Source organism: Hemitrygon akajei, unplaced genomic scaffold (assembly GCF_048418815.1).
Source record: "Hemitrygon akajei unplaced genomic scaffold, sHemAka1.3 Scf000042, whole genome shotgun sequence".
Taxonomy (NCBI): Eukaryota; Metazoa; Chordata; class Chondrichthyes; order Myliobatiformes; family Dasyatidae; genus Hemitrygon; species Hemitrygon akajei.
In genome coordinates, this window is record NW_027331928.1 from 6,033,632 (window position 1) to 6,097,295 (window position 63,664).

The 63,664-nt window shown below is 47.6% G+C and overlaps 1 protein-coding gene across 1 annotated transcript; it reads right to left on the minus strand.

Moving 5' to 3' along the window:
- Nucleotides 1–22,914: 22,914 nt before the first annotated feature.
- On the minus strand, nucleotides 22,915–60,226 carry LOC140720443 (uncharacterized). Its single transcript, XM_073035296.1, has 10 exons — nucleotides 59,375–60,226; nucleotides 55,980–56,076; nucleotides 54,798–54,866; nucleotides 51,594–51,686; nucleotides 41,644–41,763; nucleotides 37,235–37,351; nucleotides 35,923–36,201; nucleotides 24,933–25,075; nucleotides 24,252–24,316; nucleotides 22,915–23,104 (listed from the first exon to the last, which is right to left on the minus strand). The coding sequence occupies exons 1-10, from the start codon at nucleotides 59,489–59,491 to the stop codon at nucleotides 22,915–22,917; spliced, it is 1,290 nt and encodes a 429-aa protein (XP_072891397.1). The 5' UTR covers nucleotides 59,492–60,226.
- Between the last annotated feature and the right edge of the window lie 3,438 nt (nucleotides 60,227–63,664).

A 63,664-nucleotide genomic window follows, 5' to 3' on the forward strand; every position in this document is an offset into this window, starting at 1 on the left:
AGAGGAAATAATTATTCCTGAACCTGGTGTGGGTCCTGAGACTCCTGTACCTCCTTCCCGATGGCTGAGGAGTACGCACCGTTCCTCCGCATGGTGATGTGGGTTCTGAGGCACCTGCAGATTCTTTCTGATGTTTGAGGGCTAAACAAATGTTCCTGAAACTGCTGATGTCGGCCATGAGGTTCCTGGACACCCTTTCTGCTGGTTGAGGGGAAATAAATGTTTTCGAACCTAGTGATGTGGGTCGTGGGGCTCCTATACCTCCGTCTTGATTGTTGAGGCTTAATAACATTCCATGTACCTGGTGGAGAGCGAGCCGAGGCTCCTGTACCTCCTTAGAAACATAGAAAATAGGTGCAGGAGTAGGCCCTTCGGCCCTTCGAGCCTGCACGGCCATTCAGTATGATCATTGCTGATCATCCAACTCAGAACCCTGTACTTGCTTTCTCTCCATACCCCCTGATCCTCTTAGCCACAAAGGCCATATCTTACTCCCTTTTACATATAGCCAATGAACTGGCCTCAACTGTTTGCTGTAGCAGAGAATTCCACAGATTTACCACTCTCTGTGTGAAGAGGTTTTTCCTCATCTTGGTCCTAAAAGGCTTCGCCTTTATCTTTAAAATGTGACCCCTCGTTCTGGACTTGCCAAACATCTGAAGCAATCTTCATGCATCTAGCCTTTAGAATTTTATACGTTTCAATAAGATCCCCCCTCAATCTTCTAAATTCCAGTGAGTATAAGCCTAGTCGATCCAGTCTTTCTTCATATGAATGTCCTGCCATCTCAGGAATCAATCTGGTGAACATTCTCTGTATCCCCTCTATGGCAAGAATGTCCTTCCACACATTAGGGGACCAAAACTGCACACAATATTCTACGTGCGGTCTCACCAAGTCCTTGTACAACCGCAGTAGAACCTCCCTGATCCTGTACTCAGATCCTTTTGCTATGAATGCCAACATACCATTTGCCTTTTACACCGCCTGCTGTACCTGCATGACCACCTTCAATGGCTGGTGTACAATGACACCCAGGTCTCGTTTCACCTCATCTTTTCCGGCAAAGGTGTTGTAGGCGGACACGACAGTGTCTTTTAAAGGACTTTTGGATAGATACATGGAGCTTAGAACGATAGAGGGCTATTGGTAATCCGAGAAAGTTATAGAAAATTCTCGGCACAAAATTGCGACCGACGGGCCTGTAATGTGCTGTCGGTTCTTTTTTCTATGTTGTCTGTGTTTTTCTATTTGATGAAACTACAACAAAGGTTCAATGCCAAGGGTCTTACCATTTTCATATATTCTGCCATCATATTTCACTTAACTAAATGAACCACTTCACACGTATCTGCCTTGAAATCCATCTACCGCTTCTCAGCGCAGTTTAGCATTCTATCAATGTCACGCTGCAACCGATGACAACCCTCCATGCTATCCACATCAGCTCCAACCTTCGAGTCATCAGCAAACTTGCTAACTCATCCCTGCACTTCCTTATCCAGGTCATTTTCAATAGTACAAACAACTTTTCGGCATCTGTCTTATCTATCACACTGTATTTATTTATCTGTTTCTGTTTATCTGGAACTTAGAAAAATAGAGGGTTATATGTAAGCTTAGTAGTTTCTGAGGTAGGGACATGTTCGGCACAACTTTAAAGCCGAAGGGCCTGTATTTTGCAATAGGTTTTCTATGTTTCTATGTTTCTGAAGGAAATTATAAGCCAGATAGAATAACTTCAGTGGGTGGGAAGGTTTTGGAGCCTATTAATAAAGTTGAAGTTGCGAGGTCCTTGTTGACTCATGATAAAATACGTCAAAGTCAGCTTGGTTTCTGACATGGAAAATAATGCTGACAAATCTGTTCGAATTCTTTGAGGAAGTAACCAGCAGAATAGACAAACAACAGGTAGTGGATGTCATTTACCGGATTTCCAGAACACATTTGGCAAAGTGCCAAAAAAGAATCTGCTTAACAAGATAAAATCCTGTGGCGTTACAGGAAAGGCACTGGCATGGATAGAGGAATGGCTGACAGGCAGGTGTCAACGAGTAGGAATAAAAGGGGCTTTCTCTGGTTGTCTGCCCGTGACTAGTGGTGTTACTAAGGGTTTTGGGACCGCTACGTTTCACATTATTTGTCAATGATTGAGTGGAATAGATGGCCTTGTGGCAAAATTTGCGGAAGAAACGAAAATAGGCCTAGGGGTCAATTTAATAATAGAACAAAATTCCTATCTAAGAGTCCCTTAAAAGACCCCATTGAATCCGCCTCGACCACCATCACTGGAAGTGTATTCTCGCTCTGTAGCAACCCACCACTCTCTGTGTGAAAAAAAAAACATTTCTCCGACACCCTCTTTTATCATAATCCAGGCACTTTAAAACTATGACGCAACCCCTCGAGAAAAGTATGCTTTTCAGTAACAAACAATGTGAAACAACAGGACGGTGTGGAGGGAGATTCACTCTGTGTCTGACCCCGGGAGTGTGTGATGCGACGGTGTGGAGGGAGATTCACTCTATGTCTGATCACGGGAGTGTGTGATGCGACGGTGGGGAGGGAGATTCACTCTGTGTCTGATCCGGGAGTGTGTGATGGGACGGTGTGGAGGGAGATTCACTCTATGTCTGATCCCGGGAGTGTGTGATGGGACGGTGTGGAATGAGATTCACTCTGTGTCTGACCACGGGAGTGTGTGATGGGACATCGTGGAGGGAGGTTCACCTTGTGTCTGATCCCGGGAGAGTGTGATGGGACCGTATGGAGGGAGATTCACTCTGTGTCTGACCCTGGGAGTGTGTGATGGGACTGTGTGGAGGGAGATTCACACTGTGTCTGACCCTGGGAGTGTGTGATGGGACGGTGTGGAGGGAGATTCACTCTGTGTCTGACCCTGGGAGTGTGTGATGGGACGGTGTGGGGGGAGATTCACTCTGTGTCTGACCCCGGGAGTGTGTGATGGGACGGTGTGGAGAGAGATTCACTCTGTGTCTGACCCTGGGAGTGTGTGATGGGACGGTGTGGAGGGAGATTCACTCTGTGTCTGACCCCGGGAGTGAGTGATGGGACGGTGTGGAGGGAGATTCACTCTGTGACTGACCCCGGGAGTGTGAGATGGGACGGTGTGGAGGGAGATTCACTCTGTGTCTGACCCTGGGAGTGTGTGATGGGACGGTGTGGCGGGAGATTCACTCTGTGTCATTCATCCCTCTCTTACAAGCTGCACCGTCTCCGTGAGCCGCTCCCTCTCCTGCACATTTCGTCGTCTCCATCATCCCTGCTCCGCTGCCCGTCTCCGTGAAACAGTCCCTCTGATAATCGTTCCCCGTCTACGTCGCCCCCCCCCGCTCCCCACTCTCCCCCCCACTCTGTGTCACAGTCAATGGTGGGGACTATGAGGTAGAGATGACGTCTGGCGTTACTCCTCCCCTCTTCCACTTGATATCTACCATTAGGTTCTGAGCCTCTCCACAACTCTGTATGCACAGGCCGGCCGTGTGGTTCCACACCACTTGCAGCAGTGCCTGCAATCTCACCACCCTTTCCCTGGCCTCCTCTCTCCTCCCCTTCCTTCCTCTTCCCGCAGCACACCATCTGGTCACACGCATCCACACACACCATATCCGAGAGACACACACGACTCTAGACTACTGGAACGCCGAAATGCATGGTATTGGTGAGTGGGGAGAACGGAGTCCCAATTCTTATGACTCCAGTAGAATGTGCTGCGATGTGTAGGAGTTATTCACATGTCTGAGCACGGGAGTGTGATCGGATAATGTTTAGGGGGCTTCGCTGGTTGCCTGACCCTGGAAGTGTATGATGGGACGGTGTGGAGGGAGCTTCACTCTGTGTCTGACCGCGAGGTTATGTGATGGGACGGTATGATCCCGGGAATGTTTGGTGGATCGTTCCAGCGGGAGCGTCACGCAGTGTTTGATTCCAGGCGTGTGTGTCGCGACTGTCTGGCGAGTCACTCGCGCTGACTCTGACTCATTTTCGTAGGTCAAAGAAATTCGGCGTTCAAACAGACTCCAATCTGAGTTGGAGAACAAGAAAATGTTAACTCGCACGTTCTGCTGCTAAGACAGCAAACTGAAAACCCTTTCTGTGGCCTCCGCTCTCCTCCCCTTCCTTCCTCTGCCCTCAGCACAAACTTCCTTCTCTATGATTCTTAAGTGGTTGAGTGAGCAGCTCGACGTCCTGGTCCATATATGTACCAATGAAATCGGTATGTATGGGAAGGTTGTTCTGCAAAGTGAGGTCAGGGATTTAGCTATTAAATTAAAGGACGGGACCACTACCCGTCCCAGGGAGGCGAGACATAGGAACCATACACGTGGCTCAAGAGCTGGTATAGTAGTGATGGATTCAAAATTTGGCATCATTGTGTTTTTTCCAAGGAAGCAGTGATGTGTACAGGAGAGATGGAAGACGGTTTACACTTAAACTGGAGGGGAACTGATATTTCAGTGGGAAGGTTTGCCAGGACAGTGCATGAAGCTTTTGGAGAGAGTAGTTAAACTCGAATTGCAGGGGGATGGGATTCAGAGATCCAGCGCAGATAGCAGAGTCGTTATGGGGCCTGATGTTGTAAAGACCTCAGAGAAAGGCTCGAATCAAAAGGCTGAGCATGTTCCGACTAGTGTCCTGAGCCGCGTGTATGTGACTGCAGGAAGCTTTAAAGAAAGGCCGTTGTGAACAATACATTATGATATTGTAGACATTTCAGAATTGCTTGTGGGAGGAGCAAGCATGACTGCACGATATTTCGGGTTTCCCGATGTTTAGAGTTGAAAAGTGGGAGGAGTCACTTTGATTTTTTTCTTCTTCTTATTGGAGTTAAGAGAGGCGGGACTGCGCAGGCGTGAGACGTCGGGCAGTGAAGCGGGGAAGATTTAAAAAAGGACACAGCCTTCTACAGCGAGCAGCATCGTTTGCGGGCCGTGGAGTGAGCTGGGTGTAGAGAGAAGGCTTCAGGGTTTGGCTCAACGGGCTTAGGCGGAAACGCGCGAGACAAGGTAGGTTTAGGTTTCAGTTTTTCCTGTTATTTGAGGAAAGGGGAAGTATGAGTGTGAGGGCAGCTTGTCGTTCTCAGTGTCAGATGTGGGAGTTCCTGGAGTCTCCCAGCCTCCCGGACGTCACACATCTGCGCCAGGTGCGCCGAGATGCAGCTCATCGGGACCGTGTTGGGGGTTGATAGAGAGGAGGTACAGGCAGATGGTCACTCCGGGGCCACGGGAGGTAGACAGCTGGGTCATGGTTAGGTGGGGAAAGGGGAAGAATAAGGTTCTAAAGAGTCCACCAGCGGCTGTACCCTTTGACATAAGTACTCCTGTTGGAGGGGAGGGAACATTCTAAATGGGGGAAGCAACGGTGGCCGTGTCTCCTGCACAGAATCCGGCCCTGTAGCTCAGAAGGGTAGGGAAAGGTAGAGGAAGGCAGTAGTAATAGGGGACTCGATAATTAGGGGGTCAGATAGGCGATTCTGTGGACGCAGTCAGGACACACGGATGGCAGTTTGCCTCCCTGGTGCCAGGGTCCGGGATGTTTCTGATCGCGTCCAAGATATCCTGAAGTGGGAGGGTGAGGATCTAGAGGTCCTGGTACACACAGGTACCAACGACATAGGTAGGAAAAAGGAAGAGGTACTGAAAGGAGAATATAGGGAGTTTGGAAGACAGTTGAGAAGAAGGATCACAAAGGTAGTTATCTCGGGATTACTGTCTGTGCCACGCGACAGTGAGAGTAAGAATGGAATGAGGAGGAGGATAAATGTATTCCTGAGGGATTGGAGTAGGGGGAAAGGATTCAAGTTTCTAGATCATTGGGACTTTTTGGGGGCAGGTGTGACATGTACAAAAAGGACGGGTTACTCTTGAATCTTAGCGGGACCAATATCCTGGCGGGGAGATTTGTTAAGGCTACTAGGGAGACGAGAATGGCTGGAGGGTTGGAATAAATTTGAAGAGACTAAGAGAGAGGAGATTAGTCCAGAAACTGAGAAAGCTAGTAGACAGTGTGTGAGGGAAGATAGGCAGGTGATGGAGAATGTGAGAGCTCAGACCGATGATGTAGGTGAGAAGGAAGAAAAATATAATAAAGTTGTTTGCACCGTTAGGGATAAACAGAGAGGAAGAGGTGGGGACTTTCTTAAATGCATTTATTTTAATGCTAGGAACATTGTAAGAAAGGTGGATGAGCTTAGAGCATGGATTGATACCTGGAAATATAATGCTGTAGCTATTAGTGAAACATCTTTGCAGGAGGGGTGTGATTGGCAAGCAAATAATCATAGATTTCGTTGCTTCAGGTGTGATAGAATCGGGGGGGGGGGGCAAGAGGGGGAGGTGTAGAATGGCTTGTCGGAGAAAATATTAGGGCGGTGCTTTGGCAGGATAGATTAGAGAGCTCGTCTCGGGAGGCTATTTCGGTGGAGTTGAGGAATGGGAAAGGTGTAGTAACACTTATAGGGGTGTATTATAGACCTCCTAATGGGGACCGAGAATTAGAGGAGCAAATTTGTAAGGAGATAGCAGATATTTGTAGTAAGCACAAGGTTGTGATTGTGGGAGATTTTAATTTTCCACAGATAGACTGGGAAGCCCATTCTGTAAAAGGGCTGGATGGTTTGTAGTTTGTAAGATGTATGCAGGATAGTTTTTTGTCGGAATACATAGAGGTACGACTAGAGAAGGGGAAATGTTGGATTTCATGTTAGGGAATCGATAGGTCAGGTGAGGGAGATATGTGTTGGCGAGCACTTCGGGACCATTGGTCACAATATCATTAGTTTCAATATAATTATAGAGAATGATAGGACTGGACCCAGGGTTGAGATTTCTGATTGGAGAAAGTCTTTCAGGATATGCGAAAGAATTTAGAAGGGGTGGATTGGGACAATTTGTTTTATGGGGTAATAGAGAAATGGAGGTCATTTAAAGGTGAGATTTTGACGGTATACAATCTTTATGTTCCTGTTTGGCTGAAAGGAAAGGTTAAACGTTTGAGAGATTCATGGTTTTCAAGGGGTATTGGAAACTTGGTTCAGGAAAAGAGAGAGATCTACAATAATTATAGGCAGCATGGAGTAAATGAGCTGCTCGAGGAATATAAATAATATAGAAAGACTCTTAACGAAGAAATTCGAAAAGCTAAAAAGATTTGTGGCTGCTTTGGCAAGTAAGGTGAAAATAAATCCAAAGGGTTTCTACAGTTATATTAATAGCAAAAGGATAGTGAGGGATAAAATTGGTCCCTTTGGGAATCATAGTGGACAGCTATGTGTGAAGTCAAAAGAGATGGGAGAGATTTCGAACAACTTCTTTTCCTCGGTATTCACTAAGCAGAGGGATATTGAATTCTGTAAGTTATGTGAAACAGGTGGAGTAGTTATGGAAACTATGATAATTAAAGAAGAGGAAGTACTTGAATTTTTAACGAATATAAAAGTGGAAACGTCACGGGTCCTGACAGGATATTCACTCGGACCTTGAGGGAAGTTAGTGTAGAAATAGCAGGGGTTCTGACAGAAATATTTCAAATGTCATTAGAAACGGGTATGGTGCCGGAGGATTGGCGTATTGTTCATGTGGTTCCATTGTTTAAAAAGGGTTCTAAGAGTAAACCTGGCAATTATCTGCCTGTTTGTTTGACGTCAGTTGTGGGTAAATTATTGAAAGTATTCTCAGAGATGGTATATATAATTTTCTGTTTAGACTGGGTCTGATTAAGAGCAGTCAACATGGATTTGCGCGTGGAAGGTCATGATTAACAAATCTTATTAATTTTTTAAAAAGAGGTTACTAGGAAAGCTGACAAGGGTAAAGCAGAGGATGTTGTCTATATTGTCTTCAATAAGGCCTTTGACAAGGATCCACATGCAAGGTTAGTGTGGAAGGTTCAATCGTTAGTTATTAATATTGAAGTTGTGAAATGGATTCAACTGTGGCTGGATGGGAGATGCCAGAATGTAGTGGTGGATAACTGTTTGTCAGGTTGGAGGCCGATGACTAGTGGTGTGCCTCAGGGATCTGTACTGGGTCCAATGTTGTTTGTCATATACATTAATGATCTGGATGATGGTTTGTTAAATTGGGTTAGAAAGTATGCAGATGATACTAAGATAGGTGACGCTGTATATAATGAAGTAGGTTTTCAAAGAGATTTAGGCAAGTTAGAAGAGGTGACTGAAAGATGGCAGATAGAATTTAAAGCTGATAGGTGTGAGGTGCAACATTTTGGTGGGACTAATCAAAATAGGACATACATGGTAAATGGTAGGGCATTGAGAAATGAAGTAAAACAGAGTGATCTAGGAATAATTGTGCATAGTTCCCTGAAGGTGGAATCTCATGTGGATAGTGTGATGAAGAAAGCTTTTGGCATGCTGGCCTTTATAAATAAGAGCATTGAGTTGGGATGAAATGTTAAAATTGTACAAAGCACTGGTGAGGCCAAATTTAGAGCATTGAGTACAGGTCTGGTCACGGAAATATAGGAATGATGTCAGCAAATTAGAGAGAGTACAGCGGAGATTTACTATAATGTTACCTGGGTTTTAGTACCTAAGTTACAGAGAAATGTTGAACAAGTTAGGTCTTTATTCTCAAGAGATTGAGGGGGGACTTGTGAGATACTTAAAATTATGAGGGTGATAGATAGAGATGTCGTGGACAGGCTTTTTCCATTGAGAGTAGGGAGGATTCATACAAGCGGACATGAATTGAGAGTTACGGGGCAAAAGTTCATAGGTAACACGAGGGGGATCTTCTTTACTCAGAGAGTGGTAGCTGTGTGGAACGAGCTTCCAGTAGAAGCGGTAGAGGCAGGTTCGATTTTGTCATTAAAAAATTGATAAGAATATGGACAGGAAAGGAATGGGGGGTTGTGGGCTGAGTGCAGGTTGGTGGGACTAGGTGAGCGTAAGCGTTCGGCACGGACTATAAGGGCCGATATGGCCTGTTTCCGTGCTGTAATTGTTATATGGATATATATACATATGGTTCTCTGTTATAAGGAATTAATGGAGGAAGGTTGATATTGCTTTACCGAGAAATTGTCAACGCAGTGTACAGTCAGAACAGACAAGTCAAATTGTCTAAATGAGGCTTTATGGTTGGACATGTGGAATAAAAATGTCTGGCCATATTCATGGGGCTTCATTATCGACCAGGTAACAGTCCGCTGGATTCGGATAAATAAAAATGTAGAGAGATGGCAGACGGTTGCAGGAAACATAAGATCGTGATAATCAGTACGTTGAAGTCCCAACGAAAGAGAGAGAGCAATACTTGATCTCCTACTACGGAATGAGACAAGTCAGGTCTCAGAGGTTAGTGCAGGGACACACTTTGTATCTAGTGATTTATAATCCCATTAGTTTCAGGGTAGATATGAAAAGGATAGGACCGGTTTCCGGGTTTCGGTTGTAAACTGGCGACAGGCCAATATTGCTGGGAATAGAAAGGATCAGGTGCATGTGGATTTGGACAAGTTGTGTTCTGGCAATGGTGTATTTGGTAATTTGGAGCCCAAGACCTGTTTATACTCAGTGTAGAAGGGAACGGATTATGATGAGGATAGTGGGAAGTGTTGAAGGAGAGAGGGACTTTGGTGTACAAGCGGGGGCCGGGTACACACACTGTGAATAGGACAGGGCGCCACCGCCCTCAACGGGGCACAGAAACTGCCTTACGGTGACACTAACACACTCCTCGCTGTGCTCCACACTTTCTTCATCGTGATAATGATACACAGACACGTCCTGCAACCGAATACTTACACACTCCTCCCCACCTCCATTATCAACTTCCCCTCAAAAACACCTCCGATCTCCGTCACACAGGTCCTCTTCTGTGCACTTCCATGTCTCCATCACACCCTGACTCCACTGCGCTCCTCCGCGTCTCCGTGACCAACTCCACACCCTAGATACCTTCACATCTTACAGTTCACACTTGTCCCCTTCCACTGGTTATCAGTGTCTCGGTTCTGAGTCAGTTCTGTGGCTCTATTGATCCCAGGGAGGGGAGCTTCACAAATCATCTGTATCTAAAAGCGTGATATGAGAAGGTGTGGATGGAGCTTCCCTTTATGGCTGAACCCTGGCAATGCGTGATGCGACTGTGTGGAGGGAGTTTCACTCGATGTCTTACTCCCGTCATGTGCAATGAGATAGTAGGCAGCTTCATTTCTTCTCTGACTCCGGGAGTGTGCTTTGGGAAGGGGAAGAGTGGGCTTCTATCTGTGTCTGACCCCGAGAGTGAGTGATAGGACAATTTAGAAGGAGCTGCACTCCATGCCTGATCAGGGAATTGTGTGGTGAATCGTTGTGGAGGGATCCTCTCTCGGTGTCTGACTCCGGGAGGGTAGATAGGATTGTATGGAGTTACCCTCTGTATTTGAGTCAGTCAGACACGTGGTTTTGGCGTCTCCAAACAGTGATCAGGAGCCAGGTAAATGTCACTCACACGGGTGGCCGAGTGCACATTAAAAAAACAGCGATTCGCGGTAAGACCACCTAGGAAAGTCTCACCCGTCAGGTCTCTGGCGCTGAGCATGGTTTTGTGAGTCAGAATGGAAGCAGGGTGGGGACGCTGAGGCGATCCGTAGTGAAAGTGGCTTCGGATATTTGTTTTTTTTGGGTTTCTTTCCAAGAAAGGTGAAACAGGTACAGAAGAGACGGGTTCAATCGAATAGAAGTTGCACTGCAATTCAAAAATGCATGAATGCCCATGAATACAGCCAAGCGAGTCTGCGTTACGGAAGGAGAAAAGTGCGAAACACAAAAGAAATGGTCACACACGGCACCAAGCACAGTTAACATGTAGAAGATCGAAAGACAGCAAGTGGATGTAGAATATCATTAAAATACATTCATGCGATAAGTATGTATTTCATATATTATTTCATATGTACCTCAGGCTGAAGGGAGAGTTGATACAGGTCTCTATCATGACGAGAGACAGAGACAGACCAGGCAACTGGGGCATTTCTCTCCCAGACAGAAATCTGTAATATCACGGAGTGGAAGGGGAGAGGGAGCATCTTTTCAGAAGAGGTGCAGAGCAAAGTTTTGTTTACACAGGGAGTGTCAGTGACTGGAATGTGCTTCCAGGTGTGATGGTGGAGGCAAATAGATAAATGCGTTTAATTGGCTCACTGACAAACACGTGGATGTGCAGGTTTTGGAGGGAGATGAGCATTGTGTAGGCAAGAACAAATTAGGTATGAAGTATAACTGGTATAGCAAATATTTCCGGCCGAATGATCTGTTCTGTTCTGTTATTTACGCTCACTGCTCTGCATGAGCAAAAGAGAGTGAATTGAACTCAGAGGGTGGGAGGAGCAGGGGTGGGGTGGATCAAGGACGATGGATTGACAAAGACAAGGAACGATTTTTCCACAGACGACATGGGCAGTGAGTGGCCCACAAGGAGAGACCGATCAGACCCAAGCATATGGCTGATCTGCGTCTTCACGGTGAGTTTCACTCCCGTCGCAACGACCAAACCGCAGAGAATAAAAATGGCCACTGTAAGAGCGACACATTCCCAACATTTCCCGGAAGCACCCTTCACGGTGATATCAACACACCCCTCACTGTGGTACTGACGGGTCTCTCAGCATTACCACGACTCAGCCCTCACCGTGACACCGACACAACCCCCACCAACATATCCCTCAACCTGATGCCAACACACAACCGAACGTAATAACGATTCAACGTAACGCTGACACGCCTCTCGACGTGGTGCCGAAGCGTCCCTCACTGTGACGCAGACACGCTCATCACTTTGAAACCGACTCATCTCTTCTCATGACAGCAAAAGCCACTCCACCGAAACACCGATATAACCCTCACCGTCACAAAGACACATCACTCACCGTGACATCGACATTTTTCCTAATGTAACACCGATTCAGTAAACACTATGACACAGTCGTGTCTCTCACTGCAGCATCGTGAAACCTCGCACGGTGACCACGACATATCTCTCACCGTGACATAGAGATACATCACGATGTGACCCGTTACACCTCTCACGTGGACCCAGAAACACCTATCACAAGGTAGTGTGACGCTGACTCACGTGTCACAGCAAACGCTAAACATCCTTCACCATCTCTCTCAGTATCACAGATTCGTCAGTCAGTGATCACCTCCGACCGAAACTGCAATGAGTTAAACTCAACCCTTCAATTCAAGATATCGGAGAATTCCCACCTGGATCTCTCCCGGAGAACCTGTCTCAAGAATCTCTCTGCGCTCAACTCTAATCTATCCGATCTTAAACGAATGAACAGCGATCTCCGTCACCAGTTCAGGGAAATGGAAACGAAGTATAGATCTGTCAACGAAACCAAGGCTCAAATCTGTGAATTGTTGACCAGCAGAAGAGGTGAGCCATCATCCCCTCTTTCACCCGCTCCTCATCACAGGGCAGGTATGGAGAGAGGAAGCGTCGCTCTGTGCTTGACATCGGGGGTGTGTGAAAAGATGGTATGGAGGGAGATTCACTCTGTGTTTGACCCGGTGAGTGTGTGATGGGGCTGCATGTTGGTAGTTTCACACTATCACTGGATCCAGTACAGTGTGATGGTACGTGTGGAGGTGGAGCATTTTTCCTAATGTCACACCAATTCACCAAACTCTTTGACACTGACGATTCTCTCACTGTAACACCGTCAAACCTCACACTGTGACACCGACATATCTCTCACTGTGACATAGAGATACACGGCGATGTGACCCGTACACCTCCCACATGGACCCAGAAACACCTATCACAATGACAGCTACACGTCTCTCTCTGAAGCACCGATTCGCTGTGACAGGGAATCAACTGTCACCGCGATAGTGACGCAACCCCCATCGTGAGACCAACAGAAAACTCGCTGGTAACCTAATATATTGTCCCAGACACGTAGCTCACGGTGGTGCCGACGCCCCTCACTGTGCCACCGCACCCTTCACCGTGACACTGACACACCACTCTCCGTGACCCGCTCAACAGCTTGACGCTGACGCTGACGCACTATAAAGGCCAAACATCCTTCACCATCTCTGATCACCTCTGACCGAAACTAGAAACTCCTTTGGTAAGAAAATCAGGAGATGAACAGGAACAAACACCAACGTCGACTGTCAATCCATGAGTTGAACTCAACTTTAAATTAACTTTGAGGCAATTGCCCACACCTCACCCTGACATAGGCAAAACCCTTACCGTGATACCGACTCATAAATTCCCAATGACACTGCTTTAGTCCTCTCCATCACACGGACACACACCTCAACGTGACATTCGGATACACACCGTGGTCATGACATGCCTCTCACGGTGACACAGACACACTCCTCTCAATGAGACCAGCACCCACACATTACACCGATATTCCACGCACCGTGACACTGCCAGACCCCTCACTCTAACATTTCCCTCACTCTGACGTTTTCCTCGCCTTATCATCGACATACACTTCATTGTGACCCGGTACACCTCTCGCATGGACACAGAAACTCCTATCACAGTGACACAGACACGTCCCTCACAGCAACTCGGACATGCTCCGCGCCGAGAGAGGGAATCGATTATCACCAAGATACTGACACAGACCCACTGTAACAACAAAACAACCTTCACCAGGACAGTGATTACCCCTCAGATGGCGCCGACGCCTCTCACTTTGCCACCAGCACATCCTTCACTGTGACACCCTTCCCCGTGACACTGACACCACACTCTCTGTGACCCGTTCCGCAGTGTGACGCTGAGTACCGTATCACTCTAAACTCTAAACATTCTTCACCATCTCTCTCAGTATCACAGATTCGTCAGTCAGAGATCACCACCGACCGAAACTGCAATGAGTTAAACTCAACTCTTCAATCCAAGATATCGGAAATTTCCCACCTGGATCTCTCCCAGACAATCTGTCTCAAGAACCTTTCTGCGCTCAACTCTAATCTGTCCGATCTTAAACGAATGCACAGCGATCTCCGTCACCAGTTCACTGAGATGGAAACGAAGTACAGATCTGTCAACGAAACCAAGGCTCAAATCTGTGAATTGTTGATCAGTAGAAGAGGTGAGGCATCATCCCCCTCTTTCACCCGCTCCTCATCACAGGGCAGGCATGGAGAGAGGAAACGTCACTCTGTCCTTGACATCGGGAGTGTGTGAAAGATAGTATGGAAGGTTATTCACTCTGTGTTTGACCCGGTGAGTGCGTGATGGGGCTAGGTGGAGGAAGTTTCACTCTGTCACTGAATCCACGAGAGTGTGATGGCACGCTCTGGAGGTGGATCCACTCTGTGTCTGACCACGGGAATGTGAGACGTAACATTACAGCTTTACGCTATGTCTCACACTGGGAGTGTCTGATGGGAAAGTATGGATCCATCTTCACTCTGTGTCAGACAGCGGGATTGTGTGATGGGACACTGCCCAGAGAGATTCACCCCATGTCTGACCCCTGAAGTGTGTTATGGCAACGTGGAGAGAGAGCTTCACTCTGATTCTGGGAGTGCGTGACGAAACAGTGCAGAGGGGGCCTCACTCTGTGTCTGAATCCGAGAGTGAGTAATGGGACGATGTAAAGGGAACTTCACTGTGTGTGTTACCCAGGGAGTGTGTGAGGAGCGATGCGGAGGGAGACTCACTCTGTATCCGATCCCAGGAGTGTGTGATGAGACGGTTTGAAAAGAGTAGCACGGACAATATGACCCCGGAAGAGTGTGACGGGACGGTGTGCAGGAATTTTAACTACAGGTCTGAACGCTGGAGTGTGTGATGAAGCCCTGGAGAGAGAGATCCACTCTGTGTCTGACCCAGGCAGTGCGTGACGAGGCTTATTAGAGGGAGAAAAACTATGTGTCTCACTCCGGGAGTGTGTGATGGGACAGTGGGGACGGGAGCTTCACCCCACTTCTGACACCTGAAGCGTATAAAATGGGTATGCAGGGAGCTTCTCTCCACGTCAGACGCCTGAAGTTTGTGATGGGTCCGTGGAGAGAGAAATTCAGTCTGCGTCTGACGGTGTTAATGTGTGATCAGAAGGTGTGTTTGGAGCTTAAATCTGTGTCTCACCCCGTCTGTGTATGATGGGACTCTGTGTTTGACACAGTTACCTGTGATGAGAAGCTACTGCGGGATGGGAGGGTGGGTGAGTGCTTTTGGTGGGGGCGGGGGGCGTTATGTGTTTGTCTGACACCGGGAACGGTGACGCGTGCCTGGATGGTGTTCCGCTCTGTGTCAGATAACTCCGTGAGAGGACGGTGCGGAGGGAACGTCTCTCGTTTTCTAACCCTTGTGTTGTGTGATGTCACCGGCTAGAAGGAGCATCATACTGTGCCTGACAACGGGAGTGTGCTGCGGGATGAAGCAGATAGTGATTCATTTTCGATCTGATCACGGACGGGTGTATTGGGATAGTGTGGAGGGAGTTCCATTCTGTGTTTGTACGCAGGGCCCTGTGATGGGAAAGTGTGCAATGAACTTCACTTCATGTTTGACCCAAGGAGTGTGCGATAAAGTGGGTTAGGGTTAGTGTCGTGTGTGATGGGATAGTGTGGAAGGATCATCACTTTGTGTTTGACACCGGGAGAGTATGACATGGCGTGAGACAAGAGCTTCATTCTTCGTCCGTCGCCGAGAGTGTGTGACGGAACATTCTGGGTTGAGTCTGACCCGTTAGGAAGTGTGTGATTGAATGGCCCGCAGGAACTGTCACTCTATAAATGACACAGGAATCCTGTGATGGGACGGTGCCGAGGTAGTCTCATTGCATGTCTGAACTCGGGAGTCTGTGATGGGGCGGTGTGGAGAGAGATTCACTCTGTGTCTGATCTCGCGAGAGTGTGATGAGACGGTGCGGACGGTGCACACTGTTTTTGACCCTGCGCGTGTGTCCTGAGAGGGTGAGAAAGACCTTCACTCCATGTCTTTCTCCGGGTGTCAGGAATCGGACGGTGATGAAGGAGCTACACTGTGTCTGATCCCTCGAGTGTGCGATTTAACACTGTGGCAGTAGCTTAACTCTGTGTCTCACTCGGACAGTGTGTGATGGGACGGTGCGGAGGGAGTTTCACTCTGTATCTGACCCCGGGTGTCTGTGATGGGAAGGAGTGAAAGCAGCGACACCTGCTGCCTGAATCCGGGATCGGACGTGGAGGAGGGAAGTTGACTTTTTCTGATCCCAGTCTGTGCAATGGGAGTTATGGAGGGAGATACAGGTTTTTTTTTTTTGTTACTGATTTGCAGAGCAGACATGTCCTCCGAACTGGATCGAAAACGAGAATCGGTGTTATTTCGTATCTTCCTTGGAGAAGCCTTATGACGGAGCGAGGGAACATTGTTCGAACCTTGATGCAAGGCTCCTCGAAATAAATTCAAGCGAGGAAGAGGTAAGTGTGTCCCGAGGTCTAACATAGATCTAATAATTCCACACCGTCCCATCACACACTCCCGGGGTCAGACACAGCGTGAATCTCCCTCCGCACCGTCCCATCACACACACTCGGGGTCAGACACAGAGTGAATCTCCCTCCACACCGTCCCATCACACACTCCCGGGGTCAGGCACAGCGTGAATCTCCCTCCATACCGTCCCATCACACATTCCCGGGGTCAGACACAGAGTGAATCTCCCTCCACACCGTCCCATCACACACTCCCGGGGTCAGACACAGAGTGAATCTCCCTCCACATCGTCCCATCACACACTCCCGCGGACAGGCACAGAGTGACTCTCCCTACACACCCTCCCATCACACACTGGGTGATTTCATCTGTGTCCCATCTCTTCACGTTTCCCGTGGTCAGACTTGGACAGAGGCTAAATATAATCCTCAGGTTCGACCTGTATGCGTTTGGCGCGGCGCGGCCAAACTGAAAAATCTTCTTTTGTGTGGATGTGTTGCCCGGTTACAAGTCAATCCCACGAAATCAATCACGGTTACAAATCAATCCCATTTGCAATTGAACTATTGGGTATATGATTCTTCATTTGACTACAGGGTCAGTACAGAAAACAAAGGGAAATTGGGCCCATTTTAACAAGACAGACTAATCCGCTCCTTGGAGCTCCCTGTTTTCCCGTCCGTCCGTTCTCCATCGATTTCCCCCGGGCGTGGTCGACTCCCGACCCCATTCCAAGTCCGCTCAGGCCTGCAGTCTACGATATCCCCATTCTGGCATCTTCTCTCTCCAACTTCTGCCGAACAAATGCCCGCGAATCCCTCGCGCTCGGGCTCACAGGAAAGAAATCCCCTCCCATCATGGGACGCCACACATTCCAAAGCCCCCATTATCTCTCGTCATAACACAAACGCACTGCTGCTACAGAGAAACCATTAGATTAGCAGTGAAACATTTCCCAGGACGTTACATGCACATTAATCGAAGGGACTTCATTTCACAGGATTTTGTTTCCATCTCTATCGTCATTCTATTCAGAACTTACTGGATTGGAAAATGTGGAGACGGGTGAGCTTTGGATGGTTATATCTCCGTGGTCTGGGACTGACACGAGGCCGTGGGCAGAGAGTAGGGGTGTGGAGTACGTTTGGAGACTGACAGAGGGCCGTGGGCAGAGAGTGGGACAGTGAGATTAGCTTGTTGATTGATGCAGGGTTGTCGGGGGAGTATGGGGTAGTGGGATTGATTTAGGAACTGACCCGCGGTATCAATGGATTAGTTCAGAGGCTGACTAGGGGCTGTGGGGAGAGCGCTGTATCATGGGATTAGTTCAGAGGTTGACCAGGGACTGTGTCGAGAGCGGGGTATCATGGGATTAGTTTAGAGGCTGACTAGGGGCTGTGGGGTGAGAGCGATATCATGAGATTAGTTTAGAGGCTGACTAGGGGCTGTAGGGAGAGCGCGGTATACTGAGATTAGTTCAGAGGCTGACTAGGGGCTGTGGGGAGAGCGCGGTATCTTGAGATTAGTTTAGAGGCTGACTAGGGGCTGTGGGGAGAGCGCGGTATCCTGAGATTAGTTCAGAGGCTGACTAGGGGCTGTGGGGAGAGCACGGTATCCTGAGATTCGTTCAGAAGCTGACTAGGGGCTGTGGGGAGAGCCGGGTATCATGCGATTAGTTTAGAGGCTGACTAGGGGCTGTGGGGAGAGCGCGGTATCATGAGATTAGTTTAGAGGCTGACTAGGGGCTGTGGGGAGAGCGCGGTATCCTGAGATTAGTTTAGAGGCTGACTAGGGGCTGTGGGGAGAGCACGGTATCATGCGATTAGTTCAGACGCTGACTAGGGGCTGTGGGGAGAGTTCGGTATCATGGGATTAGTTTATAGGCTGACTAGGGGCTGTGGGAAGAGCGCAGATTAGTGGGATTAGTTTGGCGACGGTCTCCGGTTGTTTGCTGGATCTGTTTTGCCTCTGGTGAAATTATCTACCTCTCATTGATAGGAATGTGGCCTCTGATCTTCTGTACAAGATGTTCTCTAAATGGCACACCTGCAGAGAGTGCAACTTGCACTCACAGGGTTACAGTTGTAACAGTACATACAGATTCATCTGTGAGAAGTCGGCACGGTTATACCAGGATATTCCTGAAGAGATCCACGGTCTCTGTCAACAGCCTGTCGGGCCGATTTGAATCAAGTGACTTCACCCCACTTCTCCCCATTCAATCTACCGCACTGTTACTCCCACATCCTTTCATCCCCTAACACCCTCTCCTCCGCTGCTTCCTAGCCCAGACTCTTCCACTACTCGCAACCCTGTTCTCTCCCGCTGCTATCCCTCTCCCCTCTCTGCCCCGCTCTCCCCGCTCGCCCCATTTACTCTCACTTTCCGCTCCTTTTCTCGTTTCCCCCATCTTCTCTCTGACATTCCCTTTCCACACCACCTCTTCCCCTCGGACCCCATTCTCTGCCTCTCCTCTCTCCGTTCTCTCCACACACTCTCACCTCAATTCTGTGGACTCTGCCTCTCAATTCCCCAACCTAGGGGGAAAAGGCACTGCACATTCACCCTATCTGTACCTCTCCTGGCTTCCTACCCACGCTCCAAGGAACTAAATCCCATCCTTCTTGCCTTCTCTCCATAATCCAGACCCTGTAGTCCCGGCAGCATCCCCGTTAATCTCCCTCTGCACTCTTCCCACCTCAGTGGCATCTTTCCTACAGGAGGGCGACCAGAACTGAACACCGCCCTCCAAGCGGAGCCTCACCGACGTCGTGTACAACTCCAACATGACCTCAGCACGCCGCAAAGTTGTACAATTAACGTAAATTGGGAAAACTAATAAATACTGCAATTAAGGTGAATACCGAGGAAGTATTTAAGTGTTCAGGGAGCGATCTGAAACTGATGGCGGAGGGGAAGCAACTGTTTGTAAATTGTTGAGTTTACAGGCTCCTGTACCCCCTCCCCGATGGTACCGATGAGCACAGGGCATTTCCCAGCTGGAGGGGGTCCTCGCTGATGGATGTGATCTTCCCGAGGCATTCCTTCTGGAACATGTCCTCGATGGAGGGGAGGTTTGTGCCCGTGATGGGGTTGGCTGAGCCTAGAACCCTCTGCAGCCTCTGGCGACACTTTGCGTTGCAGCCACCACACCAGGCGGCGATGCGACAAGTCAGAACGGTCTCCATAGTACATCCGGAGAAATTCGCGAGTCCTCAGTGACAGACCACACTCCCTCAAATCCCTAACCTTGCAATCCCCTCTGTACCAAGAGAGATATGGATGGTGGAGAAGGCAAGGCCCGAGTACAGTCTAGAATACACTCCGGCTCAGACTCGAAATAAACTAGTCTACAGTGATGGAATCCAAAAGGCAAGATCACCAACAGTCGTACTGGAAATGGATCTCTTACGGTTGAGCACTGAGTGCTCGGCGCGATGCCTTCACCGATAGACATTCCATGAAGCAGTGTTGACAGGCAATAATTGGCAGTCTGAGTCTCAAATCGAAGGTGACAGCTAACCACTCTCCCGGGAATGGGAGTGCCGAAACGTGGATGCCTGCCTCTGTCCAGTCGGGAACTTGGCACCTTCTTCGTGTTTGAATGACTATTCATTATCTCTACTCAGGTGGATTCACCATTCTTCTCCTTCGATCTTACATCGTCTCCCACTATCGCCCTGACCTCACCCTCAATTCAGAGCGCTAGCCCACCTCCTTTACATTCCTGCTAATTGTTTCTTATTAACGGATATCCTTGGATATTGAATTCCCAATCCTCTCCACCTTGCAACCAGGTCTCGAAAATGGCCACTAAATCACCCCCCTTTGTACTGATTTGTGCCACAGGTTCACCGACCTTATTTGGAAAACTACGGGCATTCAGATAACGTGCTTTCACACCAATTGTGTTTTTAGAATCATGTCATGTTTCTCTCTTTCCACTTGAATTTTCTTCGATTCACTAAACTCCGCTCTTACTTTTGTCTTTTGATTTTACTTTAACTTCCTCCACACTTATCACTTTTACTTTATCTAAACTCCGCCAATCTGTTGAACACACCCCCTCGATCTGCGACTCGGTGGGGTCCAGGTCCCATCAGGGTTCAGGTGTTGCCCTTCCCATTGGAACAGCTCCCTCCTTCCCCAATACTGATGCCAATTTCCCATGAATTCAAACTCACTTCTCCCACACTAATCCTTGAGCCACGCATTTAACTCTCCAGCCTTCTTTACCTTAAGCCAATTTCACATGGCTGAGGCAGTAACCAGGAGAGTACCTCCTTTTTGGTTCGGGGTTTTTAAGTCCGTAGCTGCTTAATTCCCACAGCAGAATCTTTTACCTGGGTCTACCGATGTGTTGCATGTACACAGTGACTTGGTTTCCGCCGCCGCCTGCTGCAAGGAATTCCTCCAATCACCCCTCATGGCAGAAGAAATCCCTCCGAACCTACCTTCTAAATTCTCATCGCTGCATGCTGAGGCTGTCCCCGCAGGCCTTAGTCTCCCCGCCATCTCTCTCTCCATTCACTCTATCGAGGACTTTCAACATTTGATAGGTTTCAATGACGTCATCACTCATTCATCAGAATCCCAGAATGTACAGGCCCAGATTCATCGAACGCTCCTTAATCCCGGAATCATTTTCGCGAAATTCCTTTTCACCCTTCACAACGTCCACACATCCTTCCCTTCATAAGGGACCAAAATCTGCTCATAATGCCCCAGATTACGCCTCCGAATAACGACTTAAAATTGAATGATTCTCTTTATTTTTCAGTCCTTTGGAAAGCAATGCCACCGTTGTATTTGCCTTCCTCACCACCGACTCCAACAATAAATTAACCTTGAGGAAATCAGCATATCCGCAGAGGCGTTCCCCGGTCCCACAGACTGTGGAGCTGCCATCCACGTAAAGGGTAAACTTTGCCCCTGAAACAGGTGCATCTGAGAAGTCGGGGCGAGATCTGAAAGAGTATTCCAAAGTGGACTGTTCTTTGAAAAGCGAGAGAGAGAGAGAGAGAGAGAGAGAGAGAGAGAGAGAGAGAGAGAGAGAGAGAGAGAGAGAGAGAGAGAGAGAGAGAGAGAGAGAGAGAGAGAGAGAGAGAGAGAGAGAGAGAGATAGAACAGCTTGTGTACTAGTTCAGCAACAGGGATGAGAGAGAGAGTCTGTGAGTTGCTTTCGAAACTGAAAGGCGGAGCTAAATGATGGACAGCTGGTGGTCCGCACTGCTGAGATATATACAAGCTCAGTTGACTTTTCAGTCAGACACACAAGACACACAAGAGACACACAACTCCAGAGGCATGGGGGACTCTGGTGGGCTTGGTGTGCCCACAACAGGGGTGGGGATGTTTGCTCACACTGTAGACTAAGGAGTGACCGGTGGAACGCTATCTGTGTGTTCAACCCTGGCCTGGGTTGACAGCGTTACCGTGGAAGACCGGCACCCCCCTTCCTATCGTCACAAGTTAGTGACTTTTAAATTAGTGAAGGATCGACACCGGCACTGGAACATAAATCAACACTCTATCCCCCTCTCTCCAACTCTACTCAAACCAAATTCCAGAACTGAACTGATTACTTACCATACCACCGTAAGACTGCATCAGCTAACCATCTGAGCTGGAGAAGCTTGGAAACTTTATCTACTCACCGATATACGCATATACTCTGCTAGTCTGCTTACCTTATCTTGTTTGATATTACCTTACTCACGTAGTTACTAATAAAATAGAGTTCATAACGGAAGACTCAGTCTCCAGGTGTGTCCATTTCTACTGGTCCTTTTTAACCCGTTACGGGATACGGACCACCCACACATTCTGACCTGTTGCATCAGCGCCTAGAGCTGAAGCTGCACCGCACGAGGGCGCCAGAGGCCAGAGAGGGCTGTAGACACCACCGGCTCCATCACGGGCACAACCCTCCCCAGCATCGAGGGCAGCGGTGAGAAGGCGGGATCCATCACTGAGGCCGATCACCCGGGAACAGGCGCCCTATTATTCATTTCCATCATCAGAGAAGAGGCACAGGAGCCTGCAAACTCAATGACCCAGGAATACCTGCTTCCCCTCCGCCAGCATATTTCTGAATGTATGAGTACCGGCTCGACAGTTTTGCAGCATTTATTATCCTTTTCATTCATTAATTTTATATTCTTGCAACGTACAGATCCAGCAAAGATACAAATCTCGGGGCGGATAAGTCACGGATAATGAGTCAGGTGGTAAACATGCGATACAGTCCTTTGATGCTGGAAGAGGGAGGCAGGAAAGTGTGGGGAGGAAAACTGAGGATGAAATAGAGGGCGATGACAGGGTTGGAGTTATGGAGACGAGTTTGGGGATTTGAGGGTAAACAGAGAGTGAGATGCCGAGTAAGAGTAAGAGAGAGGAGAATAGGGTAGAGGCGAGGGGCAGAGTGGATGGGTTTGTCGGAGTCTGGGAGAGCGCTGGAATTGGGGTAATGCCAATCGATTTAAGTCAGCTCCACGGGCTGTTGACAGACATCCCGGACCTTTAAAGGAATATCCGGGCACAAAGATGCAGACTTCTCACAGATGAAACGGTGCTCATCATTATTGCAACTTCGATACCAAGGAGATTTACATATACCGCATTCGACCTGTCCAGCGTTCACCTTGTACTCGACGTTCGAGGCCGCTTCCCTGTCAAGGAGGGATAAATATTTTCAAAAGGGACAACACAACTCCAGCAGACAGTCCTGTGTCAGTCCCCAAAATACTCACACTGACTCAATCTCTCCTCACCGACCGATGTCAGTCTCCAAAGTACCCCAACTGACCTTCTCTCTCCCCACATACCTGTTCCAGTTTCTAAAATAGTCTCACTGACCCGTTCTCCGTGACCCTGTGTCAGTCCCCGAATAATCCTTTGCCCAACACTCTACCCTCAGAACATTTTCAGTCCCCAAAATATCCCCACGATCACACTTTCTCCCCACAGTACCCTGTCACACCCCAACTTACTCCCAGAGACACAGCCTCTCCCCACGGCCCAATGACAGTCCCCAAAATGCTCCCAAAGTCCTCTTCACTCCCCATGGAACCTTGTCAGTCCCCAAAGTCATCCTGTTGTTCCAATCTCTTCACAGCCCGGTCTCTTTCCCCAAAATACTCCCACTGACACTCTCTCCTACAGCCGCGTATCTGTCCCGAAAATACTTGCACTTCCTACTCTCACCTATCAGCTCCGTGCCTGTCCCCAATATAATCCCACTGCCCAACCTTCTCCCTAAAGTCCTGTGTCAATCACCAAAACACTCTCACTTCCCACTCCCTTCTGACAGTCCATGTCAGCCCACAAATTAAACCAACTTTCCGCTCTCTACCAAGGGCCCGTGTCGGTCACAAACTAATCGCATTGCCTAATCTCACCCCACAGACCCGTGTCAGTCCAAAACTAATCGCAGTACCCCATTCCCTGTCCACAGCGTCCCTCCCCAAATACTTCCACCGACGCAGTTTCTCCCCACTGACCCACAGAACACAATCCCCGAAACACTCCCCCTTTCCATATTCTTCACACAGACTGCAAAGGTCAACAAATTAATCGCACTGCCCAGTCTCTTCCTACGGGGATACCAGGCCACAGAATACTCCTACTGTCTTACTCTCTCCCCATAGACCCGTATCTGTCCCCAAAATATCCGCAGTGACCCACCTCTCACCACAGAATTGAGACAGCACCCAAAAGATCCCCGTGCCCCGCCTCCCCCACGGACATGTGTCTGTCCCCAAAATTAATCCCACTGCCAAATCTCTTTCGAAAATCAGGCATGACCCCAAATCTCACCCCGCTTTGCATGCTCCAATCCAGTATGAACCGTCTTGGCCGCGGACACGGTTGTTAACAAAATTCTGTGAAATTAATTTGCAATCATTAATGATTGAAATCGATCACAATGTAAGGAGCGTCACTTTGTTTCTCACCCGCAGAGTGTAATCGGACGGTGTGGAGGGAGAGTCACTCCATGTCTGACCCCGGGACTGTGTGATGGGACGGTGCGGAGGGAGCTTCACTCTGTGTCTGACCCCGGGAGTGTGTGTTGGGACGGTGAGAAGGGAGATTCACTCTGTGTCTGACCCCGGGAGTGTGTGATGGGACAGTGCGGAGGGAGCTTCACTCTGTGTCTGACCCCGGGAGTGTGTGTTGGGACGGTGAGAAGGGAGATTCACTCTGTGTCTGACCCCGGGAGTGTGTGATGGGACCGTGGGGAGGGAGATTCACTCTGTGTCTGACCCCGGGAGTGTGTGTTGGGACGGTGAGAAGGGAGATTCACTCTGTGTCTGACCCCGGGAGTGTGTGATGGGACCGTGGGGAGGGAGATTCACTCTGTGTCTGACCCCGGGACTGTGTGTTGGGACGGTGTGGAGGGAGATTCACTCTGTGTCTGACCCCGGGACTGTGTGTTGGGACGGTGTGGAGGAAGATTCAATCTGATCTGGGTATATTATTTGTCCATCTGACACATACCTCTTCCTCGTCTGAATTTATTTCAAGAAGCATTGAATCAGCGATAGAACAGAGTTGCTTCGCCCAGTCGTAAAAACTTTCAAACGAGGAAATGAAATAACACTGGCATTCATTTCTGATCCAATCCTTGGAACACGTTTGCTCTGGAAATCAGAAACAAGAACAGTGAATTGCTCATTACATCCGCTGAGTGTCAGATGCAGAAAGAGGAACCCTCCACACAGTCCCATCACACACTCCCGGGGTCAGACACAGAGTGAATCTCCCTCCACACGGTCCCATCACACACACCAGGGGTCATACACAGAGTGAAGATCCCTCCACACCTACGCATCACAGATTCCCGGGGTCAGACACACAGAGTGAAACTTCCTCCACAGTGTCCCATCACGCAATCGCGGGATCAGACACCAAGTGAAGCTGCCACCACACCGTCCCATCACACAGTCCCGGGGTCAAACACAGCGCGAAGCTCCCACAACACTGTTACATCACTCATTTTGGGGATTAGAGCTTCTTCGCTCTTCCTGTGAACGCAGAGTGAAGCTCCCCCTGTGGCGCCGCAATAACGCACTCCCGGGTTCAGACAGTAGGTTCCTTGACGCACAGCCAGCGTTCGGACACCAGGTGTCGCTCTCGCCGCACGTCTCCGCGCACATTCTCGAGAACAGCCAGAGACTACAGCCTCCCCTCCCTCTCTGCCTTCAGAGTAGGTGCGGGAAAATTGGTGATATTACCTCACCATTTCTGCTAGTCAGCAGTTGGCAGATTTCAGTCTTGGTTTGGTTGAGATTTTTGCACTTCATTTCGAGGTCATTGAATTTGCCTCGGAGATCAGTTTGCGTTTGATGCTTTTCAGAGAGATCAGAGCTCAGGACGGAGAGGATGTTTTCCACGACCAACAATTTGTTTTCAAGGATGGAGAGCTTGCTTTCGAGGACAAACAATTTGCTTATGAGCATGGAGACGTTGTTGTTGAGCGCCGAAACATTCTTGAGACAGGTCCTTGGATCCAGTCGGGAATCTCGGATTTTCTGGTTTTAGGGGTTGAGTTCAGCTCGTGGAGTTGCAGTTGATGCTGAGTCCTGTTCATGTCCTGATATTTTTTCAAAAGGCTCCGGTATTTTTGATCGGATGCGATCTGACACTGACGGATCTGTAACGCTGAGGGTGATGGTGAAGGGGTGTCGGCGTCACGGTGAATCGTGTTTTGGTGCCACAGTGAGCGGTGCGTCGGTATCACGTTGAGGGGTGTGGGTGGGAATAACAGGATCCTTTTCTGGTCGGCTGCCAGTGACTGGTGGTGTGCCCCAGGAGTCGGTGTTGAGACCGCTTCTTTTTATGCTGTATAACAATGATTTAGATGATGGAATCACAAGATCCCAGGACAAAGGAGCAGAAGTAGGCCATTCGGCCCATTGAGTCAGCTCTGTCAGTCCACCATGAGCTAAACCATTCTCTCGTCTAGTTAAATTTTCCGGCTTTTTCCCCATATCCCTTAATGCACGGACTAATTAGATACCTATCAACCTCCTCGTTAATCACCTTACATGATTAGGCATCCACAGCTGTATGTGGCAACGAATTCCACAAATCCACGACCCTCTGGCTAAAAGAAATACTCCTCAACTCTGTTTTAAATGGATACACTCTATTTCTAAGACGGTGGCCTCTTGTCTTGGCCTCTCTCTCCTGAGATCCAGTACCTTCCAAACTTTCCCAATCCACTTTCTTATTAAAATCCCCCATAATTATCTTGATATTTATCTTCTGACACTTTTTTTTCAATGTCCGGCTGTTACTTGTAGTCCACATCCCGGCTGCTGTTTGGAGGCCTGTATATATCGGCTATTAGTGTATTTTTACCCTTGCAGGTTCTAATCTCGACGCATAAGGATTCTACCCCTTCTGATCCTATAGTCCTTTTTTCAAGTGATTTGATACCGTTGCTTACCATCAGGGCCACGCCACCCCCTTTCCGACCTTCCTATCTTTCCTATACACTGTGAATCCTTGGACATTCAGCTCCCAATCACATCCATCACTTAGCCATGACTCGGTGACGGCCACAATGTCTTATCTTTTAACCGGTAGCTGTACAACAAGGTCGTTCGCTTTATTTCCAATGCTGCCTGCATTTAAGTACAGTATATTTAGATCAGTATCTGTTACCGACTTTGCTATATTTCTATCGCACAGCAAACTCTCCTGTCTATTCACCTGCCTGTCCTTCTTGCCATCTTTGCTGCTCAGTATCTTTGACTTACTTCTATTTTCCTCTTCCTCGACCCTAACACGCTGGTTTTCTTCCCCTTGCCAGGTTAGTTTAAACCCTCCCTAACAGCTATATGAAACAATCCCGCCAGGATAAAAGTACCCTTGGAGTTCAGGTGTAACCCATCGTTTCTGTATAAGTCATACCACCCCCAAAATAGATCCCAATGATTCAAGAATTTGAAGCCCTGCCCCCTGCACCGGTAACTTAGCCAAACATTCATCTGCTTAATTCTGCCATTGTTACAATCATTAGCGCGTGGCTCAGACAGTAATCCTGAGATTATTACTCTGGAGGTCCGGCTTTTCAATTTTCTTACTAGCTCCCAGTAATCTTCCTTCAGGACCTCCTCTCTTTTTCTTGTCTATGTCCTTGGTGGCAAAATGTCCCAAGACTCCTGGCTGCTCGTCCTCTCTCCTCTGAATACTCTGGACCCCATCTGAGACATCCCGTACCCTGGCACGAGGGAGGCAACACACCATCCGGGTATCCATGTCCGGCTCGCAGAATCTCTTGTCTGTTCCCCTCACTATTGAATCCCCTATAGCTACTGAATTTCTCTTTGCTCTCTTGATCAGGGCACTGGGCAGAGTGCCAGAGTCCGGTTCGCGTTGATCTTCCTCTGTCTGGTCAACCTCTCCAACAGTATATAAAACGATATATCGATTTCTGAGGGGGGGGGGGGGGGCTGTCACACTATCTCTCTATAGGTATCATCAATCACTTCCTCACTTTCGCTAATTAGCTGAAGGCCATCAAGTTGCAGCTCCAGATCCCTAACACGGTCCTTAAGCTGCATCATCTCAATGCACCTGGTGCAGATGTAATCCTTGCAGAGTCTGGGAGACCCCAGGGTCCCCACATCTGGCACTCCAAGTACAACACTAATCCTAGATCCATACCTCTAATGTTACTGCTATTAATAAATAAATATCTTAACGATCGCATGAAGCCTTTTCCCGTTTCTGCCTAAGCTCGTTGAGCCAAACCCTATCACTCTGCACCCTCCCACTCCGCTGTCTACTCCGACACTGCCCGCTGGATATGACAATGTTCTTTTTAAGACTTCCGCGCTCTGAGTTCACGCGCCTGCGCAGTCCTTCCTCTTTTACCCCAAGTAGTTAAAAGTAATATCCTTCAACTTGACTGCCAAAGCAACCTCATGTCTTCTTGTAGCACTCCTGGTTTCTTTCTTAAGTATTTTATTGCACTTTGATAATACTCCTCAAGCACCTTATTTGCTCCGTTTGCCTAGACTTGTCATATATGGCTCTCTTCTACTTTATCAGACTTCAATGTTTTTTTATCTGATGCAGTTTGGGACTCAATTCTCAAGTCAATTAATGCAACTTCTCTTTGTGCTCTCCACTGTTTTTTACAGTTTAAGGTTGTACATAGGGCTCAGATGTCCAAATCTAAATTGTCCCGATTTTACCCTAATATTATTCCTGTTTGAGATAAGTGTAAAGGTGGCGAGGCCTCTCTTATCCATATGCACTGGGCTGACCTAGTCTTGAGAATTTTTCGAGAAAGGTTTTCTTAACGTTATCCCATATTCTTAATTGCCGCTTAGAACCTAATCCTCTGTTTACTCTTTTTGGTACCTTGGGTGAGGCAGATATACATTTGAGTCCAACTAAACGTCGAACATTATCTTTTGCTTTTCTTTTCGCTAGACGCTTAATTCTCCTTAAGTAGAGAGATGTTGCCCCAGCCATGCTCAATGGCTTAATGATACTATGCCCTGTTTAGACCTTGAAAACAGTCACTACCTACTCCTCAATTCGGACATAAAGTTTCAAAAGGTGTGGGGACTTTTTCTGGAATATTTTCATAATTCCTATTTAGATTAAGTCTATTTTTTTCCAATCCCTGACTTTCAGTTTTTTTTCTTTCTTTGGTAATGGGAATTATAATTCTTTGTTATTATTTTCATTTACAGCTTTGGGGGATTCAACGCTCCGATTAATATTTTGTGCATCTTGCAATGGTTGGTCTGGAGATTATTTTTTCTGTGGAAAGGGGTGAGCACACTAAGTTTACATGATTCTATTTTGGGTGCGTTTTCATCATTGTTTTGTTATTGTATGTTTATATTCCACGCATTAATCTTCATTTTTTTGTTGGTCTTTTGCTGTAACAATTGTAGAAATGGATACAAATCAAATAAAACAAATCAAGTATATCTGCCTGCACGACAGACTCGGGCAAAGCATTCCACGCACCAACCGCTCTCTGAGGAACCAACCTTCCTCAAATATCCCCCTTGAACTTCCCTCCCCTTATCTTAAAGCCATGTCCTCTTGTATTGAGCAGTGGTGCCCTGGGGAAGAAGCGCTGGCTGTCCACTCTGTCTATTCCTTAATTTCTTGCATACATCTATTATGTTTCCTCTCATCCTCCTTCTCTCCAAAGAGTAAAGCCGTAGCTCCCTTAATCTCTGATCATAATGCATACTCTAATCCAGGCGGCATCCTGGTAAATTTCCTCTGTTCGCTTTTCAATGCTTCCACATCCTTCCTTTAGTGAGGCGACCAGAACTGGACACATTACTCCAAATGTGGCCTAACCAGAGTTTTATTGAGCTGCATCATTACCTCGGGACTCTTAAACTATGTCCCTCGACTTATGAAAGATAACACCCCATAAGCATTCTTAACTACCCTATCTACCTGTGAGGAAATTTTCAGGGATCTGTGGACATGTACATCCAGATCCCTCTGCTCCTCCACACTACCAAGTGTGCTGCCATTTATTTTGTATCTACCCTGGAGTTTGTCCTTCCAAAGTGTACCAACTCACACTTCTCCGGTTGAACTCCATCTGCCACTTTTCAGCCCATTCCTGCATCCTAACAATGTCTCCCTGCAATCTTTGCATTCCTCTACACTATCTACAACACAACCAATCTTTGTGTCATCTGGAAACTGGCCAAACCACCCTTCTACCCCCACATCCAGGTCGTTAATAAAAATCACGAGAAGTAGGGGTCACAGAACCGATACTTGTGAGACACCACTAGTCACAACCAGACAATCCGAATGTACCCCTTCCACCACGACCCTCTGCTTTCTGCATGCAAGCCTATTCTGGATCCACCTGGCCAAACTTTCCTTGTTCCCATGCTTTCTGAATTTCTGAATAAGCCTACCGTGTGGAAACTAATCAAATGCTTTACTAAAGACCATGCAGATCACATCCACTAGACTACCCTCATCTATATGGTTGGTTACCTCTTTAAAGAACTCAATCGGGTTTGTAAGACACCATCTGCCCTTCACAAAGCCATGCTGACTGTCCCTGATCAGACTAAGATTCTCTAAATTACTATAGATTCTATCTCTAAAAATCTTTTCCAACAGCTTTCCCAGCGTAGACGTAAGGCTCACTGGTCTATAATTACCCACACCATCCTACTAACTTTTTTGAACAAGGGGACAACATTCGCCTCCTTCCAATCCATAGATCGTATTTACGTGGACAATGAGGACATAAAGATCCGATCCAGACGTTCAGCAATCTCTTCCCTCACATTGTGGAGCAGCCTGGGGAATATTTCGTCAGGCCCCGGGGACTTATCCGTCCTGCTGTATTTTAACAACTCCAACAATTCCTATACATAATATGAACATGCTCCAGAACATCAACCTCACTCATATTTTCCTCACCGTCATCAAGTTCGATCTCATTGGTGAATGCCAAATAGGAGTATTCATTGAGGACCTCGCTCACTTCCACAGCCTCCAGGCACATCTTCCCAGCTTTATTTCTAATCGGACCTACCTTCACTCCTTCATCCTTTTGTTCTTCACGTAATTGAAGAATGCCAGCGGTTTTCCTTTCTCCTACTCGCCAAGAGCTTCTCATGCCCCCTTTTTGCTGTCTTCAGCCCCTTCTTAAGCTCCTTTCTTGCTTCCGTATATTACTCAATAGACTCATCTGGTCTTTGCTTCCTAAATCTCACGTATGCTGCCTTCTCCCATCTGACTAGATTCTCCACCTCACTTGTCACCCATGGTTACTTCACCCTACCATTCTTCATCTTCCTCACGGGAACAAATGTATCCCTAACATCCTCCAAGAGATCCTTAAACATCGACCACATGCCCATAGTACATATCCCTGCAAGAACATCATCCTAATTCACACCTGCAAGTTCTAACCTTATACCCTCATAATTTGCCCTTCCCCAATTAAAACATTTCCTGTCCTTTCTGATTCTATCCTTTTCCATGATAATGCTGAAGGCCAGGGAGCGGTGATCACTGTCCCCCAGGTGCTCACCCACTGAGAGATCTGTGACCAGACCCGGGTCGTTAGCTAATAGTAGATCCAGCATGGCATTCCCCTTAGTCGGCCTGTCAACATACTGTGTCAGGAATCCGTCCTGAACACACTTATCAAATTCTGCCCCATATTAGGGAAGTTAAAGTTACCCATGATAACTAGCCTGTTCTTTTTGTACCTTTCCAAAATCTGCCTCCCAATCTGCTCCTCCGTATCTCTGCTGCTACCAAGGGTCTTATAGAATATTCCCAATAGAGTAACTGCTCCATTCCTGTTCCTGCCTTGCACCCATTCTGACTCAAACGAGGATCCTGCTACATTACTCACCCTTTCTGTAACTCTAATAGTGTCCACACCTCCTCCCCCGTCCCCCGCCCCCCACCTATTACTTTTAAAACACTGAAATCCAGGAATATTGAGAATCCATTTCTGCCCTGGTGCCAGCCAAGTCTCTGTAATGGCCACTACATCATAATTCCATGTATGTATCCAAACGCAAACACGAGGAAATCTGCAGAAGCTGGAAATTAAAACAACACACCCAAAATGCAAGTGGAACACAGCAGGACGAAGGGTCTCGGCCGTAAACGTCGACAGTGCTTCTCCTTACAGATGTTGCCTGGCCTGCTGTGTTCTACCAGCATTTTGTGTGTGTTGTTACGTATCCAAGCTCTCTGTTCATCACCTTTGTTCCTGATGCTTCTTGTATTGAAGTACACGCACTTTAGCCACTCTACCTAACTATCTTTACACCCTTTATTCTGCTTCTCTTTACTCAAAGCCTCTTTATATATTAGATCTGGATTTACTCCATATACTATACTTGCAGTTCTCGCATGACCTTTATCCGCCTCAGCTCGTTATCTGCTCTAACACTTTGGTTCCGCTGACCCTACAAATCTAGTTTAAACACCCCCAGCTGCACTAGCAAACCTTCCCGCAGGGATACTGGTCCGCTTCCAGTTCAGGTGCAACTCGTCCCGTCGGAATAGGTCCCACCTTCCCTGGAAGAAGGCCCGTTTTCCAGAAACATGAATCTCTCCATCCTGCACCAACTCCTTAGCCAGGTATTTAGCTGCATTATCTTCCTATTTCTAGTCTTACTAGCACCTGGCACTGGTAGCAAACCTGGGATTCCAACCCTGCCGGTCCTGTCGTTCGACTTTCCACTTAACTCCCAAAACTCTCTTTGGATGACCTCATCCTTCTTCCTATCCACGTCATTGTTCCCTACATGGACCACGACATGTGGTTGCTCACCCTCCCTCCTGAGAATACTGAGAACTCGATCGGAGATATCGCGGATCCTGCCACCAGGGAAGCAACCGTCCATCTGAGATTGTTGATCTCTCCAACAGAGCCTCTTATCTGCCCATCCTAATTATTGAATTTCCTATCACCACTGCTCTCAGCAATTCCCTCCTTCCCTTCTGAGCTCAGGGTCCAAACTCGTTGCCAGAGACGTGAGCACTGCAACGTGTCCCTGGTAGGTTAAACCCACCAACATTTGTCCAAAATTGTATACTTATTCTTGATGGGACTGGCAACAGGGGTGCTCTGCTCTTCCTGTCTATTCCCCTTCCCTCTCCTGACAGTCACCTAGCTAACTCTCTCCAGACTCCTAGGGGTGACTATCTCCCTGAAACTCTTGTCTATTTCTGCCTCTGTCTCACGAATGTTCCGAAGTTGATCCAGCTCCAGCTCTAGTTCCGTAACACAGTTTGTCAGGAGCTGCAGCTGGATGCACCTTTTGCAGGTGTAGTCATCAGGGACAATTGTGCTCGCCATGACTTCCCATATCCCGCAAACGGAGCACTCGACTGCCCTAACTGCTGTCTCCATTACCTACTTGTAAGGTAATTAAATTAATTAAAGGAGCTTACCCGGCCTTACCTCACTGGGAACAAGCTCGTCCTCAGTCACTGCTCGCCGAAGCCTCTACAGCCAAAGTCTTCCTACTCTCTCTCCCACTACTCTGACGCCCGCTCCGTTAATCTGTTCTCTTTTTAAACTCTCCCGCTGTCTCAGAGGCCGATCTTCACGCGTTTGCGCAGACGTGCCCCATCCACACTGCCGATGAAATGACATCCCCTCTCAATCTGCTCACTTTATAAACTCTCCCGCTGTCTCAGAGGGAGAGTGATTCTCCCTCTACAACTTCTCAATACACCACAGAACAAAGTGTCAGACACAGAGGGAAGCTGACTCCACACGGTCCCATCACAAATTCTCGAGTTTAACACAGTGTAATTTCCCTTTTTACATCTCATCAAGCACTCCCGGAGTCAGGCACGGAGTAAAGCTCCAGCCACATCGAACCCATCACACGCTCCCGGAATCATACACAGACTGAAGCTGTCTCTCCACGAACCCATCGCACACTCCCGGAATCATACACAGACTGAAGCTGTCTCTCCACGAACCCATCACACACTCCCGGAATCATACACAGACTGAAGCTGTCTCTCCACGAACCCATCACACACTCCCGGAATCATACACAGACTGAAGCTGTCTCTCCACGAACCCATCTCACACTCCCGGAATCATACACAGACTGAAGCTGTCTCTCCACGAACCCATCACACACTCCCGGAATCATACACAGACTGAAGCTGTCTCTCCACGAACCCATCACACACTCCCGGAATCATACACAGACTGAAGCTGTCTCTCCAAGAACCCATCACACACTCCCGGAATCATACACAGACTGAAGCTGTCTCTCCACGAACCCATCACACACTCCCGGAATCATACACAGACTGAAGCTGTCTCTCCACGAACCCATCACACACTCCCGGAATCATACACAGACTGAAGCTGTCTCTCCACGAACCCATCACACACTCCCGGAATCATACACAGACTGAAGCTGTCTCTCCACGAACCCATCACACACTCCCGGAATCATACACAGACTGAAGCTGTCTCTCCACGAACCCATCACACACTCCCGGAATCATACACAGACTGAAGCTGTCTCTCCACGAACCCATCACACACTCCCGGAATCATACACAGACTGAAGCTGTCTCTCCACGAACCCATCACACACTCCCGGAATCATACACAGACTGAAGCTGTCTCTCCACGAACCCATCACACACTCCCGGAATCATACACAGACTGAAGCTGTCTCTCCACGAACCCATCACACACTCCCGGAATCATACACAGACTGAAGCTGTCTCTCCACGAACCCATCACACACTCCCGGAATCATACACAGACTGAAGCTGTCTCTCCACGAACCCATCACACATCCGGAATCATACACAGACTGAAGCTGTCTCTCCACGAACCCATCACACACTCCCGGAATCATACACAGACTGAAGCTGTCTCTCCACGAAGCCATAACACACTCCCGGATTCATACACAGACTGAAGCTGTCTCTCCACGAACTCATCACACACTCCCGGAATCATACACAGACTGAAGCTGTCTCTACACGAACCCATCACACACTCCCGGAATCATACACAGACTGAAGCTGTCTCTCCACGAACCCATCACACACTCCCGGAATCATACACAGACTGAAGCTGTCTCTCCACGAACCCATCACACACTCCCGGAATCATACACAGACTGAAGCTGTCTCTCCACGAACCCATCTCACACTCCCGGAATCATACACAGACTGAAGCTGTCTCTCCACGAACCCATCACACACTCCCGGAATCATACACAGACTGAACTGTCTCTCCACGAACCCATCACACACTCCCGGAATCATACACAGACTGAAGCTGTCTCTCCACGAACCCATCACACACTCCCGGAATCATACACAGACTGAAGCTGTCTCTCCACGAACCCATCACACACTCCCGGAATCATACACAGACTGAAGCTGTCTCTCCACGAACCCATCACACACTCCCGGAATCATACACAGACTGAAGCTGTCTCTCCACGAACCCATCACACATTCCAGGATTCAAACACAGAGCGATTCCCCCTCTGCAACCTCCCATCACTCATTCCCGGAGTCACACACAGACTTAAGCTCTCTCTCTCTGGACGATCCCATGGCACAGTCTTGATCAGAAACAGAGTGAAGCCCCGCTGCACCGTCCCGTCACACAGTCCCGGAAACCGAGTGGAACTCTCTCTCCACCGTGCCATAACACACTTCAGGGGTCAAACATGAAGTAAATTTCTCAGTACACTGTCCCATCACACAATCGCGCTATCAGACACAGAGTGAATCCATCTCCACAACTTCCCATCACACACTCCTGGATTCAGTGATAGATTGAAACTTCCTCCACGCAGCCCCGTCACACACTCACCGGGTCAAAGATATAGAGAAGCACCCTCCATACCATCTCTTCACACATTCAACACAGAGTGACTCTTCCCCTCACTATGCCTGCCCTGTGATGAGGAGCGGGTTAAAGAGAGGGATGATGCCTCACCTCTTATGCTGGGCAACAATTCACAGAACTCGTGACGGAGATCTTTGTGCATTTGTTTAAGATCGGACAGATTAGATTTGAGCGCAGAGAAATTCTTGAGACAGGATCTCCGAGAGAGATTCAGGTGGGAATTCTCGAATATTGTGGATTCAAGGGTTGAGTTTAACTCAATGACTTGCAGTCGACATTGGCGTTGGGTCCTGTTCAGCTCGTGATACTCTTCCTGAAGGAGCTGAAAGTTTCGGTCGGAGGTGATCTCTGACAGACGAATCTGTGATACTGAGAGAGATGGTGAAGGATGTTTAGCGTTTACAGTGACACGTGAGTCAGCGTCACGCTGCTGAACGGGTCACAGAGAGTGTTGTGTCAGTGTCACGGTGAAGGGTGTCACAGTGAAGGATGTGCTGGTGGCACAGTGGGGGGAATTGGCGCCACCTTGAGAGGCGTGTCTGTGTCACTCTGAGGGGTACATCAATGTCCCGGTGAAGGTTTTGTTGATGTTACAGTGGGCGTCTGCGTCGGTATCATGAGGAGCATGTCAGAGTTGCTGTGAGGAACGTGTCGGTGTCACTGTGATAGGAGTTTCCGTGCCCCGGCGGGAGTCGTGCCGATTCACAATGAAGTGTACTTCCGTGTCGCGGCGAGGGGAATGTCAGAGTGAGGCGCGTGGTGATGTCATGGCGGGCAGAGTATCTGTGTCATGGCTTGGGGTGTGTTAGTCTCACAAAGAGGACTGTCCCCCACTGGGACTCTCTTCCATCTACCAGCCGCGGTCTCTCCGTCCACCACGATCGCCCCCTCTCTTTCTCATTTTCAGTTGCATTGAGCCCTCTTCGCTGTGAGACTAAATCCCTTGATTTCCCAGGGCTGACAAACGTCTCTCTGATTCCAGAGATTTTGTCACCTCTCTCTAATGTGATCAATTAAGTTGGAGCCATGGGCGTGGGGAGGCTTACCCGAGAGTTATGATACACAGGATCCACGGGGAATTGGCCGTCTGGATTCAGAGTTTATTATTTTTCGGTGTCACGGTGAGATGGGAATTGGTGCCACGGTGTGGACGTAACGGTGTTATGGTGGGAGCTGTGTCCCTGTCAAGGTGAGTGTAGTGTCAGCTTCACCGTGAGGGTCGTGTCAGTGTCACGCTGAGGTAAGTGTCGGTGTCACGGCGCGGTACGTGTCAGTGTCATGGTGAGGTACTTGTTGTGACATGTTGAGTGGCGAGTCCGTGTCACTGTGAGGTTTTACATTCACGTTTCATTCCACGCTATTAGTTTACAGTCTGACTCCAACCGGAGTCCGTTCGACTCACCATGGATCAACAGCCCGACCACTGCCACGAAGAGGACGAACGTAACAAGGCAGAGTAGCCAGATCTTACGGTCCGGTCTATTTCCGATGTTCTCGTTCGTCTCCTGTTTATGCGGACCTGTGGAGAGATCATTAAAATAAACAGAAGGAGAAGATGGTGAGAGTGAGAGGGGAGCAATGGGGGGGGGGATGGAAATGTGAGAGAATGGCCTAAAGGAAACGAGAAGAGAAAGGAGAGAGGGAATGGCCGCGTTAGAAGAGGAAGCAATGTTTTGAGTAAATGTTGAGTGGGATGTGTGAGAGAGACAGCGAAAGAGTGGGGAAGAGAGGGGGAGTGAGGGGAGAAAAAGTGGGAGAGAAAGAGGGAAGAGACAATGGAGTGAGAGAGGGTGGTGCGAAAGAGCGGCATGAGAGATTGTCACGGGATTACTATTTCTCGGAGCTGTATTATTGTTCGCCCGCTTTGTTCCATTTTCACGCATGAGATAAATGACGGTCTTGTGGGGATAAACATGTCGTGGGGATTTTCGTGGACTCCATTGTGTTTCTATGTTTTGTGGCTGCTGGCAAGGAGAAAGGCAGCACGGACACGTGATGGTTAGCGCAGCGCTTTACAGTACCAGCGACATGGGTTCAATTCCCGCCGCTGCCTACAAGGAGTTTCCAATTTCTCTCCACGAGCGAGTGGATTTCATCCGGGTGCTCAGGTTTCCTCCCACAGTCCAAAGACATACCACTGGGGTGTGGATCATCTGTAAATCTGGTTGGAAAATGGCAAACGAAGTTTAGCTCAGCAAGTCTCCCCTCTTCACGCCACCGATGTTGTCCAAGGGAAGGGCAAGAGCCGATACAGCTTAGCACCAGTGTTGTCGCAGGAGTTGCCAGATCGAGTTTGAAGGCAACATCGGACTGTCTTAGGGACTCCAGCTCCGGATTTGCCCCAAGGGTTTACTCCCGAAGCCTTTCCCATGAGTGGGTATGGCCGCAAGGCAGCGGAGATTGTAGTCACAACACTCTGCAATTTCCAGCGGTCATGAGCGGAGCAGTGTTTATATTTTTTGTGAGGAACCAGGGCGTTTCATGAGAACAAGGTAGTAAACATGGTGAATAGGGAAGAGAATAAGACTTTTATTTTTTTTTTAACTTGGTAGTCTACTCTGGGTGATGGTGTGGGACCCAGGGGAATTTGATTGACTGATATGTCCGGATTGATAGGCATAATGGATGCTTGGCAAGTTCCGTATCAGGATCCAGATGGTAGATCACTCTGGAAGATAGCAGACAGGAATGTAGAGAGAGACGAAGAAGGAATGGAGCAGTGAGATTGGACGGCAGAGGGAAAGATTGAGAAAATAAACCAGAGAAGAGGGAAGGAGATGACAGGTGGCGTGAGACCCAGGTAGATTTTTCGGGCGGATTTGACTGTGGAGGACAGACCAGGAACTGGTAGTAGATGTACCATACAAATAGTTGAACAAGGCTATTAACAAGGGCTCAGATGGGAGACTGGTGTGAAAATGGATTGGAACCCAAGGAGATCTCTCTGACCGATTTAATTGAGGAGGACTGCTCAGGCCGAGGTGCTGGATGTAATATACATAGAATTTAACAAGAACCCAGATGGTATACTGCTCTGGGAGATGGTGTGCGACGCAGGGAGGGATGGCTGATCCGGTATACATTTGGCTCAGCGATAGGAGACAAGATTTACGGTTGCAGTTCATTTCACAGACTGGAAGCCCGTCACTAGCGTTGCTCGCGGGTGGTCGGTGGTGGGACCAGTGATCTTTGTCAACTATATTGACCATTTATAGCAGATTATCCAATACACGGTAGGTGAGCTTGCAGATGACGTTAACGTTGATGGCGTTTTAAACAGTGAAGACAGTTACCTCTTACAGTGGGATCTCGATTCGCCGGGGAAGTCGGCTGAACAGGAGCATATGCAATTTAAAGAAGGAGAAAGAGATGTATAACATGTATAGACAACAAGGACGAAATAAGATGCTTGAGGAGTATAAAAAGTGTAAGAAACACTTAAGAAAGAAATCAGGAGGGCTAAAGGAAGACATGAGTTTGCTTTGGCAGTTAGGGTGAATGATAATCGAAAGAGCTTCTACAGGTATGTTGAGCAAAAGAATAGTAAGGGATAAAATTTGTCCTCTTGAAGATCAGAGTGGTCGGCTATGTATGGAACCAATATAAATGGGAAAGATATTAAAAGTTTTTGGCATATGTATTTACTAAGGAAACTGAAATGGAGCCATTTAAACATGGCAAACATGTAGGGATGTCATGGAACTTATACAGATTAAAGTGGAGGAGGTGCTGCTGACTTGAGGAAAATCAGAGTAGATAAATCCCCAAGACCTGACAGGTATTCTCTCGGAGCTTGAAGGAGACTAGTGTTGAAATTGCAGGGGCCCTGGCAGAAATATTTAAAATGTCGATATCCACGGGTCAGGTGCCGGAGGATTGGAGGATAGCTCATGTAGTTACATTGTTTAAAAAAGGCTCAAAAAGTAAGCCGGGAAATTATAGGTTGGTAAGTTTGACATCGGTAGTAGGTAAATTATTGAAAGGAATACTAAGAGATAGGGTTTGTGCTTTGTGCGTGATAGGTCTTATCTAACCAATCTATTAGAGTTTTTCAAGGAAGCTACCAGGAACGTGGATGAAGGGAAGACACTGGATGTTGTAAGGCCTTTGATAAGGTCCCGCATGGAAGGATTGATAGGACGATTCAGTCGCTAGGTATACATGGAGAGGTCGTAAATTGGATTAGACATTGGCTCAATGGAAGAAGCTAGAGAGTGGTAGTGGAGGATATCTACGCTGAGTGGAGGCCTGTGACTAGTGGTGTGCCACAGGGAGCAGTGCTGGCGCCATTGTTATTTATCATCTATATCAATGATCTGGAAGATAATGTGGCAAATTGGATCCGCAAAATTGCTGATGATACAAAGACTGGAAGTGTGGTGGACAGTGACAAGGTTTTAAAAGCATGCAGAGGGATTTGGACCAGTTGGAGGAATGGTTAGAAAAATGGCACATGGAGTTTAAGGTGTTAGGTATTGCTCTTCGGAAGGTCAAACCAAGGAAGAACATACAAGGTAAATGTAGGACACTGAGGAGTTCAGTAGAACAGAGGGATATGGGAATACAGATACAAAATTCCCTAAAAGTAGCGTCACATGTAGATAGGGTTGTAAAGAGAGCTTTTGGTACATTGGCCTTTATAAATCAAAGTATTGAGTATAAGATTTGGAATGTAATGGTGAGCTTGTATAAGACATTGATGAGACCGGATTTGGAGTATTGTGTGCAGTTTTGGTCACCTAATTACAGGAAGGATATTGATAAGGTTGGAAGAGTGCAGAGAAGGTTTACAAGGATGTTACAGGGACCTGGGAAACTGAGTTACAGAGAAAGATTGAATAAGTTAGGACTTTATTCCCTGGATCGACGGAGAATGACGGGTGCTTTGATAGAAGTGTATAAAATTATGCAGCTGTATAAAATTATGATGGGTATAGATAGAGTGAATGTAAGCAGGTTTCTTTCCACTGAGGCCAGGGGAGAAAAAAAAAGCAGAGATCATGGGTTAAGGGAGAAGGGGGAAAAGTTTAATGGGAACATTAGTATAGGCTTCTTCAGTGGTGGGAGTGTGGAATGAGCTGCCAGATGAATTAGTGAATGCGGACTCACTTTTGACATTTAAGAAACGCTTGGACAGGTATATGAATGAGAGGGGTTTGGAGGGAATTGGCCCAGGTGCAGGTCAGTGGGACTAGGCAGAAAAATGGTTCGGCACAGCCATGATAGGCCAAATGGCCTGTTTCTGTATGTAATGTTCTATGGTTTTATGGTTCTATATGGCGGTTAAGATTGCATCTTCATCAGTCAAGGCTGTGAGTACAGGAGTCGAGAGGTCCTTTTGCAGTTGTACACGACGTAGGGTATGCCGACCTTGCAGTAAAGTGTTCATCTCTGTCCACCTCCTCCAAGTGAAATGCCACTGAGCAGCAAAGATTGCAGAGAGAGCTTTACCGGAACACTGCCGAGACTCGAGGGACTGAGTTATGGAGATAAGTCAGCCAGGTTAGGATTTTATAACTTGTTCATGGGTGACTGACAGGGATTTATAAAACCACGTGGGACAAGACAAGGTGAATGCGCAGTCATTTTCTATAGTCTTGGAGAATCGAGGATCAGTGTGCACAACTCTGAAGTGATAGCAGAAAGAGATTTAACTGCGGACCAGACTGACATTTTTTTTTAAGCAGACGGTGCTCCGTCTATGGAACAAACTGGCAGAGGAAATGGTCGATGCAGATGCATTGTCACCCGTACACTTGTACGGATATCACGAGACCCCCTCAGAATGGCGTCATCAATGTGAACACTGACCTGCCTGCGCAGTCACTGGCATTTCTCCTGGTCCCGAGGCAATAGGAGGATCTTCATCCTTAGCGACGAGAAGTCCATTGTGGCGAAGGTTCAGCAGAGAATAGGTGGGGTCCAGACCATCTGGGAGAGAATGGAAGAGACTGTGAGAGAGAGAGACAAATAGAAGGGCAAGGGGATTGTGGGGTAGGGAAGGTGTGGATTGAGAGACAAGAAGATAATATGAGGGAGATGAGCAAGTGAATAGAGAAAGACGTGGAGAATGAGCAGCAGATAGAGAGATGGATGAAGAGCGGAAATAGGGTGAGAGATGAAGTCTATGGGCGGGAAAATGGGAAAGAATGGGGGGACAGAAAGAAGGGAGAAATTCAACAGGCAGTGGGGATGGAGCGGAGGGAGAGAGGTTATAAGTGAAGTGAGAGTGAGAACGTTATGGAAAGTCAGGGAGAGAGGGGTAGAGTGAGGGGAGAAAAAAGTGGCAGAGGGTGCGAGAGGGACAGAAGCAGAGAGATTAATTTGGTGAGATAGAACTGATAAAGTGAGGGTTAAGGTTTTATTATTTTAGTCGTAGTTGTATTGTGGTTGGCAACCTCTGTTCTTTTTTCACACATTGGAAATATGACGGTCTTGTGGGGGTTAACATGTTGTGGGGATTTTCACGCTCTGTTCCTTTCTTTCCTGGCTGATTGCAAGAGGAAGAGTGGTAGGTAAAGTAGTGGTTTACAGTGCCAGAGTCCATGTTAAACAAATATCAATATATTTTTAAAAAGATAAATCGCAAGGTTGATTATCATTTACATATACAAGCGGGTGTTAGGTTGTTTGTGATGTGGATGACTGAAAATGGAGATGGGTGGCTGGGGAAATCATAAGACCATAGGACCATAGGATATAGGAGCAGAAGTAGGTCATGTGTCCCAACGAGTCTGCTCCGCCATTCAGTCATGGGCTGAACCAATTCTTCCAGGCTTCCCCACAGCCCTTCCTTCTCCCGTACCCTTTGATAGGGGAACCTCTCTGTCTCTGCCTTAGGATTTTGCCTCCGTAGCCGTTGGTGGCAACAAATACCACAGATATTTTCCACCCTCTGACTGAATTAATTCCCCTGCATCTCAGTTCTAGAAGTCCGTCCTTCAATCCTGACTCGTCGTCTCTTGCCCTAGACTCCCCTACCATGGGAAATAACTTTGCCATATGTAATCCGTTCAGGCCTTTTATCATTCGGACCTTTTCCATGAGATTCTCCCTCATTCTCCTGAATTCCAGGGAATACTGACCAAGAGTTGCCGGACGTTCCTCATACGGTATCCCTTTCATTCCTGGAATCATTCTTGTGAATCTTCTCTGAACCCTCTCCAATGTCAGTATCCGTTTACTGAAATAAGGATCCCAAAACTGCACACAATACTCCAAGTGTAGTCTCATGAGAGCCTTATAGAGCCTCAACATCACATCACCGCTCTTATATTCTATACCTCTAGAAATGAATGCCAACATTGCACTCGCCTTCTTCACCATGCCTCAACCTGGAGGTTAAACTTTAGGGTCCTGCACAAAGACTCCGAAGTCCATTTGTATCTCTTCATTTTGAACTCTTCCCATCTAAATCATAGTCTGCCCGTTTATTTCTTCCGCCAAACTGCATGACCATGCAATTTCCAACACTGTATTTCATTTTCCACTTAGTTTCCCATTCCCTTAAACTATCTAAGCCTGTCTACAGGATCTCTGCTTTCTCAACAGTACTCGCTACTCCACCTACATGTGTGTCGCCGGGTATCATTGGCATACATCGCAAAAAGCAGCGATTCCAGCACCAAACCCTGTGGAACTCCACTGGTAACCGGTAGCCAGACAGAATAGGATCCCTTTACTCCCAGTCTCTCTTTTCTGCCGATCAGTCAATGCTCCACGCACGCTAGTATCTCCCCACTATACTTTTATGGTCTCTTATCTTCCTAAGCAACCTCATGTGCGGGACCTTGCGAAAGGCCTTCTGACAATCCAAGTTCACCATGTCTACTGCATTTCCTTTGACCCTGCTTGTAGTTTCCTCAAAACATTGCAGTAGGATATTCAGGCAGGATTTTCCTTTCAGGAAACCATGCTGGCTTTGACCTATCTTATCATTTGATTCCAGATATTCGGTGATATCATCTATAACAATGGATTCCAACAACTTCCTAACCTCTGCTGTCAGGCTAACTGGTCTGTAGTTTCGTTTCTGCTGCGTACACCCTTCCTAAATAGCGGATTATCATGTGCAATTTAAAGTCATCCGGTACAATGCCAGAATCTATCAGTTCTTAAAACATCATTGCTAATGCCTCCGCAACCTCTCGACCGGTGGTGGAATTGGGAACAATAGGGTAATTTCAGAGTTTTGTTAAATAGATACTTGGAGCTTAGAAAAATAGAGGGCTATGCGCGATGGAAATTCCAGTCAGATTCTAGAATAGATTACATGTTCGGCACAATATTGTGGGCTGAAGGGCCTGTAATGTGCTGTAGATGTCTATATTCTATGCTCTAGTGAGACATGCTTTCGTATCTTGGGTGGGTGTAGAAGACAGAATGTCCAGGGTGGTGATGGTTGGTTCTTTGATCATGATGACGGCAGGAAGTATAGGCAGAGTTCCTGGAGGGGAGGCATTTTGCCGAGATGTGCTCAGCTGTGTCCACAGTGTTCTGCAGTTTCTTGCGCTCAGGGGTGGAGCAATTTCAATATTAGGATTCAGGAACCCGGACGGTTCATGAGAGCAGGGTGGTAGATGTGATGTGTGGGGAACTCAATAAGGCGTTTAATGTTTCCACTTTGTTAGCTACTCTGTAGATTGATGTGGGACCCAGAGAGATTTGACTGACTGGTTTGTGCGGATTTGTAGGCATAATGTACGCTGAACTTAACAAGTCCAAACACGAGGTCCCAGTTTGTAGATTGCTCAGGAAGATGGAGGGCAGGGAGGTAGGGAGAGACGGAGAAGGAACGGAGCAGTGACAGAGGGAGGGAGAAGGGAAGATAGGGACGGTGAAAGATTGAAGAGACAAGGAGATTCTAGATGGTGTGAGATCGGAGGTTCATTGTCGGGCTGATTTGACCGGGGATGACAGATCAGGCACGGGTAGTGCATGTATTGTATTGAACGATACATGAATCAGCAAATAATATCAAAGAGAATGCTAAAATATTTTTTCAAGTACATAAAGAGTAAAAGACAGGTGAGAGTAGATAGAGGACGGGCCTTTGACAAAGTCTCTCTCATGGGAGATCCATTCACAAGATTTTGATGACTGGGATTCACAGTGAATTGGGAATTTAGTTTCCGTACTGGCTTGTCCACAAAACACAGAGGGCACACGTCCGTGACTGGTGTTTTTACCCGCGGATCCGCACTGGGACCTCTGCGGCCAAGACTTGAGAACCTGGACATTTAACAAGGCTTTCCGTGTTGCGAACATCCTGCATCGCAGACAGGCCAGTACAGCACAGGAACGAGCCCTTCGGCCGGCAATGCTGTCCAGGATGCATTCCCTCTGGTGTTAGACATTTTACATTTGGAAATGAGATTCAATACGCCTGATTCAGCACAACTAGAATGTTTTATAAAGTTGCATTATAACAGCAGAACCTTTTAATGCTGTGCCCCAACTAATAACGGCAATCATGATATAAGACATCTTCACTGTCCTGTCAGAAAGCATGGCCATGAACTATGGCATCGGACTGCAGATCGCTCTGCTGAGCAGCACTCTTTAGGATTTTGGCTTTAATAGTGCGCTGTCTCTGAACATCTGACCTGCCAAGGTGCAACATTTTACGTTTGTCCGGGCTAAACACTACCTGCCATTCCTCCATCCCATATCAGAAACTGATCCATGTCCTACAGAATTCTTTGCAGGTCCTCTAAACGAACACAACACCAATCAATGTATCATCTGCAAACATACCAAACCACACGTCTACATTCTCAGCCAGATCGTTGATATACATCACAGACAGGAGAGATCCCACCCACATCCATAGATACAGGTCACTTCATTGGAGTAGAACAAGGTTACTCAATCACAGAATGCAGAATAAAGTATCAAAATTACAGAGAAATTGCAGTGCAGGTAGACTATAAGTTTCAAGAGCCACGAAGAGGAAGATTTGAGGTCAAGAGTACATCTTATCGTATTAGGGGTCAGTTCAATAGTCTGATTACTGTAGTGTAGAAACTGTCCTTGAGCCTCCTGATACATGCTTCCGCATTTTCCCTCCGATGGGAGGGTGCTGAAGACAGAATGCCCGGGGACCTTTGATAACGCTGGGTGCTTTATCGGAGCAGCAGTGTGTGCAGAAAAAGTTCATGGAGGGAAGGCTGGGTTTGGAACTGGGCTCAGCTCTTTCCACAACGCTCTGCAGTTTCTTGCGGTCATGGGCGGAGCAGTGTTTATATTTTTATTGTGGAACCAGGACGTTTCATGAGAACAGGATAGCAGACCTGGTGAACAGGGAAGACAATGAACCATTTTGATTTTTTTTTCACTTGGTAGACTACTCTGTGTAATGGTGTGGGACCCAGCGGAAATTGACTGACTGATATGTTCGGATTCATAGGGTGTCGGTGGTGGGACCAGTGATCTTTGTCAACTAAATCGACCATTTATAGCAGATTATACAATACACGGTAGGTGAGCTTACAGACGACATTAACGTCGATGGCGTTTTAAACAGTGAAGACAGTTATCTCTCACAGAGGGATCTCGATTCGCCGGGGATGTCGGCTGAACAGGAGCACATGCAGCTTCATTTGAGCTATCGTATTTCAAGAGGACAAACAATAGGGTAGTACTTACACGCTCAACAGGAGGAAACATGGGATATGTTATAGAACGAAGGGACCCAGGGCAACAAGTGGAATGGGAGTCACAGGTGGTCTGGGGTCGTGGACAATGTTGTAGAACAGAGGGACTCAGTGGTACAGGGACACGGTTCCCTGAAAGAGCAGTCACGGGTAGACAGGGACCCTGGGGAGTGTTGTAGAACAGAGTGACCCAGGGGTACAGGGACACGGTTCCCTGAAAGTGCAGTCACAGGTAGATAGGGAACCTGGGAAGTGTTGTAGAACAGTGGGACCCAGGGGTACAGGGACACGGTTCCCTGAAAGTGGAGTCACTGGTAGACAGGGACTCTGAGGAGTGTTGTGGAACAGAGGGACCCAGGGGTACAGGGACACGGTTCCCTGAAAATGTGGTCACAGGTCGACAGGGCGATGAAGAAGGCGTCTGTCACGTCGCCCTTCATCAGTCAGAGTAATGAGTACAGAAGTAGGGAGGTTACGTTATAATTGTACAAGACGTCAGTGAAGCTACACTTGGAGTAAAGTGTCTCGTTTCCTTCGTCGGCCTCTAGATAAGATGCCACTGAGCTGGAGACAGTACGGAAGATACTTACCAGGACTTTGCAGAAACTGGAGTAACTGAATTGTGGAGATAAGTTAGACAGTTTGGGACTTTACATCTTGGAACACACAGGTGACCTTACAGAGTTGTATAAAAGCACATGGGGCACATGCAAGGTGAATGCGCAGAGTCGTTTTTCTCTTGGTTTAGAGAATCGAGAACCAGAGCCCGCAGGAATCAGGTGAATGTCGAAGGTGGTGTTACTGGGAACACGGGTGAAACCTTTCTCTTTTATTGAGATGGTGGTCCATCTATGGAACGAGCTGCCAGAGCAAGTGGCCGATACAGATGCGTTAGAACTTGAACGTAAAGCACGTGACCTCTTCATATTGTCCTCTGACCTGCTGGTGCAGTCACTGATAGTTTGGCGGGTCCAGGGGCTATTATAGGATTTCAGAGAATTTAGACTTTCCCAAGGTTCAGGGCGGAATAGGTAGGTGTTAAACCATCTGGGAGGGGGGGGTGAGAGAGAGAGAGAGAGAGAGAGAGAGAGAGAGAGAGAGAGAGAGAGAGAGAGAGAGAGAGAGAGAGAGAGAGAGAGAGAGAGAGAGAGAGGGGAGAGAGGGGGGAGAGAGAGAAATAGCAGGCGGAGAGACGGTAGAGAATCGTGGGAGTGCGGACAGAGAGGCGGAGAAGAGAGGGAAAGAGGAAGTGGGGCAGAGAGGGAGTAGACACGGAGGAAGAGGGCTGAGCGGTAGGGAGAGTAGGTAACGGAGAGGCGGAAGTGACGGGGAAAGACGGGGATTTCAAATAGGAGCGAGTGGGTAGATGGTGTGGAGGAGGGTGAGAGAGTTGTGCGATGGGCGGGAAGATGGAGTAGAATGGGGAAACAGAACAAGGGGAGAATTGGAGAGAGTGTGGCGGAGCGATAATGGGAGCGAGGGTATGAGTGGATGGGGAGTGACAAGCACAACTGAGGGAGAGAGGGTAGAGTGAGGGGAGGAAAAAGTGGAAGATGGCAACAGCGGGACAGAGGCAGCGAGAGAGAATATATATTTTTAAATATTTGTCACAAGGTTGATTTTGGTTTACATTTGGCTTTCGGGTGCCTGTGATGTGTATGGCCGACCTCGACGGAAATGAAGATGGATGGTCGTTCAAATCGCAACCAACACACAGATTGTTGGTGTTGTGGAAAGTGTGGAACATCGCTGATGGATTCAGTGGGATGTGGATCAGCTGCAGATGGGTGCGAAAATGGCTCACAGAGTTTACTCCGGGTAAGAGCGAGGTTCTGATCTCAGGAATGTTAAAATGCCGTGAGACGGGACATAACTAACGGCAGGACCCTTCCCTATCGACGTAGAAACGGATCACGGTTGAACACTGAGGTCAATGGATTGTTAAACACTTGGCAGAACATGAGGCTGCTGAACAAGAGCTCATGGAATTCTGGGAAGTTACATACGAATAGCGCGTTGGTTGATTGGCAGGAAACAGAGAGTGGGAATAAAGGGATCCCATTCTGGTTGGCTGCCTGTTAACAGTGGTGCTCCACAGGGGTCCGTATTGGGGCCGCTTCATTTTACGTTGTGGATCAACGATTTGGATTATGGAATAGATGGCTTTGTGGCTAAGTTTGCTGACGATACAAAGATAGGTGGAGCGGCCGGTAGTGCTGAGGAAACAGAAAATCTGCAGAGAGACTTGGGTAGATTGGGGCAAGAAACAAAGAAGTGACAAATGAATTACAAAGTCGGAAATTGTACGGGCATGCACTTTAGTAGAAACAAATAAACGGGCAGGCTATTATTTCAATGGGGAGTGAATTCAAAGTACTGAGATGCAACGGGACTTGGGAGCGCTCGTGCAGGATACCCCTAAACTCCAGATTAACCTCCAGGTGGAGTCGGTGGTGAAGAAAACGAATGCAATGTTGGCATTTATTTCGAGAGGAATAGAGTACAGGAGCAGGGATGTGATGCTGTGGCTCTATAAGACACCAGTAAGACCCCACTTGAAGTACTGCGTGCAGTTTTGGGCTCCTTATTTAAGAAAGGATGTGCTGACATAGGAGAAGGTTCAGAGAAGATTCACTGGAATGATTCCGGGAATGCGGGCGTTAACATATGAGAAACATTTGGCTGCTCTTGGACTGTGCTCCTTGGAATTTAGAAGAATGTTTGGGGACCTCATAGAAACATTTCGAATGTTAAAAGGCATGGACAGAGTGGATGTGACAAAGTTGTTCCCCATGGTGGGGGAGTCTAGGACGAGAGAGCATGACTTGAAGATTGCAGGGCGCCACTTCAGAACAGAGATGCGAAAAAAAATAAAATTAGCCAGAGAGTGGTGAATCTATGGAATTTGTTGCCACGGGCGGCAGTGGAGGCCAAGTCATTGGGTGTATTTAAGGCAGAAATTGATAGTTATCTGAGTAGTCAGGGCATCAATGGTTATGGTGAGAAGACGGGGGAATGGGACTAAATGGGAGATTGGATCAGCTCTTGATGAAATGGCAGAGCAGACTCGAAGGGCCGAATGGCCGACTTCTGATCTTTTGTCTTATGGTCTTATGGATTTTAGACGGGCATTTAACAACGTCCCTTTCATGGAAAATTCATTCACAAGATTGCGTGACTGGGATTCATAATGAACTGGGAATTTGGGCTCTGACTTGGCTGTGAACAGACCTCAGAGAGCGGCGGACGCTGTTTGGAAGTCCGTGACTCCCGGTGTAGTGCACAGATCCGTCCTTCTAATTCTGCTCTTTGTGGCAAAGATTTGGATGGAAATCTGGATATTCAACTAGGCTTTGTGTGTTTAATGTCCTGTCTCATAGAGTTAGCGAATTGTTTTATTACTGTCAGATATAGAACAGAGACCAACCAGCGGAGTACAGAAACTGGCCTACAATGTTGTCCACAATGCATTCCTTCTGATATTAGACATTTCAACGTTGGTGAAAGGAACTGTCTACTCAGTCTATGCCTCTTGTGATCTTAGAAATCTCTGTCGTGTCTCCCGTTCAACATCTTAGGAGGATGACCAAGGCCTTCTAATCCTCCCAATGATGTGGTGACCAGAACTGTATACAATACGGCGGATGCAGCCGAAGCAGAAATTTTGGTAAAACTGCAACATAACGCACTGACCTTTGAATCCCCTAATGACGAAGTCAAACGTGTTATAAATACCAAACCACTCATTTAAATTGCCATCCGGGTCATCCGGAATATTTACATACATTACAGAGAGGAGAGGTGCCGGTTACATCCAGGGATACCGGTCACTTCATGGTAGTAGAGTAATGTTTCTATATTGTGAGTGAGGAACCAGGGCGGTTCATATGAACAGGGAATTACACGATGAACAGGGAAATCAATAAGGCATTTAACGTTTCCAATTAGTGGGTTACTCTGTAGAATGGTGGGGGGCACAGCGAAATTTGACTGACTGACGTGCGCATTGGCAGAGATAATATACACTGACTAACAAGTTCCCGGATTGTATATCGCACTGGAAGATGGAAGAGAGGTACATCCGGAGAGTCGGAGAAGCAATGAAGCAATGAAGGGTGGATGACTGGACATACTATTGGCTAGGCGGTCGTAGCAAAGTTTGAGGGTTGACGTTCGTTTCTCAGACTGGAGGCCGCTCATTAGCCGTGTTTACCAGAAGGTCGCTAGTGGAACCCGGGATCTTTGCAAACTATATCGACCATTTGTAACAGATTACACAAGACGCGCTTGGTAAGCTGGCAGATGACGTGATAAACAGTGAAGACGGTTATCTCTTACAGTGGGATCACGATTCGCTGGGAAACTGGGCCGAGCAGCAGCAAATACAATTTATTTCGGGTAAGTGCAAGCTGCAGTATTTGAGGAAGGCAAGCCAGGGTGGGACATTCACAGTGAAGAGGAGGAACCCTGGGGAGTGTTATAGAATAGACGGACTCAGGGCTACGGGAAAACGGTTCCCAGAAATTTGGGTCAAGGATAGATAGGGCAGTAAAGATTGCATCTTCGTCAAAGAAGGCACTGAGTACAGGAGTCGACAGGTCACTTTGCAGTTATACAGGACGTAGGGTAGGCCGATCTTGGAGTATAGTGTTCAGTCTCTGTCCACCTGCTCCAGGAGAAATGGCACTAAGCAGCAACGATTGGAGAGGGAGCTTTACGGGGATACTGCCGAGACTCGAGGGACTGAGCTATGGAGATAGGTCAGGCAGGTTAGGATTTTATACCTTGGAGTTCATGGCTGACTGACAGAGGTTTATAAAACCACGTGGGGCAAGACAAGGTGAATGCGCAGAGTCATTTTCTATGGACATGCAGATTCGAGGGTCAGAGCGCACTGTTCTGAGGTGATCGCAGAAATAATTTAACTGCGGACCAGAGTGACATTTCTTTAATCAGACGGTGCTCCGTCTGTGGAAGGAACTGCCAGAGAAATGGTCGATGCAGATCTATTAGTACTTGTACAGTTGTGCGTATAGCACGTGACCCCTTCAGAATGGCGTCATCAATGTGAACTCTGACCTGCCTGAGCAGTCACTGGCATTTCACCTGGTCTCGACGCAATAGGAGGATCTTCATCCTTAGCGATGGGAAGTTCATTTTGGCGAAAGTTCAGCAGAGAGTAGGTGGGGTCCAGACCATCTGGAAGAGAATGGAAGAGAATGTGACAGAGTGAGAAACAGAAGGGCAAGGGACAGGTAGAGAATGGGGTGGGGCGGAGTGAGAGACTGGGAGAAAATATGAGGGAGATGAGGAAGTGACTGGAGAAAGACGTGGAGACAGAGCAGCAGCGAGAGTGATGGAGGGAGAGCGGAAATAAGGTGAGAGATGAAGCCGCCGGACGGGAAAATGGGAGAGAATGGGGAGGCAGAACGAAGACAGAAATTCGACAGGCAGTGGGAATGGAGAAGAGAGAGCGAGGTTATGAGTGAAGTGGCAATGAGAAGTGTGCGAGCGTTATCGAAAGTGTCAGAGAGAGAGAGAGGGGGAGAGTGAGGGTAAAAAAAATGTGGCAGTGGGACAGAGAGGGACAGAAGGAGCGAGAGACAATTGGTGAGAGAGAGAGGGATACGGTTTTATTATTTTAGTCGTAGTTGTATCATTGTTTGCAACCTCTGATCTTTTTTTGACACATTGGAAATATGTCGGGCTTGTGGGGATTTACATGTTGTGGGGATGTTCGCGCTCTACTGTGTTCCTTTCTTCCTTGGCTTCTTGTAAGAGGAAGAGCGGTAGGTAAACTAGTGGTTTTCAGTACCAGAGTCCCGAGTTAAACAAATCTCAATATATTTTTACAAAGACGACTCTCAAGTATTTGTTTTTAATTTTTTTGTGTGTGTGTGTGTGATGTGAATGATTGACCTGAATGAAAATGGCTGCTAAATTCATAAGACCATAAGACATAGGAGCAGAAGGAGGCCATTTCGTCCATCGAATATTCTCTGCCATTCAATCATGGGCTGATCCAATTCTCTAGCAATCACCACTCCCCTTCCTTCTCCCCATAACCTTTGATATCTTGGCTAAACTAGAACCTCTCTATCTCTGCCTTAGATGCACCCAATGACTTGGCATCCGCAGCCGTTTGTGGCAACGAATACGGCAGATTTCCCACCCTCTGACTAAAGTAATTTCTCTGCATCTCAGTTCTAAAATGCCGTCCTTCAATCCTGACTCGTGCCCTCTTGTTCCAGACTCCCCTAACATGGGAAATAATGTTGTCATATCTCATCTGTTCAGGCCTTTTAAAATTCGGAATGTTTCTATGAAATCGCCCCCGCATTCTCCTGAACTCCAGGGAGTACAGCCCAAGAGTTGCCAGACGTTTAGCGTACGGTAACTTTTAATTCATGGAATCATTCTCGTGAATCTTCTCTGAACCACATCCAATTCTAGTACACGTTTTCTAAAATAAAGAGCCCAAAACTGCACACAATGCTCCAAGTGTAATCTCACGTGTGCCTTATAGCGCCTCAGCATCACATCTCTGATCTTATATTCTACACCGCTACAAATGAATGCCAACATTGCATTCGCCTTCTTCACCATCGATTCAAACTGGAGGTTATGCTTTAGGGTATCCACAAAGACTCCCAGATGTCTTTGCATATCTGTATTTTGAACTCCCTCCCCTTCTAAATAATAGACTGCCCGTTTACTTCTTCCACCAAAATGCATGATCGTACACTTTCCAACATTGTTTTTCATTTGCCACTTCATTGTCCATTCCCTTATATGATTTAAGTCTTTCTGCAGGCTCTCTGTTTCCTCAACACTACTCGCTCCCCCACCCATATCTGTGTCATCGGGAAATCATTGACATTCATCGCAAAAAGCAGCGATTCCAGCACCAACCCTGTGGAACTCCACTGTAAGCTGCAGCCAGACAGACTCGGATCCCTTTATTCCCAGTCTGTCTTTCCTGCCGATCAGTCAACGCTCCACACACGCTGGTATGTACCCTATACGTTTATGGGTTCATTTCTTCCTAAGCAGCCTCATGAGCGGCACTTTGCCAAAGGCCTTCTGACAATCCAAGTTCTCCATGTCTACTGCATTTCCTTGCACTACCCTGCTTGTAGTTTCTTCAAAACATTGCAGTAGGATATTCAGGCAGGATTTTCCTTTCAGGAAACCATGCTGGCTTTTACCTATAGCCGTATAACCATATAACAATTTCAGCACGGAAACAGGCCATCTCGGCCCTTCTAGTCCGTGCCGAACGCTTACTATCACCTCTTCCCACCGACTTTCACTCAGCCCATAATCCTCCATTCCTTTCCTGTCAATATACCTATCCATTTTTAATGACAATATCGATCCTGCCTCTACGACATCTACTGGAAGCTCGATCCACACAGCTACAACTCTCTGATTAAATAAGTTCCCCCTCCTGTTACCCCTAAGCTTTTGCCCCTTAACTCTCAAATCATGTCCTCTTGTTTGAATCTCCCCTACTCTTAATAAAAACACGTCAACTCCATCTTATCATTGGCCGCCAGGTATTCTGTAATATCATCTATAACAATGGATTCCAGCAACTTCCCAACCTCTGCTGTCAGGCTAACAGGTCTATGGTTTCCTTTTCTGCAGCGTACATCGTCGCTAAATAGCGGATTAACTTTTCCAGTCATTCGGTACAATGCTAGCATCTATCGAATTTTGAAAGATCATTGTCAATGCCTCTGTAATCTGTCCAGCTACTTCACTTCAGAACCCGAGGGTGCATTCCATCTGGTATAGAGATTTCTCCACCTCAGACCTTCCAAATCATCCTGAGCACCGTCTCATTCTTAATTTTCACTGCAGAAATCACTTCCCTGACACTCTTCCATGTTCCAGGAAAGAAGCCATCGAACTGGAAATGAGTGCACGGGGAGACTTTCGACGTCGTTGCCGGGAATTCAGGGTCTGAGTTAGGGAAAGAGGATGAGTTGAATGGGACTTCATTCCTTGTAGCGCAGGGATGACCTTTCAGGGGTATATAAAGCCACGAGGAGCACAGACAGAGTGAATGGGCGCAATTATTTCCCCTGGACTTGGACAATCGAGGACCAGAGCGCACAGGTATAGGGAGTGAGGGGAAAAAGATTCAACTGGTGAGCCGATTGACAACCGTTTGTTACCCAGATGGTGGTCAGTCTGTGGAACGAGCTGCCTGGGAATTGGTGGAGAAGAATGCCTCACACAATAGGGCCTTTGGGAGTATGACATGTGAGCCGTCTGGAATGACGTCGTTGTTGCATCACTGACCTGTTTGTGTATTGGTGAGGCGTTCGACTTTCCGAATGTTCAGCTCGGTGTAGGTGGAGGTCAGATGGTCTACGACAGAGAGATAGACAAGGATGAGAGAGCGCGGTAGAGAATCTGGGACAGTGAGGTGCAGAGGGGAAGGAAGAGAGTACAGAAAGGGTGGAGAGAGGGTTGGCGGAATACGAGAGGGATGCAGGGAGAGAGGCAAGAGAGGGAAGCGAGACAGGGAGTTCAATGACAGAGAGTATGAAATTGTGTAGTTGAGAGAGTGGTGATCGAAGCGGGTCGATGGGATGGAAAATGCAAGAGAATGGGGAACCGAGAACGAGGAGAGATGGGGAGAGTGAGTCGATAAAGTGGGAGAAAAGAAGGATAAAGAAGGGAGTGAGGTAGTCAGCGGGGAGAATGGATTGAGAGGCAAGATAGATGGGCGAGTGAGTAGAAAGTGAAGGGAGGAAAAATGAGGGAGGGAGGGTGGAAGAGACAAACGGAATGAGAGGGTGAGGGAAAGAGTGCAGAAGGGAGAGCGAGAGTGAGAGACCGGGGGCGGGTGACAGAGGGGTGAGGATTCAGAAAGTGAGCAATGAGAGACGGAAGAGATAATGGGGAAGAAGATGTTGGGAGTTAGTGAGAGAGCAGACACCCTCTCACCCTCTCACATTGCTCCCTCCAAGTCATCACTCCTGCGAGTTCCCTCCGAAATATTCTCAAACAGCGAATCGTTAGCGTCAGCCGTAAGTTTGCCCTGAGGTTTCTCGACAGGAATGGACACATTACATGAACACAGTCAAGGCAACAAAGATGAAACTGAGCTCCATCTCTACGGAACTGGGGCACAGAGAGGGTCCTGAATTTAAGTTCCACGTACTATACATCAGGTTCAGCTGGGAGCAGAACGTCAGGTTCAAATTGGCTGAGGCTTCCTCATCATCGACCCAGCGCGCACACCGGGGATCACCAGACTGTTCCATCACACACTCCCGGGGTCAGACACAGAGTGAATCTCCCGCTGCAGCGGCTCACAGTCCTGGGCTCAGGTACAGAGTGATGCTCCCTCTCCACTGTGCCATCGCAGACCCCCGGGGTCAAACGCAGAGGGTGTTTCCATCCACACTGTCCATCACACGCTCTGGGAGGCAGACATATTGAAACTCCCTCCCTCCGTCTTTCTGCCCCACTCACCTCGGGAAGGAGCCCGTGAGCCAGTTTTTGTGGGTTTCTTATTCATGTAGGTCTCGCGATCGTCCATCCTGTCGCGGATTCTTTGCGTCTCTGAGCTCTGGAAGGAGAAGCAATCCTTGTCAGAGGAAGCTTGTTTTGACAAGGGAGTCAGACAGACAACAACAAACAGGAGCTGAGCAGCTGATAAAGAGAGGAACCGAGAGCAGGGGAGGGAAAGGTGAGGTGCCGCGGAGAGGGATTCAGAGAGAATGGACTTCAGTAAGGCCTTTGACAAGGTCCCGCATGGGAGATTAGTTAGGAAGATTCAGTTGTTTGGATTAGACATTGGCTCAACCGGAGAAGAAAGAAAGTGGTAGTGGATGATTACTTCTCTGAGTGGAGGCCTATGACTAGTGGTGTGCCATAGGGATCAGTGCTGGTTCCATTCTTATTGGTCGCCTATATCAGTGGTCTGGATGATAATGAGGTAAACTGGATCAGCAAATTTGCTGATGATGCAAAGATTGGAGGAGTAGTGGACAGTGAGGAAGGTTTTCAAAGCATGCAGAGGGATTTGAACCAGCTGGGAAATTGGGCTGAAAAATAACAGATGGAGTTTAACGCAGACAAGTGTGAGGTATTGTAATTCGGAAGGATAAACCCAGGTAGAAGATACAAGGTATATGGTAGGGCACTGAGGAGTGCAGTAGAACAGAGGGATCTGGGAATACAGATACAAAATTCCCTAAAAGTGACGTCACAGGTAGATCAGGTAGTAAAGAGAGCTTTTGGTATATTGGCCTTTTGTAAATCAAAGTATTGAGTATAAACGTCGGAATGTTTTGATGAAGTTGTGTAAGGCTTTGGTGAGGCCGAATTTGGAGTATTGTGTGCAGTTTTGCTCACCGAATTACAGGAAGGATGTTAATAAGGTTGAAAGAGTGCAGAGAAGGTTTACAAGGATGTTGCCGGCACTTGAGAAACTGTGTTACAGAGAGAGGTTGCATAGGTTAGGACTTTATTCCCTGGAGCGTAGAAGAATTCGGGGAGACTTGATAGTGCTATAAAATATTATAATGAGGATAGACAGAGTGAATGTTAGCAGAGTTTTTCCACTGAGACTGGGAGAGAAAGAGAAAAGAGGACATATGTTAAGGGTTAAGGGGGAAAGTTTAAAGGGAACATTAGGGGGTATTCTTCAAGCTGAGAGTGGTGAGACTGTGGAATGAGCTGCCATGTGAAGTGGTAAACGCGGGCTCACTTTTAACTTTTAAGAAAATGTTGGACAGGTACATGGATGAGAGGGGTATGGAGGGATATGATCCAGGTGCAGGTCAGTGGGACTAGGCAGATAAATGGTATGGCACAGCCAAGAAGGGCCAAAAGACCGGTTACTGTGCTGTAATATTCTATGGTTCTAATTAAATAGAGGGGAAGCTCAAGCAGTTCGTTGCTTAACAGTCAGAGGGAGAAAGCGACGCTGACTAGACAGACAGTGCAGAGCACCTTTGTAGCCATTCCCCTGAGGAATATATATATACCGCATGGATACTGTTTGTGGGGAAGACCGACTAAGGGTGAGACACGGTGGCAGGGCCTCCAGCACTGAGTCTGACCCTGTGGTGCAGAACGGTGGACGGAGAAGAGGAGAGCTGTCCTCATTGGGGATTCTATCGACAGGGGAGCAGACAGGAGGTTTTGTGGACGTGAGAAGGACATCCACATGTTTGGTTGCCTCCCGGGTGCCATGGCCTGGGATGTCTCTAACCGGGTGCATGACATCCTGGTACGAGAGGGAAAGCAACCAGAAGTCGTGATACATGTTGGTACCAACGACACAGGCAAAAAGAGGGATGAGGTGCTGAAGTGTGAGTTTCGGGAACTTGGCAGAAGGCTGAAATCAAGGGTGGCTTTCTCAGGATTGTGGCCAGTGCTACATGGTAGTGATGGTAAAAATTGGAGGAGATGGCAGTTGAATGCGTAGCTGTGGAGTTGGTGCAAGGGGCAGGGTTTTAGATTTTCGGTTCCTTGGTATCTCTTCTGGTGAAGGGGGGACATGTACAGTTTGGATGGGTTGCACGTGAACTCGAGGGGGAACAATATCCTTGCTGGTAGGATTTGTTGGCATGGTCCGGGAGGGTTTAAGCTAAATTGCAAGGAGAAAGGGACCCGGAGCGATAGAAAAGTGGAAGAAGTGCATGGAGTAAAGCCAGATCTAACATATCGAAAGTATTTGAGGAAAGAGTAGAAGAATAAATGGTGTAAAAGGAGTAAGGTAGAAGGACTAAAGTGCTTGTACTTCAATGCAAGAAGCTTCAGGAACAAAGGTGATGAACTGAGAGCTTGGATACATACATGGAATTATGATGTAGAGGCCATGACAGAGACTTGGCTGGCTGCAGGGTAGGAATAGATCCTCAATATTTCTGAATTTCAGTGCTTTAAACAGATAGGGGAGCAAGGGGATGAGGGATAGCATTACTGGTCAGGGATACTATTACAACTACAGAAAGGGTGGATAATGTCGCAGGATCCTCTTTTGAGTCAGTATGTGTGGAAGTCAGGAACAGGAAGGGAGCAGTTACTCTATTGGGAGTATTATATAGGAATCCTGGTAGCAGTAGAGATACTGTAGAATAGACTGGATTGCAGATTTTTGAAAGGTGTAAAAATAACAGGTTTTTATCATGGGTGACTTAACTTCCCTAATATTGATTGGTACATGATTAGATCCAATGGATGAGACGGGCCAGGGTTTGTTACGTATGTCCAGGACGGATTCCTGTCACAATATGTTGACAGGCCGACTAGAGGGGAATGCCGTACTAGATCTAGAATTAGGTAACGAATCGGGTCAGGTCATAGATCACTCAGAGGGTGAGCATCAGGGGGACAGTGACGACTGCTCCTTGGCATTTAGCATGATCATGGAAAAGGATAGAATCAGAGAGGACAGGAACATTTTAAACTGGGGAAGGGCGAATTAAAAGGCTATGAGGCTAGATCTTGCGGGTGTGAATTGGGATGATGTTTTGCAGGGAATGTACTTATGCACATGTGGTGGATGTTAACTGATCTCTTGCAGGAAGTTAGGGATACATTTGTCATGTTGAGGAAGATAAAGAATGGGAGGGTGAAGGAACAATTGTTGACTATTGAGGTCGAAAATTTTGTCAGGTGGAAGAAAGCAGCATACCTGATGTTTAGGAATCACGGAACAGATGGGTCTATTGAGGAAGATAGGGTAGCAAGAAAGGAGCTTAAGAAGGGGCTGAGGAGAGCAAGAAGGGGGGCAAGAGAAGGTCTTGGCGAGTAGGGCAAAGAAAAACCGCAAGGCATTCTTCAATTATGTGAAGAACAAAAGGATGGCAGGAATGAACGTAGGACCGATTAGAGACAAAGGAGGGAAGGTGTACCTGGACGCTGTGGAAGTGAGCGAGGTCCTCAATTAATACTGTTCTTCGGTATTCAACAATGAGCGTGCACTTGATGGCGGTAAGGACAATATCAGCGAGGTTGATGTTCTGGAGCATGTTGATAACAACGGTGAGGAGGTGTTGGAGTTGTTAAAATGCATTAGGACCGATAGGTCCCCAGAGCCTGACGGAATATTCCTGTTGCACCACGAGGCGAGGGAAGAGATTGCTGAGCCTCTGGGTAGGATCATTAAGTCCCCGCTGTCCATCGGAATGGTACCGGAGGATGGGAAGGAGTTGAATGCTGTCCACTGGTTCAAAAAAGTTAGTAGGGATAGTCCGACTACTTATAAACCAGTGAACATCAAATCTGTGGTGGGAAAGCTGTTGGAAAAGATTCCTAGAGATTGGATCTATGGGCATTTAGAGAATCATGGTCTGATCACGAACAGTCAGCATGGCTTTGTGGAGGGCAAATCCTGTCAAACAAGCCTGACAGAATTATTTGAGGAGATGACCAGGCATAGAGATGAGGTCAGTGCCGTTGATGTGATCCACTTGGGTTTTAGTAAGGCATTTGACAACGTTCCACACGGTAGGCGTATTCAGAAAGTCAGATGGCATTGGACCGGGGAAGTTGGGTCAGTTGAAATTAGAATTGGAAGGACATGTATGGAGCAGAGGGTGTGGTGGCGGGAGTACATTCGGATTAGTTGGTTGTGACCGGTGGTGTCCCACAAGGTTCGGTTCTGGGACCTCTATTACTAGTGATTTTTATTAGCGGCCTGGATGTGGGGGAAGAAGGGTGGGTTGGCATGTCTTCTGACAACCCAAAGGTTGGTGATGTTGTGGATAGTGTAGAGGATTGTCGAAGATTGCGGATAGACATTGATAGGATGCATAAGTGGGCTGAGAAATGGCAGTTGGAGTTCAGCCATGAGAGGTGTGAGGTGATATATTTTGTCCCAGACCCGCTATTACAGTCTATCATTTTCGCATTTCCCCTTCCTCCCATTACTTTTAGTATCTTTCCTTTCATTTAGTCCTGACGAAGGGTCTCGGCCCGAAACGTCAATAGTGCTTCTCCTTATAGATGCTGCCTGGCCTGCTGTGTTCCACCAGCATTTTGTGTCGGTTGTTATCATGGGTGACTTTGACTTCCCAACTTTAAATTGGCACCTGATTCGTTCCAATGGTTTAGACGGGGCAGAGTTGTTAAGTGTGTCCAGGTCGGATTCCTGTCACAGTATGTTGGCAGGCCGACTGGGGGATGCCATACTAGATCTAGTATTCGGTAACGAACCGGGTCAGGGCACAGATCTCTCAGTGGGTGAGCGTCTGGGGGACGGTGACCACCGCTCGTGGCCTTTAACATTATTATGGAAAAGCATAGAATCAGAGAGGACAGGAACAATTTTAATTGGGGAAGGGCAAATCATGAAGCTAAAAGGCTAGAAATTGCGGGTGTGAATTGGGATGATTTTTTTTACAGAGAAATGTACTATGGGCATGTGGTCGATGTTTAGCGATCTCTTGCGGGAAGTTAGGGTTAAATTTCTCCCGGTGAGGAAGATAAAGAATCATCGGGTGAAGTAACCATGGGTGACAAGTGAGGTGGAGCATCTTATCATATGGAAGAAGACAGCATACGTGAGGTTTATGAAGCAGGATCAGATGTGTCCATTGAGGAATATAGGGTAGCAAGAAAGAAGCTTAAGAAAGAGGAGAGAAAGAAGGAGGATGAGAAGGCCTTGGCGAGGAGGGTAAAGAAAATCCCCAAGGCATTCTTCAATGATGTGAAGAACAAAAGGATGACAGGAGTTAAAGTAGGGCCGATTAGAGATAAACGTGGAATAATGTGTCTGGAGGCTGTGGAAGTGAGCGAGCTACTTAATGAATACTTCTCTACGGTATTCACCAAAGAGAGTGGACTTGATGACGATGAGGACAATATAGTGTGTTTGATGTTCTGGAGCCTGTTTATATTAAGGGAGAAGATGTGTTGAATTGTCAAAATACTTTAGAACTGATAAGTCCCCGGGGCCTGATGGAATATTCCCAGGCTGCTCCACGAGGCGAGGAAGGAGATTTCTGACCCTCTGGCTAGGATCTTTATGCCCTCGTTGTCCACGGGAATGCAACCGGAGAATTGGAGGGAGACGAATGTTGTCCCTTTGTTCAAGAAAGCTAGTAAGGATAGCCCGGGTAATTATAGACCAGTGAGCCTTACGTCTGTGGTGAAAAACTGTTGGAAAAGATTCTTAGAGATAAAATCTGTGGGCATTTAGAGAATCATGTTCTGATCAGGAACAGTCAGCAAGCGTGATATAGTTGTTTTTGAGGAAGTGAACAGGCATATAGATGAGGGTAGTTCAGCGGATGTGACCTACATGAATTTTAGTAAGGTATTTGACAAGGTTCCGCACGGTAGGCATATTCAAAAATTCAGAAGGAATGTGATCCAGGGAAGTGAGACCAGGTGGATTCAGAATTGGCTTGCCTGCAGAAAGCAGAGGGTCGTGGTGGAGGGACTGTATTCAGATTAGAGGATTGTGACTAGTGATGTCCCTCAAGGACCAGTTCTGTGACCTCTGCCTTTTGTTATTTTCATGAACGTCCCAGATGTGGGGGTAGAGGGTGGGTTGGCAAGTTTGCAGAGGCGACACAAAGTTGGTGGTGTTGTGGATAGTGTAGAGGATTGTCGAAGATTGCAGAGAGACATTGATAGGATGCAGAAGTGGGCTGAGAAGTGGCAGATGGAATTCACCCGAAGAAGTGTGCGGTGGTAAACTTTGTAAGGCCAAACTCCAAGGCAGAGTACAAATTAAATGGGCAGGATACTTGCGATTGTATATTTGCGAGTGACGAAGGGTCTCGGCCCGAAACGTTGACTACTCGTTTCAACGGATGATGCTTGACCTGCTGACTTCATCCAGCTTGTTTGTAAGTCTCGAAGTGAATATGCCCTTTCAGAGATGTCCTGTGTGCGTGTGTGACCGGATGGTGTGCTGCGGGAAGAGCGAGGAAGGGGAGGAGAGAAGAGGCGAGAGAAAGAGTGTTAAGATTGCAGATACTGGTGCAAGTTGTGTGACCCACACGACCGGACTGTGCATACAGAGTTTTGAACAGACTCAGATCATGGTGATAGATATCCAGTGGAACGAGCGAGGAGTAATGCTGGACGTCATCTCTCCTCATAGGGAGCAGGAGGGCCGACGTTGATGGGATGCGTTTAGCGGATGGAGTCTATCACGGAGAGGGAGAGGGGGAGGGGAGGAAACTTAGGGTAGGTGAGAGGGGTTAGAGAGAGTGTGTGAAATAGAGGCAGCAGAGAAACAGCGAAGAAAGTCTGCGTAGAAAGGGAGAGAGGGAGAGTGTGAGAGTGAGCGAGAGACATAGTGAGTTAAGGGTAGACAGAGAGTGAGTGTGGGCGTAGAGTGAGCGAGAAAGAAGAGAGAGACAGAACAGTAACCCCTGATCGTCCAAACAAGCACGACGCGTGTCAGAAACAGTGTGAATCTCCCTCCAGACCGTCCCATCACACGCTCCTGGTTTCCAGACACAGTGTGAATCTCCCTCCTCACCGTCCCATTACACACTTCCGGGGTCAGACGCAGAGTTAATCACCCTCCACTTCCTCCCATCACACACTCCCGGAGTTAGACTGAAGCACCCTCCACACTGTCCCATTACACACTCCAGGGACCGGCACACAGTGATTCTCACTCCAGACCATCCTGTCACACAATCCTCGGGTCAGCCAAAGAGTGAAGCTTTCTCCAAACCGTCCCATCACACAGTTACAGAGTCAGATAACCAGCGAAGCTCATTAAATATTATCCCATCGCACTCACGGGTCAGACATGTAAAGTAGCTCGCGCACCATCGCAGCACACGCTACTGGAGTCAGAAACACTGCGCAACGCTCTCCCTCCTCCGTTCTCCCCACTCACCAATACCCAGCCTTGCTGTGTTTCCGTAGTCTCGAAGTGAATGTGCCTCTCAGAGATGGTCTGAGTGTGTGTGACCGATGCTGTGTGCGAGAAGAGCGAGGAGGGGAGGAGAGAAGAGGCCAGAGAAAGGGTGTTAAGAATTAGAGACTGAAGCAAGTGGTGTGGAACCACACGTCCGGCCTGTGCATACAGAGCTGTGCAGAGGCTCAGATCCTGGTGATAGATATCCAGCGGAAGGGGCGAGGTGTGATACTAGAGGTTATCACTCACTGAAACTTTCCACAATTGCCTGTGACACAGAGAAAGAGGAAGGAGGGTGCGGGGGCGACGTAAATGT

Bases quoted from the DNA above. Each gene is read 5' to 3' on its own strand.
- LOC140720443 (XM_073035296.1), bottom strand. From the start codon at position 59,491: ATGCTCCAGAACATCAACCTCGCTGATATTGTCCTTACCGCCATCAAG. The intron at 41,764-51,593 runs GTGAAATGCCAG...ATTCTCTCCCAG, and splicing joins TCCTATTGCGTCGAGACCAG to ATGGTCTGGACCCCACCTAT. The intron at 36,202-37,234 runs GTGAGTCGAACG...CATCTCTCTCAG, and splicing joins GGTCGGGCTGTTGATCCATG to TATCACAGATTCGTCTGTCA.